This window comes from Stegostoma tigrinum, unplaced genomic scaffold, assembly GCF_030684315.1.
Source record: "Stegostoma tigrinum isolate sSteTig4 unplaced genomic scaffold, sSteTig4.hap1 scaffold_143, whole genome shotgun sequence".
Classification (NCBI taxonomy): Eukaryota; Metazoa; Chordata; class Chondrichthyes; order Orectolobiformes; family Stegostomatidae; genus Stegostoma; species Stegostoma tigrinum.
This window is the reverse complement of record NW_026728088.1, coordinates 641,765-713,853: the sequence shown is the minus strand read 5'-3', so window position 1 is coordinate 713,853 and position 72,089 is coordinate 641,765. Positions and strand designations below refer to the sequence as shown.

General features: G+C 44.6%; 2 long non-coding RNA genes and 1 pseudogene across 2 annotated transcripts; 2 read left to right on the top strand and 1 right to left on the bottom strand.

Moving 5' to 3' along the window:
- The first annotated feature begins 26,769 nt into the window (after positions 1–26,769).
- LOC132207737 (uncharacterized) lies at positions 26,770–38,847 on the top strand. Its single transcript, XR_009443767.1, has 3 exons — positions 26,770–26,843; positions 35,750–35,863; positions 38,188–38,847. It is a non-coding gene; the product is annotated as an uncharacterized LOC132207737 (long non-coding RNA).
- On the bottom strand, positions 26,908–43,971 carry LOC132207738 (uncharacterized). The gene is made up of 4 exons (XR_009443768.1): positions 41,989–43,971; positions 37,319–37,537; positions 27,110–27,225; positions 26,908–27,001 (listed from the first exon to the last, which is right to left on the bottom strand). It is a non-coding gene; the product is annotated as an uncharacterized LOC132207738 (long non-coding RNA).
- Positions 43,972–52,162: 8,191 nt separating this feature from the next.
- Positions 52,163–52,322, top strand: LOC132207746 (U2 spliceosomal RNA; annotated as a pseudogene).
- Positions 52,323–72,089: the final 19,767 nt, after the last annotated feature.

The following is a 72,089-nucleotide window of genomic DNA, read 5'->3' as shown; positions in this document are numbered from 1 at the left end:
TAGTTTTAACGTATGATGAACGGCTAAGGGTTGTGGGATTGTGCTCATTAGAGCTTAGAAGGTTGTGGGGAGACCCAATAGAAACTTACAAATAATGGATGGCTTAGAAGGGGTGGATGCTAGGAAGTTGTTTCTGTTTGGCGGGAGACTAGGGGAGACTAAGTTGTTTCTGTTAGGCAGGAGGAGAGCGAGAGCCAGAAAGAGAGAGCGCCAGGATGCTGCCGGGAAGGTAACGTTTTTCGTTCCCACTTTAAAAAGCTTACTTCGTGCAGGGGCTGTCTTCATTTATTTGTGCAGGAAAAAGAGTGGAAGGGTGATAGTCATTGGCGATTCAATTGTAAGGGGAATAGATAGGCGGTTCTGCAGTCGAAAACGGGACTCCCGAATGGTATGTTGCCTCCCAGGTGCACGGGTCCGGGATATCTCCGATCGGCTGCTGAACATTCTGAAGGGGGAGGGTGAACAGCTAGTTGTCGTGGTACATATAGGCACCAACGAGATAGGCATAAAACGGGATGAGGTCCTACAAGCAGAATTTAGGAAGCTCGGAGCCAAGTTAAAAAGTAGGACCTCAAAGGCAGTAATCTCAGGATTGCTACCAGTGCCACGTGCTAGTCAGGGCAGAAATGAAAGAATAGCTAGGATGGATGTGTGGCATGAGAGATGGTGGAGGAGGGAGGGGTTCAGATTTTTGGGACATTGGAACCGGTTCTGGGAAATGTGGGACTATTACAAATTGGATGGTCTACACCTGAGCCAGACTGGAACCAATGACTTTGGGGGTACTTTTGCTAATGCTGTGGGGGAGGGTTTAAACTAATGTGACAGGGGGATGGGAACCAAATATTGGACACAAAAGTGGTAGTAACGAAAGCCTGTAGGGAATTAGCTGATGGAGTCAGTGTGACGAAAGGGGATAGTAGCCAGGGAGCAGATGATGAACACAAAGGGACAGGTGGTCTGAGGTGCATTTGTTTTAATGCGAAAGGTGTAGTTGATAAGGTAGATGAGCTTATGGCTTGGATCAGTACCTGGAAGTATGATGTTATTGCTATTACTGAGGCTTGGTTGAGGGAAGAGTATGATTGGCAACTAGTTGTCCCAGGATATCGATGCTTCAGTGGGGTTAGAGAGGGAGATAAAAGGGGTGGAGGAGTTGCAGTACTTGTCAAAGACGATAACACAGCCGTACTGAAGGAGGGCACCATGGAAGACTCAAGCAATGAAGCAATATGGGTAGAACTCAGAAATAGGAAGGATGCAGTAACAATGTTGGGGCTGTACTACAGGTCTCCCAACAGCGAGCGTGAGATAGAGGCACAAATATGTAAACAGATAATGGAAAGGTGGAGGAGAAACAGGCTGGTGGTGATGGGAGATTTTAATTTTCCCAACATTGACTGTGATTCACTCAGTGTTAGGGGTCAAGATGGAGCAAAATTTGTAAGGTGTGTCCAGGAGGGTTTTCTAGAGCAGTGTGTATGTAGTCCAACTCGGGAAGGGACCACACTGGACCTGGTGCTGGGGAATGAACCTGGCCAGGTGGCTGATATTACAGTAGGGGACTACTTTGGAAATAGCGACCACAATTCCGTAAGTTTTACAATACTCATGGACAAGGATGGGAGTGGTCCTAAAGGAAGAGTACTAAACTGGGGGAAGGCTGACTATACCAAAATTCAGCAGGATGTGAGGAATGTAGATTGGGAGAAACTGTTTGAAGGTAAATCCACATTTGATATGTGGGAGGCTTTTAAGGAGAGGTTGATTAGTGTGCAGGAGAGACATGTTCCTGTGAAAATGAGGAATAGAAATGGCAAGATGAAGGAACCATGGATGACAGTTGAAATTGTGAGACTAGCCAAGAGGAAAAGGGAAGCATACATGAGGTCTCGGCTACTGAAGACAGACGAAGCATTGCAAGAATATCGGGAATGTAGAGTGAATCTGAAACGACGGATTAAGAGGGCTAAGAGAGGACATGAGATATTGCTGGCAAACATGGTTAAGGAAAATCCCAAAGCCTTTTATTCATATATAAAGAGCAAGAGGGTAACTAGAGAAAGGATTGGCTGACTTTAGGACAAAGAAGGAAAGTTATGTGCTGATTCAGAGAAAATGGGTGACATTCTTAACGAGTATTTTGCATCGGTATTCACCAAGGAGATGGACATGACAGATGTTGAGGTTAGGGATAGATGTTTGCTTACTCTGGGTCATGTTGACATAAGGAAGGAGGAAGTGTTGGGTATCCTAAAAGTCATTAAGGTGGACAAATCCACTGGTCCGGATGGTATCTATCCCAGGTTAATGAGCGAAGCTAGAGAGGACATAGATGGGGCTATAACAGATATCTTTGCAGCATCCTTAGACACGGGTGAGGTCCCGGAGGACTGGAGACTGGTTAATGTTGTCCCCTTGTTTAAGAAGGGCAGCAAGGATAATCCAGGTAATTATTGACCGGTGAGCCTGACATCAGTGGTAGGGAAGCTACTGGAGAAGATACTGAGGGATAGGATCTATTCACATTTGGAAGCAAATGGGCATATCAGTGATAGGCAACAGGGTTTTGCGCAGGGAAGGTCATGTCTTACCAACTGAATAGTATTCTTTGAGGACGTGACAAAGTTGATTGATGAGGGAATAGCTGTAGATGTCATATACATGGACTTCAGTAAGGCGTTTGTTAAGGTTCCCCATGGCAGGCTGATGGAGAACGTGAAGTCGCATGGGGTCCAGGGTGCGCTAGCTAGATGGATAAAAAACTGGCTAGGCAACAGGAGACAGAGAGTTGTAGCGGAAGGGAGTTTTTCAAATTGGAGACCTGTGACCAGTAGTGTTCAACAGGGATCTGTGCTGCGACCACTGTTGTTTGTGATATATGTAAATGATTTGGAGGCAGATGTAGGTGGTCTGATCAGCAAGTTTGCTGATGACACTAAGTTTGGTTGAGTAGCAGATAGTGAAGGGGACTGTCAGAGATTACAGCAGAATATAGATAGACTGGAGAGTTGGGCAGGTAAATTGCAGATGGAGTTCAATCTGGGAAAATGCCAGGTGATGCATTTTGAAAGATCAAATTCAAGGGCGAACTATACAGTAAATGGAAAAGTCCGAGGGAAAATTGATGAACAGAGAGATCTGGGTGTTTCGGTCCATTGTTCCCTGAAGGTGACAACGCAGGTGAACAGGGTGGTCAAGAAGGCATATGGCATGCTTTCCTTCATTGGACGGGGTATTGAGTACAAGTGTTGGCAGGTCATGTTGCAGTTGTATCGGACTTTGGTTCGGCCTCATTTGGAGTACTGTGTACAGCTCTGTTCGCCATATTACGAAAAGGATGTGAATGCTTTGGAGACGGTGCAAAGAAGGTTCACCAGGATGTTGCCTGGTATGGAGGGTGCTAGCTATGAAGAGAGTTTGAATAGATTAGTATTATTTTCATTAGAAAGACGGAGATTGAGGGGGGACCTGATTGAGGTCTACATAATCATGAGGGGTATAGACAGGGTGGATAGCAAGAAGCTTTTTCCCAGAGTGGGGGACTCAGTTACTAGGGGTCATGAGTTCAAAGTGAGAGGAGGAAAGTTTAAGGGAGATATGCGTGGAAAGTTCTTTACACAGAGGGTGGTGGCTGCTTGGAACGCGTTGCCTTCGGAGGTGGTCGACGCAGACACGTTAGCGTCTTTTAAGATATATTTGGACAGGTATGTGGATGGGTAGAGAGAAAATGCACCCAGACCGTTAGAAAATAGATGACAGGTTGGACAGAGGATCTTCTGGATGTGAGTTTGCTCACTGAGCTGGATGTTTAGTTATCAGACATTTCATCACCATTCTAGGTAACATCATCAGCGAGCCTCCGATGAAGCGCTGGTGTTATGTCCCGCTTTCTATTTATCTCTTTAGGTTTCCTTGGGTTGGTGATGTCATTTCCTGTGTTGGTGATGCCATGTCCTGTTCTTTTTCTCAGAGGATGGTAGATTGGCTCCAAATCAATGTGTTTGTTGATGGAGTTCCGGTTGGAATGCCATGCTTCTCGGAATTCTCAAGCGTGTCTCTGTTTGGCTTATCCGAGGATGGATGTGTTGTCCCAATCAAACAGTACAAATGGACAATCAAATGGACAAACAGGCAGAAAGCTAGCCACCAGGATACATGAACATCAACTAGCCAACAAACGACATGACCCACTATCATTCGTATCCTTACATAAAGATGAGGAAGGACACCACTTTGATTGGGACAACACATCCGTCCTAGGACAAGCCAAACAGAGACATGCACGAGAATTCCTAGAAGCTTGGCATTCCAACTGGAACGCCATCAACAAACACATTGATTTGGAGCCCATCTCCCATCCTCTGAGAAAAAGAACAGGAAATGACATCACCAACCCAAGGAAACCGAAACAGATAAATAGAAAGCGAGACATAACACCAGCGCTTCATCGGAGGCTCACTGATGATGTTACCTAGAATGGTGACAAAATGTCTGAAAACTAACCTTCCAGCTCAGCGAGCAAACTCACATCCAGAAACTCAACTTGAGCTACAAATCTTCTCAAAACTCACTAACAGAGGATCTTGTTTGGTGCAGGCTTGGAGGGCCAGAGGGCCTGTTCCTGTGCAGTAATTTTCTTTGTTCTTTGACCCGTGGGCACAGCCTTAAAATTAGAGACGATAAATTTAAAACTGAAATGAGACGACATTTCTTGAGCCAGAGAGTAGTGGGCTTGTGGAATTTATTGCCACGGACTGCAGTGGAGGCCTGGACGTTGGACGCCTTCAAGGCAGAAATCGACAAATTCTTGATCTCAGAAGGAATCAGTGGCTACAGGGAGAGTGCAGGGAAGTGGAGTTGAAATGCCAATCAGCCATGATTTAAAAGGCAGAGTGGACTTGATGGGCCGAATGGCCTTACTTCCACTCCTATGTCTTATCGTCTTATGGTCTTATACAGTCAAGGCTGGGGCCCTGGGGACTGTTGCTGAATAAAGAGACCTTGGGTGCACACACATAGTTTCTTGAAAGTGGAGGAGCATGTGAGACAGGGTAGGGAAGGACACATTTGTCATGATTGCCCTAATCAGTCAGAGCATTGGGTATAGGGGTTGGGATGGCATGTTGCTCCTGTACAGGACATTGATGAGGCCACTTTAAGAATACTGCGCACACATCGGTTGGCTCTGCTAAAGGAAGGAAGTTGTTATTTTTGAGAGGGTGCAGAAAAAAGATTTACAAGGATGTTCCTCGACAGGAGGGCTTGAACTGTAGGGAGAGGCCGAATAGTTTGAAAGGTTTTCCCCTGGAGTGTCAGAGGCTGAGGGGTGGCATGACAGAGGTTTATAAAATTTCAATTCCATGAATATTCTGAATAACCAAGGTCCACTTCTCAGGGGCAGGTGAGGCAAAAAGTCAAGTGCTAAGTTCAAAGCTGAGAGGGGAACAACTTAGAAGGGAACTTACAAAGATCAAAAAACAAAGAAAATTCGGCCCTCCAAGCCTGGTCAAGCCCAGGCAGGTGGGACGAGATTAGTTTGGGATTATGTTTGACATGGACCGGTTGGACTGAAGAGCTGTATGATCGTGTAACTCTTTCACTAGCTCTATTCCCACCTCCTGTATTCTCTGGGACATACCAGAGCAAAGTACCAAACTGCAGTTCAATTAGTTTTAAGCAATTCCTCTTTATTAATTCTAATCTCCCACAGTTTCTCAATTTCACAGTCACTGTCCTGTAGAATTTCTGGAAGATTTTCTGTATCATCTTCTGTGGAGACAGAATTAATGTATTTCACTCAGCAGTGGGTCAGTGGGGTGTGGGTGAAGAGAGATGCCTCTGTCACCAAGTGAATACATCGAAGCACTGCACTGAGGAGATGATGGACATGGCCCCCACTCCTGCTCGGTGTGTTCTAGAATCTAAACAGTTCAATGAAAGTGTCATTTGACGACCATTGACAGATTATGCTGAAACCAGTGACACAAAGCCGTGACCACCTCATTTAGAATCAAACTGTCTTCACACTTTGCAACCGGCATCGGTCCAGGTAGAGACAAGAATCAGTCTCCAGTCAAAATTTTAGGAACTGCAAGTGCGGCCAGAAGAGAACTGCAACTGGAAACGAGCAGATTATGATTTATTCATAAACAGCACTGAGGCAGAAGTGAAGACTGGGGATATTATTGGTGATAAAGTGAATATTATGATACAGATCAGCTCTGGGCAAAATGGGCCAATGGTGGTTATGAATACTTTTCTTCATCCTCAGATGTTTGTAAGTGAAGCCATGGCATAAGAATTGAGTTTGTTACTGAAAGTGAATACAATAGTTTCCATCTTTGTCAAAGATAGAAAATAGAAATCGAGATGCTGTTCACCAAGACTTCCGGATTTAATAAATGGAAAGACACGGAGAAACTTAGCAGGAACACCAAGAAAAGCGAGAATGGGATAGTAACCTGCTTGAATAATTATCAGGACAGCTTCTATTCGCAATGTTAATGGTATCCAATTGAAAGTAAGCCAGTCAAGGCCATCGGATAAACGCCTGTCCATTGTTGGAATATTCCAATCTATTCCTCTCAGATTCTGGTGCGTTGTCGTAACTTTCCACTCCAATGTTCTCACATTCTGAGCCATTGTTGGAACATCCCAATCTGCTGGTCACAGATTTGATCTCTCCACTCTCTGCAGCTGCTGATTCCTATCTTATTGAGGATGGCGCAACTACTGATACGATGGGATACTGCATTGGAAGAAACCCCTTATTAATAGAAGCGGGAAACCCTCCAGTGACACAGTCAGTATCCATCGGGACAGTCATTAATTTGATTCACGGAACAAACAGCTCCAGTTAACCCCTTTCACTACAACACTTTAAATGTAACACAAATACCTGTTCTGGGTGGGAAGCTGACAGTGCCTGCTATTGGTCTTAGTGCTCATCTCCAATTACTCTCACACTATTTGACATAAAGGGGAAAGGTGAAGATTTCTTTTCACAGGTTCGATGACTCTACTGTGTTATCCATATGAGGTGTTCGGTGTAACCACATTCTGAAGAGCCATTCAAGAGGTTGTCACTGCCCTGAAGCCTCCTCCACTATAACAGCCAATGTAAGCCCTGTCTCTGGACACAACTGCCCTGAAGAAAGACAGGAAATGCTGAACTTTCCTCTCATTGCCCTGGTAAGGCAACATTTTATCTTTAACACAATACATTCAATAATTTGCCTCGAAAGTTGCAATCATTTTTTCACACTTTATACACATTTTCTTTCCCATTTCCTTTGGCCTGAGCTTAAAAGTAAGCATTACATTTCCAATTGCCATGCTTATTGGGATTAAAGAGTCAGAGACAGCATCTATATGTGATTGGTTAGCAACCAGAAAGGAATAGGAGAATAGGAAATGCAGACTGGGCAGGAGTAAAGCGATATCCCCCAGACACCAATATCTTCTTATAGTCAGAATAAAATGAAATGCAGAGAAGGAAAAAGAATATCCTTGGCCGAAGGAATGGCGAGTGATAATGTAAACAAAACACAATAGTTTGGAATAGAGGAGAAATGATTTGATATGTATTCTGTCAGTGTGTGCAGATAGAAAAGACTGTTCAGGTATGCACAAGACATACAGAGTTAACAATTGAGACATAGTTCACAAAATATGATGCAGACGATGTACTATGTTTATAAAACATTTAAACATTGATTCTCAGCTGATGTGTTCTGTTCCCATTCTCTCAAGAATTTCCCCTCTCTGGGGTTCCATGCTCTCCCTCTCATTCTTATCAGTTTGTGTTTTATAAATTCCTGCTTCGTGTGTCCCACCTTATTCCAATTAATTAACACACGGCAAGGAAATAAATATACTGACCTGCTGGGTTCTTTCAACGGCTGGCGTCTGTCATATTAGTGTAGATAAAAGTTCTGGCATCAGACAGAGAATGCGAACATGTCGCTCTGTTGTACATTCATTGTAGTGAGGAACACAGCACACAGAAATGGCCAGAGTAGCGAAGTACATTTACTTCTGTCAATAATCTATTTTTCTCTATTTTTACACCTCTTATTCCATATTCCCTCTCTGTTTCAGTCTCCCTCTCTAGTTATATCTTGTTAATAAATCCTCCAATAGTTCCCGGTATCACATCTCTCAAACCTCCCTCTTTCAGTTATATCTATTGCTCATTTGTGGATGTGATGTGATTATAATTGAGGAACATCACCACAAAGGAGGAAGGAAGTTGCCAGAGTTGATGAGAAGGAAAGCCGAGCAGGGAAAACAGTGGAGCAGCAATGGCAGAAGTTCCTTGGGATAATTCGGAGGCACATTTTAAATTCCTCCCAAGGGAGAAGAAGCATACTCAGCGAGGACAAGGCAGCTGTCGGTAATACAGGAAGACGGGGACAGCATAAAAGCAAAAGAGAATGCATTCAAAGTGGTGAAGACAATTGGAAATCCAACGGATTATTTAGACTTGAAATTCCATCTGAGGGTAAATGATAAAAACAATAGGGAGGAGAAGATGAAATATGATGGCAAGCTTGTCAATAATATAAAAGAAGATTGCAAGAGGTCTTTAGATATATAACGAGGAAGAGAGGGAAGCATGACCGAACACGGGACTGCTGGAAATGAGGCTGGAGTACTTATGGGAAACATAGAAATGGGAGAGTATCTGAATAGGGACTTTGCATCAGTCTTAACGGTGGAAGACACCAGCAGCCAGCCAGAACATAAAGCGAATCAGAGGCAGAGGTAAATGAGGTGACCATCAGTAAGGAGAAGGTGCTGGGGTAGCTGAAAGATCTGAAGGTAGATAAATTAACCAGATCAGATGGACTGAGCGCCATAGTTCTAAGGAGATAGCGGACGAGTTTGTTTGGCTTTGCTGGTGATCTTTCAGGAATCGCTGGAGTCAGAGAGGGTCCCAGAAGACTGGCAAATATCACCCCGCTGTTGAAAGAGAGAGAGACACAGAAATCAGGAAATTATAGGTGATCGGGCAATGAAAAATATTTTGAATAAGGCTGAGTGGATCCTTAGATTTATGAGTAGAGGTCCAGAGTATAAAAGCAGGGAAGTGGTGGAGTATATTGAAACAATATTTGATTAAGCTACAGCATAACAAGGGTTAAATTTACAAATTGTGTAACAAACAGAAGACTTGAAAGTGCGGTTGAAATGAGGGTAATCAGTTTAAAGCATACAGGAACCCACATGACAAACAAATTGTTGCCTATACCCTGTAGGTAAGGATGTCGGGAACAGCCTGTGAGTAAATTGATTTTTTAAAAAGTCTAAAAAGCACAATGAAAGCTGTTGCTGCAGAGGTCCCGATGTACAACAATGTCGTCAATATTGAAGATGAAATAAAGCTGGGTATTTGAAAAGATCGCAGACTCATTCCTCCTTTCTCAGCAACCCAAAACACACTTTCCAGGAGAAGCAGCATTTCACTTGTACTCTTTCAACCCAGTCTACTGTCATTGCTGCTCACAATGCTGCCTGCTTTACACTGGCGAGACCAAAGAGAGACTGCTTTGCCAAACACTTCCACTCTGCCTGTAGGAATAACTCTAAACTCCTTGTTGCTTCCAATTTCGACAATATACCTTGTTTTCATGCTAATGTTTCGATCCTGGGTTCCTGCAAAGCTTCAACGAAGGGCATCCCAAGCTCAAGTTACACCTCATTTTACGCTTTGTGCTTTATAGCATGTAGGCTTTAATATTCAATTCGATAACTTCACAGCCTGACACCATTGGGAATGTTCTCCATTTTTTGTACGTTCTCCCTCCCGGCGTCCCTGTGACCTTGTCACGTTTGTTTAACTTGCACTCAATGGAAAGAAACCATCTTCCCCCATTCACACCTGCATTGACTCCCATTTTGCATCTGTTTCTCTTTCACCACAACGAAATGTCCATTTGCCTTTTGCACTGTACACCACACCCTCTGTTTTCTGTCACTCCTCCTCCACATCTGTCAAGGTTTTTTTTCAATCCTTTTCCGTTCTGAAAAAGGCTCACGGTGGACTTGAAATCTTAACTCTGTTTCTCCGTCTCCACAAATGCGTCCAGACCTGCTGACTTTCTCCAGAAATGAATCAGCACAAAATAAATTGTCAGCAAAACATAGAACTGTGGACACTGGAATTCTGAAACAAAAACAAAAATTGCTAATGAAACTGAGAGCTTTGAAGAAGTGTCACCAGATCCGACAGATTAACTTTGCTCTCACTCCACAGATGCTGCCAGACCTGCTTAGTTTCTTCGGCAATTTCTATTTTCAAATAAATTCCACAAGTGTGTGTCAAAGCTGCACAAACGCCCTGTCCAACATGGAGCACCATACACTGGGAAGTGAATGGCACAGCAAGGTGCACTCATTCATTGGTTAAGGCTGGCATCACTGGCACTACAGAGGACTTAATCACAGTCAGGCAGATAAACAGGGAGAAGCACATTCACTTTAAAAACAGAAGATTTCACTGTGGGAAGCGAAAAGATTCAGATGAATATGTAAAATGTGTTTTGAGGAATGTGACAAATTGGAGGTGTGACATCATGGAGAGACTCTGAGAAGAATAAGAACATTAAAATAGAAGTATTACCACATCAGAACCCAGAGTAGGTCACGGAGTACAGGAGTGATGGGGACTCGGACTGAATTGGGGGGCAGGCAGTACAATTACATTGCACATGTTGCAACTCAAATGTGGGCATTCATGTGGTAATGTAAATTACAGCAGCAGCAGAAACAGAATTGTGTTCAACCACAATCTGTAACTTTTTGTCCCAGAGAATCCCTCAGTCTATGGTTACGATGAAGCTGATCAATGGTTCAGTGACAAGTGCAGGCAAACACGCCGGGGTCAGAACCATCTGAACCTAAACTGATGCCAGTCCATTATAAATGCCAGATTTGGCTGCTTGCATTCCAAACAGCAGAACTAACACATTACAGACAGGGCAAAGTGATTGCAACAGCAACAAACCAGAAGTCCTGCCACAACCAGTAATAAACGGTGATTGATAGTTAAACAACTCCCTGGAGGAGAGGGCTCCACAAATATCCCCATCCTAAACAATGGAACAGCCCTCCACATCAGTACAAAAGTCAAGGATGTAGTATCTGCGCCATCCTCAGCCAGAAGTGTCGAGTGGATGATTTAGCTCACCCTCATCATGACCCCCTACAAAATCACAGATGCCAGTCTTCAACCAATTCAATTCACTCCACATGATGCCAAGAAAAAGATGATAAACTAAAGACACGAAGAAGATAACTGGCCCTGTCGCCATTCCTGCAATGAGGCTGAAGGCTTGTGCTGCACAACAAGCCGTGCCCCTGGGGAAGCTGTTTCATTCCAGCCACAACTCGGACACCTACCTGGCAATGTGGAAAATCACTCAGCTGTGCCCAGTCCCCTCAGAGGAGAATAGTTACAATCTGACCAACTGCCACACCCTCAGTCTCATCAGGGTGCTCGAATTGTTGGAAGTTGTTTTTGACAGAGCTGTCAGGCAGCACAGAAATAACCTGCTCGGTGTGGTTTCTGATGGGTCCCCATGTGGAGATGGTGCTGTTGTGGAAATATCATTAGATTACTAATCCAGACCAGGCTAATGCTTTGGCAGCCAAGGAATGTTAAGACAATTAACAAAATACCAAAATTTCAAATCTGATGTGAGTAAAAGTGGGCCTTGAAACCAATATCGATTGTAAAAACCAATGTGCTTCAACAATGTACTTTCAGGATGCAAACCTACTGTGCTTTCCTGGTATGTCCGAAAAGTGACCCCAGACCCGTGTTGAACTCTTCAATGGTCTCCGAGACAGGACAGGCTGCAACATTACCTGCCAATTTTTATACTCAATGCCTAGGCCAATGAAGTTCGGCATGTCATATGCCTTGTAGACTACCTTTTCCACATGCATAGCCTGATCTGTGTACTTGGACACCCAGATCCCACTGCCTATGAGTGCTCTTCAGGGGCCTGCCATTTACTGGATATTTTCCAGCTGGATTAGACCTTCCAAAACGCATTACCTCACATGTTTCCAGATTGAACTCCATCTGCCATCTCTCTGCCCAAGTCACCAACCTATCGACATTCAGCTTTGTCCTTTGACGGTCCTCATCGCTATCCACAATTCCAATAACCTTTGTGTCATCAGCAAACTTACTAATCAGACCAGTTATATTCTCCTCCAAATCATTCATATATATATATATATATTACAGATAGCAAAGGTCCTAACACTGATTCCTGAGGAACGCCACACTTTTGATCTCAATATGACCCAAACTATCTACACACCCTTCCCCAGACTCATCATCCCCCACGTCCTTCTCTATGGTAAATACTGACACAAAGTGCTTATTTAATACATCGCCATATTTCTCTGGCTCCGCATATAAATTCCCTTCACTGTCCTTGAGTGGGCCATCCCTCTGCCTGGCTACCCTCTTGCTCTTTGTATGTATATATGGGATTTTCCTCAATCTTGTTGGCCAATGACTTTTCATGACCACTTTATAGCCGCCCTGTCTCCTCACTTAAATTTCTTTAATCTTTCCTTATATTCCACCCTTGCGTCGTATATTCCCAGCCTCCTAGCCTTAATAAATACTTCCTTTTTCTTTCTAATTAGGCTCACAATATCTCCCATTATTCAAGATTCCCTAAACTTGACATACTTTCCCTCATCCTTACAGTAATGTACTTGTCCTGAGTCCCCAGCAACTTACACTTGAAAGCCTCCCACATACCAGATGTGAAATTGCCCTCAAACATCTGTCCCAATCTACATTCTTCAGTTCCTGCCTAATATTGTTATAATTAGTCTTTGCCCAATTTAGCACCTTCACTCGATAACTACAACTATCATTATCCATCAGGACCCTTAAACTTACTGAATTGTGATCACAGTCTTTGAGCTATTCCCTGATTGAGACATCGACCACCTGGCAGGTTCATTCTCCAATACTAGGTCCAGTACGGCCCCTTTCCAAGATAGACTGTCTACATCGTCAGGCAAAAAGCCCTCCTGGATTCTCTTAAAAAACTCTGCCTCATCCGAGCCCCAAGCACTAAGTGAGTCCCAGTCAATGTCTGGGAAGTTAAAATTACCGACAACAGCAACCCTGTACATTTACATCTTTCCAAAATCTGGCGACGAACCTGTTCTTCTATCTCCTACTAGCTGTTGGGGGGCCTATAGTAAACCCCAAACATTGTGATTGCACCCTTCCTGTTCCTGAGTTCTACCCATATTGCCTCACTGTATGAGCCATCCGAGGTGTCCTCCCATGGTACAGCTGTGATATTCCCCTTAGCAAGTCGTGCAACTCCCCCACCCATTATCTACCTGCCTCAATCCTGCCTGAAACACCTGTATCCTGGAACGTTAAGCAATCAATCCTGTCCCTCCCTTAACCAAGTCTCTGTAATAGCAACAAAATCACAGTTCTCAGTACTAATCTCAGCTCTACGTTCTCCTGCCCTCCCTGTTACACTTCTTGCATTGAAACAGGTGAACTTCAGTCTACTAGATCCGCTTTGATCAGCAACTACACCCAGTCTGTTCTTTCTCTGAGTCTTACTGGCCCTATTCTCTAGTTCCCTTTCAGTCCATTCACTTTGCATTGATTCCCACACCACTGCCAAGCTAATTTCAATCCTCCTGAGTGACACCAGCAAACACCAAAACATCAACTTTCCTGAACATTTGATAGTGCCTGGCCTGTTGTGATCATCCAACTCGACACCTTGTTATCTCAGATTCCAGCATCGGCAGTTCCTACTATCTCTTAGGAAGTTCTGGAATGAAACCATTTCACATGATGGCCATTGTCAGTACTGGCCTCTCCCTGGTGCATACATTGCGCACTCTCTCAGTGTTGAAAATGCCTTCCTCTCCTTAGTTTATTTTTCTGGCTGATAAACCGTTATATCTCTGCATGGTCACAATGAACTGAAATTTTAATGTGCCCACACTGAATAGAAGCAGTTAACAATGTAATTGCACAATTTTCTGTACCACAGTCACACTAACAGCAACACCACTATTGCTGCTGGAGCTGACTGGGATGTTGGGGATGAAATGGCCTTGTGGAATTATTTCTAGACTATTAATCCAAGGACCCAGGTAATGACCCACACCCCAATTCAAATCCCGCCACGGCAGATTGTGGAATTTGAATTCATTGAAATACCCGGAATGATGAAACTATTAAGTCATCATTGATCATTGGGGAAAAAAAAAACACCTGGCTCACTAATGGCCTTCAGGGAAGGAAATCTGCCATCCTTACCTGGCCTGGCCTACATTTGACTCCAGACCAACAGCAATGTGGTTGACTCTCAACTGCCATTTGGAATAACCAAACCAGCCACTCAGTTATATCAATCACCACAAGGTCTCACAGAAATGACACAGGACAGATCTATTTACAGCAATATACGGCATGTGTACGGCAGAGATGCAAGAAAAAAGCTCACAAACACCTTCTCAAGGGCAATGAGGAAAGGGAAGTAAATGCTGGCCGAGCCAGTCACACCCACACACCATTAATGCATAAAGAAGATGACCACATTCAGGAAAGACAGACTGAGGTGACACAGCTTACTTTAAACAGGGACTTAGAAGTACATCTACATGGGCATGATATTCAGGAATATGGGAAAAGGCAAAAAAAGTAATTAATTCCACATTTTATTTCCATCCGACCTGATCATCAACAATCCCCTTTTTTGCTTATATTTTTCTCTCGCTGTCTCTTTCTCAATTTATTCAACTCATTCCTTCCCCCTTCAAAACAAATATCCCTGTCAGCAGCATAAATCACAATATTTGCCCGCAGATTTCAGTTCTGATGTTTGTTCAGTCGACTTGAAATGTTAACTCCATTTTTATTTCATCAGAGACTGCCAAACTGTTCACTTTCCTCAGCACTGTTCACTTCCTCAGTTTTATTTTTGTTTCAGACCTTTGACATATTTCTTTCTTTGGTTTTACTGTTTTTTTAAATAAATTTCACGGGATGACAAAATCATTGGCAAAAGAAGCATTTAATGCCCATCATTAATTACCTTTAGCTGTGACCATTCTGCACGGCAGTTTGAAGCCAGAAACATTTTGTGGGTCTGAATTCACACTTAATTCACCCCAGGTAATAACGTTAGATTTCTTTACCAGAGGAGATCAGTGAAATGAGATAGGTTTTTTGACAAATTGCTGCCGGTTTTATGGTTGCTATTCGTGAAATTGGCCATGGTTACAATTCTTATCATTAGAATGAAAGTCCTACCACCAATTGTGGTAGGATTTGAAACAATATCTGTCATGTAATAAGTAGTGTTTCTGCATTACCTGCCGATTGACTTAACTACTCTAATTTGGAGTCCCTATCGTTAGTTACTTTGAAAACAAGAACAAGGGTGTGATCAAATTATTTGTAACTTGGAAGACTGGTCAGAAGACAGCTGGAACCATAAAGCCTGAATTTTACCAAGGCAGAGATAATGGTTTATCCAGCCACAGCACAGAGGCAGAGGGGGAGATTGCAGATATTATGGTGCGGGTGTTGGACAAATTTGGTGATGGAAACAATAGTAAGACATAAATCAAAAAAGGCCCTCAATGTTGTGAACAAGCCTTGTTCTCAGATGCTTGCGAAGGATGAGTCTGAAATTCATGGACAATGATGCGAGGTTTTAATTGAAACTGAAGATAATTGTTTCCATCTTTTCCAAATACAGGTAACAGAAACAGCAACAAAGTTGTATATGCATTGCGGAAGTAGTGACTGGACAGAGATAGAAAGTCTTACCAGGAACACCAACAACAGCGAGAATGGAATAGTAACCAGCCTGAATAATCATCAGTACACCTAGTATTCGAAGTGGTAACGTTGACCAAGATGGAGTAAGATAAATAAGACCCAAGGATAAACTCCTGCCCATTGTTCTAACATTCCAGTCTATTGTTCTCAGATTCTGATCCATTGTTCTAACATTCCAGTCTATTGTTCTCAGATTCTGATCCATTGTTGTAACATTCCAGTCTATTGTTCTCAGATTCTGATCTCTCCACCCCCTCTCTCCGCAGCTGCCGATCCCTGTTAGTGCTGTCGCTGATGCTCCCGCTTATACGATGGGATAAGACATTGAGCAGAGAGCCTTATTTGTAGGAGAGGGAAAGCTTTCTGTGACGCAGTTAGAATCCATAGAGACTGACATCAATCATAGTCACTGAACAAATAGTTCCAGTTAACCCCTTTCAATACACCTTCAGTGAACCTTTGGTTCACAATTGAAACTGGGCTGGATTGGATGTTAACATCGTTGGATATTTGTTGTATATTCCATCACCAATTGCTCTAAAGATGTATGTGGTGGGGGAGAATGATGGATGTTTTCATTTTGCATTTTAAGTGGCTCTGCCTTGTTGTCCACGTGCAATGCTGTAACCACCTGCATCAATACACTACGCTCGCAAAAAAAGACAAGCAAAATGTCATTACTGTGCTGATTGTACAAAAAAAAATGCTGACCAAAATTGGGTTGGCCTTGCAGAGAAAGTGTAGATTTCTCACTGCTGCAATAAAACAAAATTGTACGTTGAAGATAAAAAGTTCTTCATTGCAGTTTATGTGCTTTAAAGCAGTAACATTTACATTTCTTGATTCAATTGACCAAAACTAAAATCAAATGTGGTGCGTACGATGATGCTGTTCATTAAAGCCCATGGACTAAAGAGCCAGGGACAGAATGAATGTGATATTGGTTCGGAGACAGAGAGGAATGGGGGCAGTGGCCATAGAGACTGGAGAGGAGCACAGTGATATCCCAATGTCACCAGAATTTAGCGAGCACTTATTCTGACAGATGGAATGAAATGTAATGCAGAGCAAGGAAACAGTTTATATTTGGGAGATGGAATGCCAAACAACAATATGAACACACCATGATAATTTTAAATGTAATAGGAAATTACATTTTATGTAAACACTGTTTAATCATGGTGTATGCAGAATGATAAATTGTTCATATACGCACAGGATAGTCAGAAATAAAAGCAGACAAAGATTTCAAAATAACAATGTTTAGAGCTGGATGAAGACAACAGGCCAAGCAGCATCTTAGGAGCAGAAAAGCTGACATTTTGGGATTTTAAAATGTCAGTGTGTCGGGACTTTACAGGATAATAATAGTAGGGATATAGTTCAGCCCCAGCTGGTGCAGAGATGATGGGCTGAGTGACCTCCATCTTTGCTGTAATTATTCTGAGATTTGTAAGAAAAGTTTTCAGAGCCTGAGGGGAAACACTTTCAGTGAAGGGCACGGATTGTGCCATCATGAGTAATCTATTTCTGTTGTCTCCTGAAGTGCAGCTGCCTTGGAAATTTATTTTCAATCAAAATCGATTTCCTGAAATTCTTGCATTGAGGACGATATTCACAGAATATTTTTAATAAAGAAACAGACACTGGTGTAATACATCTGTAGTCAGCCCAATGGCTCTCACAGAATCAGGGATGGACGATATTGTCCAAATATAACCAAGTTCAACATCTGGGCCTATCAAGAAAAGCAAAATTCTGGACATTAAGGAAACCTGAAATAGAAGTTAGTGGAGAAACACCATACATGAGGCAACATCTGGAGACAGATTTTGAGTGAACAGATCTGGTCTGTTATGAATCTGTTCTAAAAAAGTCATATTGCAGATGCTGCTAGACATGGTAATTTTTATTCCAGCATTTCTTTTCTTTCTTTTGGACTGTCACAATTTGTCTGATCTGAATCACAACAGTGAAGCTGCCATTTGAGTTGACCTTCAAGTATTTGTGAATGGTCATTAAAGGAGACATTGCAACGTTTCTTCAATAAAGATCCCAAATATTGATGGCATGTTACATTGAGATAAACTGCCATGAAAAGTTTGAACTCAGTGGCACTGATATCGCAACAATCAGTCCTCTTATTGAAAAAGATGTGGATCCTTAACTCAATGCCATACCATGCTCCTGATGTCGCTGGGTTTACACTCATCCAGCAAAGTCTGACCTTTCTGAGACTTTGGGCTCAACTTTGAAAACATAAAATATCTTGATATTTTTAACAGGACGCACTCAACCATGGGCTTTAGCAGGCACTAGCTAAGGCTTAGTTTATTTGTCATCACCAATAGCTCTGGAGAAAGTAACAACGAGCTACCTTCCTGAAACACTTCCAATCCAAATGCTGCAGACGTGCACACAGAGCTGTTTGTTAGTGATTCCAGGATTTTGTTTTTCAATACATTATAGTCAGAGAACAGCAATTTAGTGCCTATCCAGGATGACAAGTGACTTGAATGACTACTTTCAGAGACTGATTTCCCATTGTCCAGTCGAGGACATTACCAGTGCAGGATTGTCTCCAACTTGCATTGATCACATTTTTGTTTAGGGTCCATAATGCCACAATGAGTGAAGTAACATGGGTGGCATGGGAAGTTACTCTGATCTCACTTCAAATGATGTTGGAACATGAGCTAAAACACGAAACAGTGAAAGTACAGAACACTGTGCTCATTGTTCTCCCAATATTCCGATTCTGTCAGCAGATGTTTGTCCACTTTTTGATGAGGCTAGTTGGTGTCTGGAATGCCTTGCTTCGGAGGGTGGTTGAGGCAGGTAACATCCCAAACTTTAAAAGCATTTGGATCAGCACCTGGTGGTGTAGTCTCAATGGGCCTTTTCTCAATTGTATGGTTCTGTGTGGGAGCAGCCATGAAAGGTCTGATGTATTCTGAAGTACTGGCCAATGCTACTTGAGATAATGGGAACTGCAGATGCTGGAGAATTCCAAGATAATAAAATGTGAGGCTGGATGAACACAGCAGGCCAAGCAGCATCTCAGGAGCACAAAAGCTGACGTTTCGGGCCTAGACCCTTCATCAGAGAGGGGGATGGGGAGAGGGAGCTGGAATAAATAGGGAGAGAGGGGGAGGCGGACCAAAGATGGAGAGTAAAGAAGATAGGTGGAGAGAGTATAGGTGGGGAGGTATGGAGGGGATAGGTCAGTCCAGGGAAGACGGACAGGTCAACGAGGTGGGATGACGTTAGTAGGTAGCTGGGGGTGCGGCTTGGTGTGGGAGGAAGGGATGGGTGAGAGGAAGAACCGGTTAGGGAGGCAGAGACAGGTTGGACTGGTTTTGGGATGCAGTGGGTGGGGGGGAAGAGCTGGGCTGGTTGTGTGGTGCAGTGGGGGGAGGGGAAGAACTAGGCTGGTTTAGGGATGCAGTAGGGGAAGGGGAGATTTTGAAACTGGTGAAGCCCACATTGATACCATATGGCTGCAGGGTTCCCAGGCGGAATATGAGTTGCTGTTCCTGCAACCTTCGGGTGGCATCATTGTGGCAGTGCAGGAGGCCCATGATGGACATGTCATCTGGAGAATGGGAGGGAGAGTGGAAATGGTTTGCGACTGGGAGGTGCAGTTTTTTGTTGCGAACTGAGCGGAGGTGTTCTGCAAAGCGGTCTCCAAGCCTCCCCTTGGTTTCCCCAATGTAGAGGTAGCCGCACCGGGTACAATGGATGCAGTATACCACATTGGCAGATGTGCAGGTGAACCTCTGCTTAATATGGAATGTCATCTTGGGGCCTGCGATAGGGGTGAGGGAGGAGGTGTGGGGACACGTGTAGCATTTCGTGCGGTTGCAGGGGAAGGTGCCGGGTGGGGTGGGGTTGCAGGGCAGTGTGGAGCGAACAAGGGAGTCACGGAGAGAGTGGTCTCTCCGGAAAGCAGACAGGGTAGGGGATGGAAAAATGTCTTGGGTGGTGGGGTCGGATTGTAAATGGCGGAAGTGTCGGAGTATGATGCGTTGTATCCGGAGGTTGGGAGGGTGGTGTGTGAGAAATGGTACTTGTTTGTCTGTTCCATCAACTGTGCTCAGAATATGGTTAAAAACAGCATCACTCAGACAGTATCAGCACTTACTCAGCCGAGGACAGCCCAGCTATCTATGAAGACATACAGGATTTTTCAAATGGTCAGTGCAAGAATATTCCACCTGTTTATCGCCATTATTTTAACGAAACCAATAAAATGGATACAGCTTTCCCTTCATTAGAATAAAATATTTTATCTGTTCTGGAGTTATTCCTCAAAAGATGAATAAACTCCTTCTTCCCATGCACACACTTTGAGAATGTATTTGTTTTCCTGCCGGTTCTTAATCCCCACTCCCCTCCACTGCTGTTTCCATGATCTGGTTCCATGTTCATGCCACTCGAATATACATTTCCAAAGAGAATGTTTCTGTTTGAGCCAAGATTGTGAATGCTTACAAACTAACAGATCATATTCCACAGCACCGCTTCACAGTCCTCAGTTCCTGCAGTAGTCTATGTTGTTATTCCAAAATATGTGGCACCATTCAGGTTTCGCTGATGAGTGGCTAACACGAACGGTTCTTCAGTGTTGCCGGGCAGGAATTATCTCCAACAGGAGGCAATCCAAAAGCACCACCTTGATATTCAATGATATAATCAACTTCCAGTGACAAAGATCCTGTGTGTAACTATTCATCAGAAATTCACCAAATCATAGAGTCAGAAAGTTGTGAAGAATGGAAACACAGGCTTCAGTTCTCTTCATCCATACCAATTACATATGCCCAATAAATCTTGTCCTATTTGCTAGCTTTTGACACATATCCTTCTAAACCTTTCCTAATCACATACCCATCTTTTCAAATGTTGTAATTGTACCAAACTCCATTACTTCCCCTTGCATCTCATTCCACACACTCACTTCCCTATGTGTGAAAAAGTTACCCCTGAGGTTCCTTCTAAATCTTTCCAGCTCACCTTAAACTCGCACCGTTTAATTTTGGACTCCCCCACCCCGCTGAAAACACCTTGTCTAGATACCCTATCTATTCTCCTCCTGACTTTATAAACCTCAGTCAGGTCACCACTCAGCCTTCGAATCTCCAGGCAAAAGCCTATTCAGTTTCTCCCTGCAGCTCAAACCTTCCAACCCAGGCAACATTCTGATAAATCTTTTCTGAACCTTTTCAATTTTCACAAAATCCTTCCGATAGCAGGGAGACGAGAATTGCATGCAATATTCCAAAAGTGGCCTAACCAGTGTCCAGTCGCAACAGGACCTCCCAACAACTGCACGCAATACACTGACCAATAAAGGCAAGTTGTACCAAATGCAACAGGAGTAGACTCCCAACTTTAAAGACATTTAAATAGTCACTGGATAAACATATGGATGATAACGGAATACTGTAGTTTAGATGGACTTCAGATTGTTTCACATTTTGGCACAACATCGAGGGCCGAAGGGCCTGTACTGCACTGTAATATTCGATGTTCTATGTTAAATGCTTTCTTCACTATCCTATCTATCTCTGAATCCACTTTCAAGGAACCAAGCGCCTGCACACCAAGACTCATTGCTCAGCAATACTCCCCAGGGCCTTACGATTGAGAGTACAAGTTCAGCCCTAATTTGATTTCAAAAATGCAACACCTCAGATTTATTCAAATTAAATCTACCTACCATTTCTTGGTCCATTGTCCCATATGATCAAGATCCCATTGTACTCTGGAATAACCTTTTTCAGTGTCCACTACATTTCCAATTTGGTGAACTTCTAGCTGGAAGTTTTCAAGGTCAATTATGCCGGTCTAGCTACACTAAAGTCACAAATGAATTAAAAAGGTCTGATTTTCCAGAAAAAATATTGATCTATCAGCTAATTGCTGTCTTTGATGTTGTGGGATATATTTGCAAAATGCAGTTCATGCATAATGTGAAAGAAAAAGACAAATCACAGCCCAGGTCACAGATAATTGAAGATAACGCAGCATTTTTTGAAGCAGCTGGAGGAGCACTCAAAATGCCATGCCTAGTGGCTGTCGACTTCAAGATAAGTGTGATTAATGTAGTTTTGTTTTTTTTTGATTGGAATAGACATGTTGAGCTGAAGGTCCAGTTTTTATGCTGAATGGCTCTCTGACCTTAATTTTTGAAAACAGAAAAAGCAGTCTCACAATTTCCATAATACATGAAATTTTGTGCTCTTGAGATGCTACTTGGCCTGCTGTGTTCATCCAGCTTCACACTGTGTTATTTGGATTCTCCAGCATCTGCAGTTCCCATTATCTCTGATCACAATTTCCATATGTTGTGAGCATCAAGTGGTGAGGATTCCAATCTTCAAGACCACACAGCATCCTGGCTTGGATCTATATCATTGTCCATTCACTGACACTTCTTCAGAATCCTGAATGTCTCCATGAAACATATGTTAGTGTCCCTGGGTTTCACTATCATATTCTGAATGGAAAGTAGACAGAGGCAATAAATACTAGTCTTGCCAACAAAATTCATCTCAACAGTACAAATAAAAGTAATCTATACTATGAAAGACATATATTCAGCCCAATCTGTTTACTAAAGCAGTTTTATTGAGATTTTAACTTTGTTCTATGTCTCTGATCTTGCTGAAAAACCATGAAGCTTCCCTGAGTATTTTCAGAGTGTCATTTAAAAATCGTATTTGGAAGTTGTACCCATCATTCTGAAAGGCAGAGCCTTCGTGGCCAAGTGAAAACTTGGATCAGGAGTAAGTGATTAGAAAAATCAAACCAAGTCCGCCAGGCAGTGAGCTCTTGAATGATGTGGCCTCAAATAAACATTCCTCTCCACCCCTTATAACATTGGTGTGTTATTCTTCGTTCAGAATCTGTCTGCCTCTTCCTTAAGAATATTCAATGATTTATCCTCCATCTCTCTCTGGAAAGACTTGCACAAACACACAATCCTTTGAAAGGGTAAAAGAAATAAGTCACCATTGTCTAACTGAGATATTCTCCATTTTTACAGTCCATCCACTGGTGGTAATCTCGTGCACAAATGGAAATAATGTTTCAGCATTCAACTTGAAAAGACTGCTCGGAATATTTTGCGTTAAAACAAGATCGTGTGTCATTCGCCTGAAGTCCAATAAATCCAGGGACAGTCTGGTCATGATTTCCTCTGAAGATAAATACTTCTCAAAGGAATCACTTCAGTCAATCATCTCCGGATGGCTTCTGGTTTCATCATGCACACAGCCTAATGCAGTCTCACCATTACCCTGGAAGAGTGGCCAAAAGCTGCCCTCTTCGGCCTTGAGACTGCTCGACCATGTCCTGCAGCAAACCAGGTACTACAGCCACATCACCTTCCTTAGTACCTGCCTACGGAACCAGATCATCCCCAGTGGACTACAGTCCACATTCAAGCCTTTCCAATTTGTCCTCAAACGTGACAATGTCTACATTCAGAACATTAAGACACTTCAGAAGCAGTTTTCCCTGCGACTCCTAAAACACACACTTGCAGCAATGCGACGGCAACTCCAGGCACTGCAATCTAGCCTACCCCAGCTCACAGCCTCCCTCTCTCAGACCTGCAAAGGAGCTCTCCTGTTTTTTATTCTTCGTAGGATCCGCAACCTGAACTCACAATTCTACTCAGCTTTAGTGGGCACAAAAAACCGTAAGTACAGTAAACTTCCTGGTACCTACCACCCAAAACGGGCTTCCGCCACCTCCCAAATCCTCAACCCTACCCAGGAACTCCCCCACAATGTGCCCGCCAGCATTGGCCATGTGGCCACTGTCGGAACCACCAGGAAAGATGTCACATCCTCCGCCGCAGGAAACACCGTTTCTGGGACAGCGAATGCCACCACCTCCATTTCCGAGTCCAATACCATAGACACTGAGGACACACCTACCGTCACCGCTGCTGCCTCCTCCTACCCCACGCCTCCCACCACCAACGCAAAAGGCACTCCGCCCACCACCGATCCAACTCCGCCCATGCCAATGCAACTCTGCCCACTGCCGACGCAACTCCACCCACAACCATCTCCGATGTCACTCCGCCCACAGCCTCCACAGCCAGCAGCTCCAGAGGAGACAGAAACACTGAGCCCTGTCGAGTCTTCACCATCCCCACAGACCTCCCCCTTACTGAGGATAAACGATCAGTCCTCAGTAAGGGACTCATCTTTGTCCCCCTTCACCCACACATCAATCAATACCGGTCACGCTTGGACGTTGAGTAGTTTTTCTGCCGCCTCTGCCTCCATGCTTACTTCTCTAACCGCGAGCCTAACCCTCCCTCTACTGACCCCTTCATTCACCTCCAATGCACCCCCTCCTCCTGGGCACCATCCCAAGGTCCTCTACCCTCCCTCGACCTCTTCATCGCCAGCTGCCATCGTGACATCAAATGCCTCAACCTCAACCTCACACTCACTCCAACCTCTTCCCTGCAGAATGTGCAGCCCTCTGCTCCAATCCCAACCTCACCATAAAACCCATGGACAAGGGAGGAGCAGTTGAAGTATGGCACACTGACCTCTACATCGCTGAGGTTACACGCCGACTCTCCAACACCACCTCCTACTGCCTCTTTAATCATGACCCCACGCCCGACTACCAAACCATCCACAACCACATCACCTCAGGTGACCTCCCACCCACAGCCTCCAACCTCATGATTCCCCAACCCTGCCACGGCTGCTTCTATCTCCTTCCCAAAATCCACAAATTTGCCTGCCCTGGTTGACCCATTATCTCTGCCTGTTCCAGCCCCACCGAACTTATCTCCACCTAACTGGAATTCATTTTTTCACCCTTAGCCCAGGAACTCCCTACCTACTTCTGTGACACCACCCACACTCTCCATCTCCTACGAAACTTACAATTCCCCAGTCCCCAACACCTCATCTTTACCATGGACATCCAGTCCCTATACACCCGCATTCCCCATACAGATGGCCTAAAGGCCATCCGCTTCTTCCTCTCCCACAGGCCCAACCAGTCCCCCAACGCTGACACCCTCATCCGCCTTGCCAAACTCGTCCTCACCCTCAACAACTTCCCTTTCAATTCCTCCCACTACCTACAGTCAAAGCGGGTGGCCATGGGTATCTGCATGGACCCAAGCTGTGCCTGCCTCTTTGTACATTATGTGGAACAATCCCTCTTCCATACTTACACAGGCCCTAAACTCCACCTCTTCCTCCATTACAGTGATGACTACATCGATGCCGCCTCATGCATCCACGAGGAGCTCAAACAGTTCATCCACTTCACTGACACCTTCCACCCCACCCTTAAGTTCACCTGGACCATCTCTAATGCCTCTCCCTCCTTCCTGGACCTCTCTGTCTCCATCTCCGGCAACCACCTCGAAACCAATATCCATTTCAAGCCCACTGACTCCCACAGCTATCTGGAATACACCTCCTGCCACCCACCTTCCTGCAAAAATGCCATCCACTATTCCCAAATCCGCCGCATCTGCTGCCAGGATGAGGAATTCCACCACCTGTACATCTCAGATGTCCTCATTTTTCAAGGACCGCAACCTCGCCCCACTCAGTGGTCGAGAACTCCCTCGACCGTGTCTCCCACATTTTCCACAACTCATCCCTCACACCCTGTCCTCACCCTTATCTGCTTTCCGGATGGACTACTCTCTCCGTGACTCTCTTGTCTGCTCTACACTCTCCTCCAGCCCCACCACACCTGGCACTTTTCCCTGCAACCGCAGAAAGTGCTCCACCTGCCCCTACCCCCTCCCCCATCACCTCGATCCCAGGCCGCACATCTGCTAATGTGGTATACTGCATTCGCTGTTCTCGTTGTGGCTCCGCTACATCGGAGAAACCAAGCAGAGGCTTGGGGACAACTTTGCAGATCATCAATGCTCGGTTCGCACTAAACAACTCCCCCTCCCATTCTGCAAATGGCATGTCCATCTTGGGCCTCCTGCAGTGCCACAACGATGCCACCTGAAGGTTGCAGGAACAGCAACTCATATTCCGCTTGGGAACCCTGCAGCCCAATGGGATCAATGTGGATTTCACAAGCTTCAAAATCTCCCCTCCCCCACTGCATTCCAAAACCAGCCCAGCTCGTCCCCGCCTCCCTAACCTGTTCTTCCTCCCACCTGTCCCCTCATCGCACCTCAAGCCACACCCCATCTCATACCTACTAACCACATCCCGACCCCATGACCAGTCCATCCTTCCCGACTGACCTATCCCCTCCCTACCTCCCCACCTACACTCACCGTTACTGGCTCCATCCCTGCCTCTTTGACCTGCCTGCCTCCTCTCCACTTATCTTCTCCTACGCAGCAGCAACTACGCACTGATGATGTCTTCTCAACTGGCGACGAAACGTTTGCAATTCATTTGCCAAACTCGGTGAACAAACCAACAGCCAACTATCTCCTCCTCTATCCATCTTCAGTCCGCCTCCCCCTCTCTCCCTATTTGTTCCAGAATCCTCTCCCCATCCCCCTTTTCTGAAGAAGGGTCTAGGCCCGAAACACCAGCTTTTGTGCCCGTGAGATGCTGCTTGTCCTGCTGTGTCCATCCAGCCCCACAGCTTGTTATCTCACACTCTCCAGCTTCCGCAGTTCCCATTGTCTCCCCCTGATTGGTGGAAGAATAACCCCGCCCACCTGTTGCGCGAATGACGTCAACAAAAACAAAGCCCCACGGGTCCGGCAGCTTCTGTGACGGAGTCAACACAGTTGACGTTTCGGATCCGGTGATCCTTACTGAGAATTGGGCCCTGCCCTTGTCCTCTGATTGGTTGGAGGAGAATCATTTCCGGTGCCTTTTCTGTCCTGCCTCTTGCTTGCTATTGGTCGTTCGATGTCAAACTGGTGTATTCAGCTATGGAGCATGCGTACTGGGAGCAATATCCGGAATGAAATGGTCCTCCATGAGAGCCACAAGCGGTGAGTACAGGTTAAAGGGGATGGTAGCTTCCGTGCTGTATTCCAGCAAGAGGGCTACATGATAGCTCAGTTTAGGTCTCAAGTCTCAAACAGGGGTCTTCTGGTGCTGCGTGTAGGTTGCAGAGAGCCTCCGGCTTCTGATACAGGCCTAGACTATCCTGTGAGAGGGAAAGTCCTGTCAGCTTTTACCCTGTCAAGCCACTTCAGAATGTGATTACAGCAATGAGAGGTGTTCTCAGTAAAGCAGAACTCCAATGTGTACTCACTGGTTAGAGGTCTTTCCACTGTGTCCAGTGTTAGCACCCTCGCTGAGTTTTTAAATAATTTTTGGCTTGAATCTGAGAGTTGAACAGTGACGTCTGGACTGTGAGCAGCAGTTGTGCTTAAAAAAAATACAAAATCAATTATTGGTTTCTGAGGCCAGGCCTGGAAGTCAATTGCAGGTTCTTTCTTATTTGAAAACTGTGTAGACTCTTTTGGCCATTAATAATTTCAGCATCTGAGAACTGGTGCCAGCAAGTTTGGGAGAGAATGTGGTCAAACAGAAGGACTTTAAAACTGGGCCAAATGCACATCTCTGACGCTGAGCTGGCTGCTGGTGTGACAGAGGCTCAGAGAAAGACCACAGAGTGGAGGGAGAGAGCTGAACAGGTTGGCGCCGTGTGGTTTGGATATTGGGGTTATTCTTCGCCCATCACCCCCCACCCAAAATCCAGCCAGTTGTTTCTCTCATTGTCCCTCTTCCCCAACACTACCCACTTCTGTACCTCCAGCCCCTATCCCACCCCTTGCTTCCCCCAGTATCAGCAAACTTCCAAAGTTATTTCTGGCATACTATGTTACTTTTCTCAGGGCATTCAACAACTTGAAAACTGGATTGAAAATGAGAGACAGAGCAGCCACTGTAGAAGCTTCCAAAATCACACTGCACTTTCTTGAACTGCTGCAATCTGCATAGTAAAGTAGCTCCCATGTTGCAATTTGGTAATGCGTTATAGGATTTTCATCCAGTGGTGATAAGATCGTTCTGTTTTTTTGTCAATATTCGTCATTTTGTTCTCATGTTCCACCTTCAACAGAATAGAAACATAGAAAATGGGAACAGGCGCAGGCCATTGTAGCTTTCGATCCTTCTGCGCTAGTCACTTTGATCATGGCTGATCATTCTATTCAGCCTCTTCCCACTTTAGAGCCAGACCCTTTGATCCCTGAAGCCCTGACAACTATACATATTATCATCTTCTTGGAAACATCCAGTGTTCGGCCTTAACTGCTTTCTGTGGCAGCAAATTTCACAGGGTCACCAGTCTCTGTATTTTTTTTACTTTCCTCATTTCAACCCTTAACAGCCTAGCCCATGGCCCTAAGCTCCGACTCCCTGGACATTGACAACATCCTTCCTGTATTTACCTAGAATTTTTTTGGTTTCTGTGAAATCTTTCCTCGTTCTTCTAAACTCCTGTGAATTTCATCCTAATCAATCCATCCTATCCTTATATCTAAGTCTTGCCATCCCAGGAATCAGTCTAATCAACTGTTGTGAACAGCCTCCACAGCCAGAAGTTCCTTCCTCAAATAAAAATTCCAAATTTACACATACCATCCAAGGTGTGGTCTGTACAGATCCTGTACAATTTCAGTAAGACATCCCTGCTCGTGTACTCAAATGCTCTAACTCTGCAGGTCAAAATACCATTTGCCTTCTTCACCCCCTGCTACACCTGCATGCTCACTGTCAGTGACTTGTGTTTTCCTAGTTTTGTAATCCAACTGGATAATCTCGAACTGAGACACATTTCTCATTTAAATAACTAATTGATTGTATGAATATCTGGGATCCACCATGGACCACAGTACCACATTGGTCACTGGTTGGCATACAAGAAATGGCCTGTTTATTCTGTTTCTGTGTGCCAAACGGTTCTGTATCCCTGTGAATACCCAATCTCTCATGCTTTAAATTTACATGCTAATCTCTTCTGTGGGGCCTTTGAATGCCTTCTCAAAGCTGACATAAGCCACATCCACTGCCTTTTCAACTCTAAATGTTGCATTCTTGAAACATTCCGGCAGTTTTGTCCAACATGATTTCCCTTTCGTAAATCCATACCGACTCGAATTCTGTCACTGTTTTCCAGTGTTAGGCTAAGGTTCATAGTTCTCAGGCTTCTCCCACATCCGTTCTAAAACAAAGGGATAATATCAGCCACTCTCCAGTCATCTCACACCCACCCATATTTATAGATGATGCGAATATTTCTGCAATTTCCTCCCTTAATTCCCACAATGTCCTGGAATACACTAGATCAGGTACTGGAGATTTATCAACCTTTATATTTTCTGAGACATTTAGCACTTCGTCTCCTGTAATGTGAACTATTTTCAAAATATCAAAAATTTATTTCTGAGTTCTGCAGCCTCCTTCGTTACAACTCGTTCATGCTGACCAGGCTTCCCAAACTAAACGAGTCCCACTTGCTTGAGTTGGGTCCATATCCCTCTAAACCTTTCCTATTCATGTACCTGTACAAATGTCTTTTAAATGTTGGAAGTGTACCTGCATCTGCCACTTCCTTTGGCAGTTCATTCCACATAGAAACGATCCTCTGTTTGAAACAGCTCCCCCTTCCTGCCCTTTCAATCTTTCTCCTCTCCCATTAAAAAATGCCCTCCAGTTTTGGACTCCCCTCGACAAGGGAGAAGGCCCTTGCTGTTCACATTATACCCCTCACGATTTTATAAATCTCTCGAAAGTCACTGCTCAACCTCCTATTTTCCAGTGAAGCCCCAATCTCTCCACATAACTCATACCCTCCAGTACTGGTAACCTATAGACTGTAAGTGTACCATGAAGCCACCCAGATTAGAAAGCTAATCCAGCCATGAGAAGCATTCCCTAACCTCCATCTCTTTGGCCCTTCGTCAAATAGTCTGGCGATAAGAACCGTCCAGATTCAGACATGAACAAGGAACGTTTCAGCTTGCTTTCTCCAGCCCCCTAGTCTTGAAATTCCCCTCCCAAATGAAAAGGGATCTTCCATTCACCTTATCTGTACTCTTCATGATTTTATAAACATATAAATCACCCCTCCATTCTTAGACTGCAATGGAAAAATGCCTCAACCGATCAAGCCTTTCGTTATGATTCTCAACCTCCACTCCTGGCAACTTTGTGCTAAATCTTTGCTGAATCCTCCCCAGGTTGATGATATCCTTCAAAGAACAGGAGATCTGAAGTGGACACATTACTCCAGAAGAGGTCTCACTGATGTTCTGCACAATTTCAACATAACATCCTAACTCCTATACTCAAAAGGTCTGAGCAGTGAAGGCAAGCAGGCTAAACACCAACTTAACCACCCTTTCTACATGTGACGCCAACCTCAAAGAATTAAGGGCCTGAACCCTGAGGTCTCTCTGTTCGACAACACTAACCCCAAGGCCCTACATTTAATTGTACAAGTACTGATCTTGTTTGTTTTACCAAAATGAAATACCTCGCTTTTATCCAAATTAAACACCACTTGCCATTCCTCAGCCTCTTAACCCTATGAATAAAGATCTCTTTGTAATCTTGGACAGCCTACTTCGCTGTCCACTATCCTACCTATTTTGGTGTCATCTGCAAACCTACTGCCCATGTCTCCACTATTCTCATCTAAATCGCTTTTTTTATATATAGCTAAACAAAATTGGAGCGAGCACTGACCCCTGTGGAACACTTCTGGGAGCAGGCATCCGGTCTGATAAACAACCCTCCACCACCAGTCCCTGTGTCCTGTCACTAAACCATATTTGTATCCAGTTGACAAGCTCCCCCTGAATCCCATACGATCGAATTTTACTACTTAGTCCACCTTGTGGAACCTTGTCAAAGGCTTTAGTCTTGTCGAAATAAACTACATCCAACACTCCACCCTCAATAATCTTCTTTGCTACTTCTCCAAAAAACTCAATCAACTAATCATTCCTTGACTCTCCAAATACATAACTCCTGCATTTCACAATTACCTTCAACTACGTACCCAAAACCAAAGTCATACTCAGGTCTACATCTCCCAGGCTTCTCCTTATGTCCCTTAAACAAAGGCACAGTTTTAGCCACTCTCCAGTCATCTGGCACCTCGCGCGTAATTATAGATGATACAAATATTTCTGCAAAGGGGCCCCGTGTTTTCTCTTTAACTTCCCACAACATGATTTGAAGCACCAGAGCAGGACCTGGAGGTTCAAAGTCAGTGTAATACAGCATGGAAACAGGCCCTTCGGCCCAAACTGGTCTGTGCTGACTATGGTGCCCACTCAGCAATTTCTAACTGCCTGTATTTGGTCCATATCCCCCTCCAAACACGTTCCATCTGTGTACCTACCCAGATGTGTTTTAAACGTTGCTATTGTACCTGTCTCAATCACTTTATCTGGCAGCCCATTCCAAATATGCACCACCGTCTGTGTGAAGAAGTTGCCCCTCACATCCTCCTTAAATCTGCGCCCTCTCACCTTAAATCTATACACTCTAGTTTTCCATTCCCCATCCCAGGGAAAAAGACTGCATGCATTCATCCTATCTATGCCCGTCATGATTTTATTCACCTCAGTAAGGTCAGCCCTCATTCTCCTCCATTCCAAGGAATAAAGTCCAATCCTGGCCAACCTCTCCTTACAACTTGCGTACAATTCCTAGCAAAATCCTTGTAACTCTTCTTTGCACACTTTCCAGTTTAACTATGCCTTTCCTGTAACAGGGTGACCAAAACTGGACACCACACTGCAAGTGTGACCTCACCAATGATCTGTCCATCTTTAACATAACATCCCAACTCTTAAATGCAATGCATCGACTGAAGAAGACCAGCATGCCAAAAGCTTTCTTCACCACCCTGTCTACCTGTGCTGCTTTCAACCAACTATGCGCTTGTGCTTCTTGGTTTCCCTGCTCCACAATGTTCCTCAGAACCTTACCATTCACTGTATAACTCCTACCTTGGTTTAACTTTCCAAATGCCAACACCTCACGCTTAGCTGTATTGAATTTCATTTGGCAATCCTCAGCCCACTGCCCCATCTGATCACAATCCCCTGTAATTTTTGATACCTCAACGATACCTCTTAAGTTTGCAGATGATACAAAATTACTAATCATGCCACTGACATTCACATCCAGATCATTTATGTAAGGGACAAATAACAATGATCCCAGTATCGACCCCCGTGGCACACCATTAGCCACAGGCGTCCAGTCCGAGAACCAAAGTTCAGCCATCACGCTATGCTTTCTACCATCGACCCAATTTCGAATCCCATGAGCTAACTCTCCCTGGATCCCACACAACCGAACCTTCATGACTAGGCTGCCATATGGGACCTTGTTAAAGGCCTTACTAAAGTCCATATAGACAGCATTCGCTGCCCTAACCTCATCAATCCTCTTGCTCACCTCCTCAAAAAACTTGAATAGATTGTCAGACATGATTCCTGTGCACAAATCCAAGCTGACTATCCCTAACCAGATTTTGAATATCCCAGCTTTGGTTGATCCACTCCCTGAATATCATCTTCAATTCCTTGTCTACCACTGGTTCACTGGCCTGTAGTTCCCTGGCTGGTCTTTGTTACCTTTCTTAACCAATGGGACAACATTAGCCACCCTCCAGTCTTCTGGAATTTCAGTCGTGAGAAAAGATGAAGGAAAAATCTCTGCAAGGGTCTCTGCAATTTCTTTCCCAGCCTCCCACAGTGTCCAAAGATGGACTTTATCAGATCCAGTGGAATTATCAACCTTAATGTGCTTTAAGGCTGCAAACGCCACCTCAATGGTCCAAAACATCCCTACTTGCTTCCCTTGTTTCCTTAGCATCCATGATTCTCTGCTTAGTAAACACTGAGGAGAAATATTCATTAAAAATCTTCCCCCATCTCCGTGAACTGTTTTCAGACCAAAATATTTCTACCACTGACTTGTCCCCCCTCCATTTCTTTCTCAACAGTAAAACCTGATGCAATATATTCCTTTCAAATCTCTCTCCTCTCCTGATGCTGAACACAGAGTTGACCTCTTTCATCTTCATGGAGCCCTGCTTGCTCTCTCGGTGCTCTCTTGCTTTTAATGCACTTGTACAAACTCTTTGAATTATTCTTAAGCTTATCAACGATGGCAGTTTCATGTTGCCTTTTTGCCATCCTGATCTCCTGTTTAAGAATGCCGCTAACACTGTTTATACTTTCAAGAGATTCATTTGAGCCAAGTTTTTTTTTTATATCTACTAATTTATATTTTTTTTATTCTTGACTAAAACCTGAGTATCTTTTTTCACCCATTGTTCTCAAATCCTACCAACCTTACCTTTCACTCTGACACAGAGACATAATGAATCTGAATTGTCACATTTTTGAAAGCCCCCCCCCCCCCCCCCACTTATCAGACACCCTTATGCCTGCCGTCGACTCATGTCAACTTTTGAAAGTTATAAAAACAGAAGCTGCTGGAAAAGCTTAGCAGGTCTGGCAGCATCTGTGAAGGACAAATCAGAGTTAATGTTGCGGGTCTGTTAATCCTTCCTCAGAAGTGTTGAAAGTTCTTTTCTTACAGCATTAAAATTTGCCTTACTCCAATTAAAGCTTTTACTTTTTCTGGAAGGCATATTTTGTTCCATAATTGTTTTAAAACTGATAGTAATTCTGTCATAAGACTCAGAATTTCCCTGTACTGTCACTTCAGTCACTTGCTACGCCTTACTTTTTCCATAGGAACATCGATTTATTGATAAAGAAACATTTCTTGAATGCTTTTCAGAAAATACTCCCCATCTAAACCTTTAACACAATGGCAGTCCCAGTAAATGTTTGGAAACTGAAAATCACCAACTATTATAACCTTGCTATTCTTACACATATCTGAGATCTCTCTGCATATTTATTCCTCAGTTTCCCTCTGACAATTAGGAAGCCTGTGGTACAATCCCATCAGGTGATTGTTCCTTCCTTATTTCTTATTTCTAATTTCAACATATGTTTTCATGGGATGATTTTTCAGAAACATCTCTTCTGGTGATAGCAGCAATGTTTTCCTTATTTAAAAAAATTCCTGCGATTGGCCCATATTCGCTCCAAACCATTCAAATTCATGTCCTTATCTAAATGTTTTTCAAACATCGTAACTACCCACATCCATCACTTCCTCTGGCAGTTCATTCCACATACTGAACACTCTATATAAAACAAAAAGATGCCCGTCATGCCTTTTTAAAAAATCTTTCTCCTCTCATTTCAAAAAATATGCCCCTGGTTTTGAAATCCCCACCTGAGGGAAAAGACTTTTGCTATTCCTTATCTGTGTCTCTCATTATTTTATTAAACCTACATAAGGTCATCCCTCAACCTCTTGCCTTCCCATGAAAGAAGTTCCCACCAATCCAGCGTATTTTTATAACTTAACCCCTCCATTCCTGGCAATATCCTGGTAAGTTTTTTTTTCCAAACCCACTCCAGTTTAACAATATTCTTCCCACAACAGGACGACCAGAGCAGCACACTGTCCTCCAGAAGAGGACTCGCCAACATCACTTCCCAACTCCTGTCCTCAAAAGGCCTGAGCAATGAAGACAAGTGTGTTAAATGCCTTCCTAACCACCCTGTCTACCTATGATGCAAATTTCAAAGAATGATGTACCTGAAACCCTAGATTTTTTTCTGCTCTACGACACTACCCAGAGTCCAACCATTAATTGTGTAAGTCCTGCCTTTGTGAAGTATTGCGTTGTGGTAAAACAAACATTTATCAAAATAAAATTCAATCTCCCATTCCCCAGCCCATTGCCCCAATTGATTAAGACCTGTCTGAAACCCAGAAAGCTACGAAGCCATCTCCCTTGTTATGACAACAAATAATAATCAATGAAAAGATGTTCTGCTTCATTTGTACAAGGAAGGGGTCAGACCAAATCTTGAATACTGTATGCAGGTTTTGGCCTTCCGTTCTTTTATTCAAAGTGGCTCAGAGGAGGTTTAGGAGATTGAAACCTGGAATCAGTGGGTTGTCTGAGGAAGATGGATTGGGCAGGAAAGAGGGAAAAGGATTTGTCAGGAGCTGCTGATTAAAACAGGAAACTGATGTGAGCCAGGATATAGGGTGTAGTGAAGTGGAGTCTGTTTGGGTTGAGCTGAGAAACACCAATGGACAGAAAATGACCTTAGTGTTGCATATGGACCCCAAGCTGCAGTAATTTTAGGCAAGGCATCAGGGTGGAATTGAGAGATATGAGGCATAAAGTGACTGCAACCTACTTATAAATTGCCCAAATCACAACTGTAACAATGCAGTGCAGGAAAATTCCTTAGCGTCTGTATGGTACAATTTTATGAATTAACATGTTGAAGAAGCAGATGGATATTGTATAATGAGGATGGAATAATTGACAATCTCGTTGAGTATGGGCCCTTAAGGATGAGAGCCCACAATAGTATAGAATTCTTCACAAAGCTAGAGTGATATTGTTGTTTCTGAGTCTTGGGTCCTGTAATTAAATGAAAGAAGTTAAAATGATATGAGACATGAGCTATTTGTGATAAATGGTGAATCGTGTTTAAATGGATGATGGGAAATGGATAATGGCAAATGTTGAAAGAGGACGTGGGCAAGCTGTGGAAGTCACTCATCGCAGCCTGGCATAAGAACAAAATGGGAAACATGATCAAACCACAGCACAGAAAGGGAAATGAACCGGTATTAAATTTAAGGAAGCAGCATACACAATTAGGCGAATAAAACAACTGACAACAGGATTGGGAGCAGTTTAGGTTTCTGCAAAGGGAAACAAAGGGATTTAATAAGAGTGAGAAAACAGAACATGAGTGCATGCTGCAGGGACCATACACCCAATAGAATTTTGTTTTATATTCATTCACAGGATGCGGACTTTGCTGGCTTGTCCAGAATTTATTGCCCATCTGTGATTGCCCAGAGGACTATCAGGTGTCAACTGCATTGCTGTACGGCTGGAGTCACACACAGACCAAACCAGGTAAGGATAACAGTTCCTTTCCCTGAAGGATATTTGTGAGCCAGACTTTTTTTTTTCCTGATGATCAACAACGGTTTCATGATCATCATTAAACTCTTAGTTGAAGATTGGTGGTGAAAGACTGGTCACGAAGAATATGGGCTCTCCTGACAAGCAGAAACAGTGAATTTATAATGGGGTACAAAGACATGGCAGACCAATTAGATATGTCTGAGGTTTTCAATAAGGAGGATACAAATAATGTCCCAAAATTAAGGGGATCTCAGGGTCTAATGGGAAGGTGGAATCAGTATTAGTAGGAAAATGATATTGGGAAATCTCATGTGATAACAGGCAGATAAATCCCCAGAGACTGATAACCTTCATCTCAAAGTACCTTAGGAAGTGGCAGTAGAAATAGCAGATGCACGAGCGGTTATCCTCCAAATTCTATAGAATGTCAGTTTTTATGGAATGGAGGATAGCTAATGTAACCCCAATATGTAAGAAGGGAGTCAGAAAGAAAACAGGGAATTTGCATAAAATTGTTGGTTGGCAAAATATGTTCGGGTCAGCTATAAAAGATGGAATAACAGAGTACTTGCAAGATAGTGTCAAGATCAGATAGAGCCAGCAGAGTCTTTTTCCGTGCTGTAGACTCTGTGTTGGGTGTGAATTCCCTCCATGCCACTCACTATCCTGACTTGGAAATGTATTGCTGGGTCAAAATCCTGAATTCTCTCCCTAACAGCATTATGTGTCCACCTACCATTCATGGACTATAGTGGTTCATGAAGGCAGATCGCTGCCACCTTCTCCATGACAACTAAACTCAGCCAGCAATGCCCACAGGATGTTTTTTTTTTAAAAAACTATTGAGGCAAAGTGCTAATGTGGAATCGAAGCATAAATAGATCAGCTTTGACCTTTTTGAGGCTCGAGGGGCAGAATGGACAACTCTTGATTCCTAATTTGTGTGTTCTCTACTCCGATTTAAAATGCATCATCCCACTAGGAATGATGTATTCCCTGAAAGTTAGAAGGATGACAGCTGATGTGATTGAAAAAAAATTAATGTTAATTGAAGCTGTTTGGGGTGTAGAGAGGAACTAATCCACTGGGTGAGTGAAGTGGGAGCTCAAACCCTGAACCCCCCTCACCCACAGGAATCAGACAAGACTCAAGTTTCTTTGTCCTGCGGTTTATTCAAACAAAGGCACGAGGAACAAGTGTCGGCCACTCGGCCCCTCAAACCTGCTCTGCGACTCAATAAAATCACTGCTGATCTAATTTCAAGCTCAGCGCTATGTGCCTGCATATCTCAGAATATTTTTCATCGTCTTGGTCAGCAAGAATCTGCCTTTTTTTAAATAGAAAGATTCTGCATCCACTGCCTTTTGATGAAGGGAATCACAAAGGTCTCAGCCCTCAGAGAAAAGAAATGTTCCTCACTATTTCAAATGGACTCACACTTACCTTTAAACAATGACCCTCAGTTCTAGATCCTCCCAGAAGAGGGACCACGTTTTCACCATGCATCTGGTCATGTCCCCTCAGGATCTTTCATGTTTCAATTTAGTCTCCTCTTTCTTTTCAAAACTCCAGAGGATACAGGCCGAAAATGTCTAGATTTTCCTCTAGATTTTCCTTTTATGGCAATCCACTTATTCCAGGTTTTTGTCCACTGAATCTGCCCTGAAATGTTTCATAACAACCTTCTTTAAGTAGGGTGACCAGAACTGAACACGATATTCCAAGTACAAATCTCACCAGTGCAAATGGGGGAATTAATTATCTGAAGGTGGCCCGTGAATTCCCACCTGCTTGCAGGAATGCATTTTCAGCAAGCTTAGGTTATTTACACGTATCCAGTTACAGACTGACACAGGTTATGATCAGATCATTGTACAGTTTGTATTGTTACACCGACAGCATTGTTGTGGTCTCACTCAAACTCCCACTCCCGTGGCTCTGCACAAATAATGACTGGCTCTTAAGCCAGTTCCCACAGCCTGATTTGTCCTGTATTTTTCATCTTCTGTCCTTTCAAAAATATCAAGTGTTCCAAGTGGAATAGCTCAGCAGGTCTGACAGCATCTGTGAAGAAAAAAATAGCGTTAATGTTTCGGGTCCAGTGACCCTTCCTTTGAACTTGAGAAAGGGTCACCAGACCCGAAACATTCACTCTGTTTTTTTTCATTCACAGATGTTGCCAGACCTGCTGAGCTTTAAGAGCAAACTTATTTTTCGTTCCTGATTTACAGCTTCTGCAGTTTTTTAATGATCCAGATGACAATCCAGCAGCTTTCATTCTACTTGTAACTGTTTTAAATTTATTTTTCCAGGGATTTGGAAAGGGCGCATTTACTGACAGGCAGCTCAACTCAAACACTGGATCAAGAACTGCCAGGAACACTTAATTCTCAAGAGCTTTGAACATGGAAGGAGCAAGTGTCATTCACAGTAAAGAGAAACCATACATGTGGTCTAAGTGGACAAGCCTTCAGTCAATTGTCTGGCCTGTCAGTATGTAAATGCAGTCAAAACAGGGTGACAACCATAACATCAAACAGCTCTTGCTTTATAATGTCATAGTCATGGATCTCAGTTTGAGTTAAGCAAGGGCCACTCATCTCCTGTCCTCCCGACATTCTTAGTGCAAACATGGACCAAACAGCTCAATTCCAAATGTGAGAGGGACTATCCCCTATCTTAAGGCTCCATTTGACAGAGCATTGTATTAAGGAGTCATGACAATGCTAAATTCAATAGGAACCAGAAAATATTATTCTTCCTTGGATAGCTGGTTTTTGAAAAGCTTGCATCTTCAGATTTCAGTAAATCGAAACAAGGTGAATTTAATCAGACTTGTGCCACATACATGCGGAAGAGTTCTCTAAGTCTAGCTCGGAGACTCGACACCTTTTACAGTTCAAAACAGCATATGAAGGCATTTTCACGTCAGAGTGGTTGCATGTAACATTGATATAAAATAAATTGTCAGTTACTTACTACAAAAACAGGTTGCTGTTCAGTTTCTGACAAAGTTCTGAGTTCTCTAATTTCAACAGAACTTCCACTTCCACATTATCTTCAGAGCTTCTCTATCCCAGCGTCAGCTCACAGCTGGGTCAGTAACACTTACGTGACTATCTTCAGCTATACAGATAGTTTCTGAGCCCTAAGTAACTGTTGATGGTTCACTGTTATGGACCTGCAGTTAAACTGTCTGAGCAACAATAACTCTGACCTGATAAGGTTGTATTTGACAGTTACCTTGTGCTGCACTGCTTGGACAAGTTTATTTTCTACTTGTTCTGTGTTTTAAAGTTCTGCTCCTTTTCCTTCTCTGTTTCCAATGTACATTCTCTTACCCTCCTTACCCTACTTCACCCTGGTTTGATAATACTGAATACAGAAGAGGAGGCTTGTGATTGTGGGAAGGCAATCGTCTCAGCTGCAGGAGTTCCTCAGGATCAGGTTCTAGTCCCAACCACCTTCAGCTGTTTCATCAATGACCTTCCCTGCGCCGTAACGTCAGAAGTGGGAATGTTTGCTGATGCTTGTGTAATACTTTAGCACCATTTGTGGCTCCTTGGATACTGATGCAGTAGATATCTAAATGCAGTATGCCTGGACAACATTGAAGTGAGCCTGCCATGTGACAAAGAACATTTGCACCAACAAGTACCAACAAATAATGACCAAATCTGAGAAATGAGAATCTAACCACAGCCAAGTGACATTCACTGGGTTTATCTTTATGGAACTTCCCACTATTATCATCCTGGGTGCTAATATTGATGAGAAACTGAATTGGAACTATCAGCTGAATAATGTGCATACAAAATACGTCAAACCCTCTCAACCACCTGATCTTCCTGTTCAACCATGTTCAGGGATTTGTGAATGTTCACTCCAAGGTCTGTTTGTTCCTCTACACCACTAACTATTCCTCACTTTCATAGTTCAGTCTCCCTGAATTCATTATCACTCACTTCTCCGGATTCAATTCCGTTCACCATTTTATCTTTCCACTTAATTGATAACTCCCTGCAGTCCACGGTTTTCTTCATCATGGACAACTACATTAATATTTATTCTAAATTATGGGTTCTACAACTAGGTTTTAATGATGGTTGTACATCAGAAAACAATGGAACTCCACCGTATTAAAATCTGAATGGACTGCAATTGCTGTAAATCAGAAACAAATAAATAACAGAAATTACTGGAAAGGTCAGTAGAACTGGCAGCATCTGTGGAGAGAAAACAGAGATAACCTTTCAGGTCGAGTAACCCTCAGAATTCCACTGGAAACAGGTGTCCAGATATGGTTCCTTCTTAGGTGGGAATTCGCAGCAGCTATAACAGCAGAGTATAACTATATATGAATTTGTGGGTGGCTCCGGATTTTATTTTTCTGAATGATCCCCTCCCACACATGGGACTGGTGAACAACCTCTCCCCAGTACACCTGAGTAAATGAGTTTCCACCTCAGTGGGGAATTGAATCCTTCCCTCAGTCCGCACAGTTCCCCGGTTTCTCTGTGCTGTGGGTGTCCTTGTCTTTGTCCAGATTGGGCGATCAGGTGAATTCGAGTCAATGCAGATAGAAGGCCTATTTTTTTTTCTTGTTGTGAATGTGTTTTTGTTCTTCCTTATTCTCCCATAGGAGGTGGGTATTGCTGGTCAGGACAGCATTTGTTGTTCATCCCTAATTTACCTTGAACTGATGTCAGAGGGCAGATAGGGATCAACCATGTTGTTGTGGGCCTCAAGTCACTTGTATGTCTGACCAGGCAAGGACTTCCCTTCCAAAGGGACATGAATGAATAGGATTTCAGGAAATTAAAGTCACGGCCTCTATTCCTGAAATTCATGTTTACTTTCCAGATTTTATTCATTGAATTCAAACTCCAGCAGCTGCTGTGTCTCAGTCCCCAGGGATTATCACCACTGCACTGCTATCTCTCCGCTGTATTGCCTTACTGTAGAGGATAACTTTCACTGTTCAGATCATCCCAGAGTGACAGAGAACAGGAGAAGGCCATTTGGACCATCACACCGGTGTTGGTTCCTGTTGAGAAAGGGATTGAGTGAAAGGAAAAAGTACCAGCTGGTGCATGTTTGTAACATTTACAGTGTGTGTCCATGTCAGGATAAATGCGTTTTAAATGTAGATTGAAGTGGTTACTGACAGCAAGAAGCTGATGCAGAGACAATGTGAGCAAAATTAACTTAGCTGTTAACAAACATCAATTTGTTGTAAGCAGCAGAGAATGGTTTCAATCCAGTGACCATCTGGGTAATGGGCCCAGCATGCTCCCTCTACACCACCCCCCGCCCCCACAAGCGCACACAAATGTATGACTAACAGGCACACAATGTCAAAGGGGCCAAGCAGACCAGCAACCCACACAGGTGGGCAGAGGCATAATTTGACTGAACTTTTGGTAAACGCTAAACCAACAGTTACTTCCCTCATTCCAAAGAAGGGTCACTGAACTGGGAACATTAACCCTGCTTTCTCTCCGCAGATGCCGTCAGACTTACTGAGTTTCACCAGCAAATTCTGTCTTTGTTATATTTCTCATTGTTATTTATCTGTGGGTGATAACTTTCCCTGGATTGTGAACTATGACATTCAAATTCATCTGAAGGCTATCATCGTTCCCCACTCTCTTGATCATCCTTTTCTCACCCTTCTGCCTTCCATTGTCACACCCCACAGCTGTTAGGTTTTTTCACTTCCTCTCCATAATGGTGTCAAACACATGAAAATTCAACTGGTTCCAATGAAAAGGTCGTGGATATGAAATAAAAATCAAATTTTAAAAGACACAGAGATAGACATACAAATATTGAGTTTAACAGGCAGGGGGAGTCTCTCAGCGGATGGGAGAGCAATCTCTAATATGGTTGATAATTGAGACATTTCCCTGGGACAGTTCAAGATCCAACAAAAGAAGTTCGTCCTTTTTCAAATTCTGTTTTGACCAATATTGCTCTGTGATATTTCCCACAGCCCAATGACCCAATAATCCCTGCTCCGTGTCAATAAAAGCATCTCTGGGTGAGGTTGAAGCTCACAGCCTCGGCATTTTACGCACCTCTGTACCATCGTAGAAGGACGACACACTCACCGATTGTGTAATAGGAACTACAGAGTAGCCCTGTGCGCTCATTGCCATCCCCCATTTCCCGTTGTATCTTCGCGGCTGGGCTACTGAGGCTCTGATTCCAGGCCTGGGAACTGGGATTATCTGGTCTTCTGCAGCAATACCTTGTGTGAGGGAATTTTGGTGAGGCTGCCGATGTTAAACAGGCAACAATAGAAGGACACAGTACGCCCTCACACACTGGCCACACTGTCATACATCAAGAATATATTGCAAGTGACGACAAGACCCCGCAGCCCACTCAGAATCATGGTGGCCGACATGCCCACAGCCACTCAATGACAATAACTTAAAAGAATTAAAGATCCCATTCCCACAACATGCAGAACCAATGTGGTTTACAAAATACCATGCAATTACGACTGTAAACATTACATCGGACAGACAGGAATGAAACTAGACACTGGAATTCAAAAACTTCAACCAGCAGCAAAATGGAATGACAAACTCTCCTTCATATCGAGACACTCAGACAATGAAGGCCATTAGTTCAACTGGGACAAGGTCACCATAGTAGCCCAAGCCAAACATAGACATGCACAGGAATTCTTAGAGGCATCGTTCTCCAGCCATCATGCAATCAGCAAACATAAAGAATTGGACCCCTATACAAACCCACACAGATCAAAACCAGAAATGACACTACTCACCATAACGGAGCAAACAGTATAAATTCCAAGCAGAGGAGAAAAACACTGCTTCAACGGAGGCTCTCCTTTTGATGTCACTTGGCATGGTGATGAAACATCTGAGCAAGAACAAGCCAGCTCGGCGAACAAGTCAACAACTCACCCACAAACTGAGCTATAGATCTTTGCCAAAACTTTGAGTCGAGCTCAATGTGAGAGCTGAAGACCAGTTTTCCTGTTTACCGTGGTAAACAGATCACTCCGGATCAATCAGCCACATTGACTATCATTTGTGTGTTGCCCTTTCCATGTCTCACCTTGGTTCAGCTTTCTGAAGGGTTCCATGTATTTTTCATTTTGCACATTTTACTGCGGAGAGTTTTGCAGCCTCATTTCAAGACCATTGAGTTTACAAACAGAAAGAGACCATTCAGACCATCACCTCTGCTCTACCATTCAATGAGATTCAGTCTGATCTGCACTTTGTTGTCTTTCCCCATAATCCTTGATACCTTTATTGCTTAAAGATCTGTCGATCTCAGCCTTAAATATACTTATTGACCCAGTCACAACAAACCTCTGCTGCAAAGAATTCCACCAATTCACAACTGTCTGAGAGAATAATTTCTTCCTCATCTCTGGTTTAAATATGAAACCCCACTCTGATATGAGGTATTCTGGTCCTAGACTGTCCGAGAAGGGAACCAATCTTTCTGCAAGCAACCTGTTAATCCTCCAAAAAACCTGCATGTTTCAATAAGGAGCAAAGTTTTTGTTTTGCAGTACAGTGTTTGAGCAGATGAAGGAAATGAATTTCAGAGCTTCAGAGTGTTAGAAAAGGATTTGCAGATCAGCACTGGATATTATTGGTCTTTGAATGTCAGTATTGAGTCAAATAAAAGTAATGTTAAGTTCCTTCCTTTCATCTCCCAGTAACTATTGCCCAATATCTGAAATCTCTGTTTCTAATTTTTTTTTACGATCAGTGAAGAGGAACAGCTGCTATTTACCTACCTTATCTAAATCTGTCATAAACCTAGACACCTTTGTCAAAGATCATCTCAGTCTCCTTTACGTTGTGCAGAACACTTCATTTTCTCCAACCTGAGCTTACAACTAATATCCCTCAGTTCTTGAGTCATTCTGATCAATCTCCTTTCAATCGGCACAGACCCTCACGTCCTTTGTGCACACCAGCTGTTTGTGCAGACCCGAATGCTCTGTGTTCAAGTGAGAGATGTTATCACACACAGGCAATTGCTTAGTGGCATCACCTTAATTCATGGGCATTTCATGAACTGTGGGTTTCCTCTGACCCCAGTTGTACTGATATCTTCTGAGCTGCAGACTCCAGCATTTGATTTTAAAGTTGAAGACAATGAAATTATTTCAGTATTTTTAACCAGTAATGTACACATTTTGTATCAGAGATAATGGGAACTGCAGATGCTGGAGAATCCGAGATAACAAAGTGTGGAGCTGAATGAACACAGCAGGCCAAGCAGCAGCTTAGGAGCACGAACCCTGATGTTTCGGGCCTAGTCCCTTCATCAGAAAAGGGGAATGGGGAGAGGGTTCTGAAATAAATAGGGAGAGGCGGATCAAAGAGGGAGAGAGGAGAAAATAGTTGGAGCGGTGAAGGCAGCCGAAAAACTGCTCGATGTCCAAACGTGAGTGGTATTCATTGATGTGTGTGTGGAGGGGGATAAAGGTGAGCCCCCTCTTGAGGATTGACCATTTGACCTCAGTGAGGGGGAGGTCTAGGGGGGATGGTGCAAACTCGGCAGGACTCAGCGTGGCTGTCTCCTCTGGGGCTGCTGGCTGTGGAGGCTGTGGGCTTTTTGGCCTGCTGTGTTCATCCAGCTCCACGCTTTGTTATCTCATGTACATATTTTGCTTCACGTGCTGTTCTCAATTATCTGATTCTGGTGTTGGTGTGGTGTAAATCATGTCCCACTAACTTGAGGATTTTGCAGAGGTGACAAAGAAAGTTGATGAAGGCAGAGAGGGTAAACATTGTTAGGATGCACTTCGGAAAGGTGTTTGAAAAGGTTCCTCGTGGTAGACTGCTTAGATCACATGGAATCCAGTGGAAGTTAGTGGTTTGGATCAAAAACTGGCTTGAAGGCAGGAGGCACAGAGTGATGGTGGAGTGTTATATATCGGACTGGAGACCTGTGACCTGGGGTGTGTCACAAAAATCAGTGCTGGGACACTGCTTATCCATAATTTTATATAAATCATTTAGATAGAAGCATAGGAGGGATGGTTAGTAAGTTTGCAGATGGCCCCAAAATTCATGTTGTTCGGGACAGTGAAGAATGTTATCTCAAGAATACAACGGGACCTTGATCAGATGGGCCAATGGGCCAAGGAGAGGCAGATAGAGCTTAGATAAATGTGAGGTGTTGCAACTTGGTAAGGGAAACTGGTAGGGCAGTACTTATAACTTAATGGTAGGGCCTTGGGGAGTGTCACCAAACAGAGGCATTGGGGTGCAGATGCATAGTTCCTTGAAAGCGGAGCCACAGTTAGACAGGGTGGCGAAGAAGGCATTTGGCATGCTTGCTTTTATTGATCAATGTGTTCAGTGTAGGAGTTTGGATGTTACGATGCAGATGTATAGAACATTGCCACTTTTAGAATACTGCACTCAGTTATAATATCCCTGCTACAGTTAAGTTGTTTAGTTGAAAGGTTTCAGAAAAAAAACAGATTTACAAGGGTGCTGCTTGGATTGAATGGTTTGAGCTACAGGGAGAGGAGGCTGAATAGGCCGGGGCTGATTCCCTGGAACGTCAAAGGCTGAGGCGTGACCTTATAGAGGTTTATAAAATCATGAAGGACTTGGATGGGGTGAATTGCCAATATATTTTCCTCAGGGAAAGAAATCCAAACCTGACAGCAAGGGTTTAAGTTGAGAGGCGAAAGATTTAAAAGGGACCTGAGGGACAGTTTTACATTTAGAGAATGCTGCATGTATGGAGGAGGCGGTATAATCTCAGCTTTTAAAGAGCATCAGGATTGGTAAATGAATAGGAAGGGGACAGAGGGATACGGGCCCAATGCTGGCAAATGGGAGTAAAATAATTTAGGATATCTGGTCCGAATAGACAAGTTACAGCAATCAGAGATAATGGGAACTGCAGATGCTGGAGAATCCAAGATAATAAAGTGTGAAGCTGGATGAACACAGCAGGCCGAGTAGCATCTCAGGAGCACTAAAAGCTGACGTTTCAGGCCTGGACCTTTCATCAGAGAGGGGGATGGGGAGAGGGTTCTGGAATAAATAGGGAGAGAGGGGGAGGTGGACTGAAGATGGAGAGAAAAGAAGATAGGTGGAGAGAGTATAGGTGGGGAGGTAGGGAGGGGATAGGTCAGTCCAGGGAAGATGGACAGGTCAATGAGGTGGGATGAGGTTAGTGGGTAGGAAATGGAGGTGCGGCTTGAGGTGGGAGGAAGGGATGGGTGAGAGGAAGAACAGGTTAGGGAGGCAGAGACAGGCTGGGATGGTTTTGGGATGCAGTGGGGGGAGGGGATGAGCGGGGCTGGTTGCAGCGGGGGGAGGGGATGTGCCCAGCTCATCCCCTCCCCCCACTGCATCCCAAAACCAGCCCAGCCTGTCTCTGCCTCCCTAACCTGTTCTTCCTCTCACCCATCCCTTCCTCCCACCCCAAACCGCACCTCCATTTCCTACCCACGAACCTCATCCCACCTCCTTGACCTGTCCGTCTTCCCTGGACTGACCTATCCCATCCCTACCTCCCCAACTATACTCTCCTCTCCACCTATCTTCTTTTCTCTCCATCTTCGGTCCACCTCCCCCTCTCTCCCTATTTATTCCAGAACCCTCTCCCCATCCCCCTCTCTGATCAAGGGTCTAAGCCCGAAACGTCAGCTTTTAGTGCACCTGAGATACTACTTGGCCTGCTGTGTTCATCCAGCTTCACACTTCATGAAGTTGCAGCAATCAGTCTGTTTCCATCCTTTATATCTCTCCAGCTCTTGGATCTTAATTTGCAATTCTAAATTACCAGATTGTAATTGGAATGTTTGGAGTCGAAGCCAAACCATTTGTGACTTATTCAATGCACTGAACTTAATATCCACCATCCATGAAGGGATGGGAGTGATGTGAGGAATGTTGGAGTGGCTTGGGAACCAGAGTTCAATATATTCCAGATCAGATGGATTAGTCTAAGAAATTATGTTTATAATTGTGATCCAGTACTTCCTGACAGTGATATTACTTGATCAGAATTAGAATTTGTTTCAAGTATTTGCTTCAATTTGATTTGGGAAGAGGCAGGCATTTTTTGCATGGCTAACAGTTCAGTTTGTTTAGTGCGCAGAATTGAACAGCACAAAATCAGACTCTTTTACAACTGCAGGCACATTGACACTGCAGGCAGTTACACATTCCAAAGAAACAGATGGGGTGGGATGGTTTTGGAGGGAAGGGGTGGTGATTTGCCTTTTTTGCAATGAAGAGTCATATTTATCGAGGGAGATAGACCCAATGTCTTCAGCGAGTGGTTCCTGCCGGCTGTGCACTGCCTGAGAGGGCGCTGGAAGCAGAATCATTTGTGAGCCTCAGGAAAGAGTTGAATGATGAGAGATTTATAGGGCATCGGTAAGACCATGGTGGGTGGGACTGGTGAAGTCTGCTGATGCAGACAGTGACAGGCTGAAGTACCTTCCTCTGTGCTGGGTCATTCTCTGAGTGGGCGGTTCTGTACCAATTGTTGCTGCAATCTCACTGACCCTCCGGTCGTCACGGAGTTGGTTGATGGGGTTTGTTAGTGACATGCTCCACCTCATCTGATTGGTACATTTCCAATGATCTACATTCATTGCGAAGAGATTTTTATAGAAAAGGTCTTGAAAAAGTACTGGTGTAAACCGACTGTCGGTTTTCCCCGGTTAGGAAACCCAGGAGTACGGGAACAACAGTAAAAACTGTCAGCAGTGATTTACAAGTCTTTGCACTCAGTCAGGCTGATGGGAAATATGGAAGGTAACTGGGACCTAAGGTAGTCCAGTATTACAATGGCATTGCTTGTTGGCCGTTATTGGCTAAGATCAAGGGTGTGTTTATACCTGTTCTTATCATTGTGGACTGAGAAGAGGAGACAGTGACTGTGTAGGAGGTGGAAGGAAGATGTCAGGTTGATTGTGCACCCTTGCAACTGGTGGATCTTAATGCTGGCTTTGGCCTAATGCTGGTTCAGGGGAGCAGCAAACCTGCAGTGAAGGCTGCAGCAAGTGCTCATGCCCTGGGTCAGGGGGTCCGGAACACCATCCACGTTTCCGCAAAGAAGGTGGATGAAGGTGCACCTGTGGACCACACCTTCTGTGTGAAGAGGGTCCTGTTGGACTGTTGTGGGTTTGCTGCTGTGGACATTTACTGCCTGCAGGATTTCCCTGGAGGAGGATTTTACGATGTAACCTTCAGGAGCGCCAAGCTTTGTGAGCGCTTCCTGGAGGTTTTCAAGGAGAAATGAGGTGAGAGCCCCCTCTCGGCATTGACCGCTGTCCCACTGTTCGTGATGCCAGCGCAGAGGAGACGTATGGTGACTGTACACACGTACAACCCGCATGTGCCAGCAGCTGATGTCCTGACCTTCCTTGGAAGGTACGTGAAGGTGGAACGGGACCTGACCAACATCCTGGACCCCTTCAGGATCTGGACAAGTAAGAGGCAGGTCAGGGTGATGCCAAGGATGGGCGTGGACGGGAACATCATACACCCACCGGCCAGCTTCGCAATTGGTCGGAGCAAGGACTACCTGACCTATGCAGGGCAACCCAAAGTCTGCCATGCCTGTGGTAGGTCAGGTCACGTGGCGGCCGACTGCAAAGTCACCATCTGCAGGAACTGCAAGGAGGAGGAACACCTTGCAAAGGATTGCCCAAAGGAAAAAAGCTGCAACCTTTGCAGGGAAGTGGGCTACAGCTACCGGCCGTGACCGCGGCGGGGGACCACCTACGCCCAGTTCGTTAGCAGGGGCAATGTGGGGCAAGCCACCCCCCACCGGGAGGAGAGGCAGGCACCAGGCCCATGCAAAGACCTTTGTCCTACTGTGCAGGAGGGCCAGGTCGTGCAGGAGGGACCAGCCACGCAGGATGGACTCGAGGCCAGCAAAGCGCCCCTGCAGGCCCCGCTTTCCCCCACCCCTGACAACCCGGAGTCGATGGACGAGGCACAGTTGATCCAGGGGAGTGGACAACAGTCCGGAAGGCAAGGAGGAAAGCGTGCTGGAGGGCCCCAGCGGTACAGAGTGAGCAGTTGGCCATCCTGCAGCAGCTTCCACCCCTTCTGGCTACATCCACGCCAGTCATTCTCGGTGGAGACTTCAGCTGCATCATCGATGCAGATGGAAGATCCAGCGTGGGGACAGCGGGTGGGGAGTAAACTGGACGCCACGTCCAGATTCCTGCTGGGCACAGTGAAGGACGCCAAGCTGCTCAATGTCTTCAGCACCCCTGTAGACGGAGCGCAGCAGAGATACACCTGGTCGCAGCCACACGGGTCTATCCGCTCAAGGTATTGTTCTCTGACCACTGCCTCCTGCTGGCCAACTGTCACTTACAGGATGACCAGCAGGCCGGCAAGGGGGTGTGGAACCTCAACACGACTCTGTTGACCCCAGAGAACGTCAAGGAGCTTAAGAGGGAGTACGCTGGTTGGAGAACCATGAAACCCCTCCTTGAGTCTCTGGGCGACGGGTGGGAGACAGTGGAGGAGAACATCAAGAGGTTATTTGTGCTCAAGGGTGTTCGGAAGGTGAGAGAGAGGCGGGGAAAGCTGTCGCGACTCCAGGAAAGGACGCAGAACCTGCTCCTTCTGCAGTCGATGGGGGTCGATGTCACGGAGGACCTCCGCAAGGTGAGGTGCCAGCAAGCTTCGCTCTTCACCGCGGAGGCCTCCAGGGTAATCTTCCAGTCCAGGGTCCGCTCCGTGGAGCAGGACAGGATGTGCTCGCGCTTCTTCTTTCAGAAGGTGCACAAAGAGAGCTCTGTGCTCAGCTAGCTGAAGGAGGACGACGGCTCGGTGACATCGTCTCGGCCCGACATTTTGAGGATTAGCAGATCCTTCTATGCCAGACCGTATGATGCGAAGCCCACGGCCAGCACGGCCTCCGAGTTGCTCCTGTTGTCTATCACGGAGGTCTTAGACGGCAAACGAGGGAGTGGCTGGACCGGCAGACATCCCTGGACGAGCTGACCAGAGCCCTCAAGTACTTGGAGAGGAATAAGACTCCCAGGAGCGACGGCTTACCGGTCGAGCGCTATTCCGCTCTGTGGGACCTGGTTGGCTAGGACCTGCTGGAGGTGTACGATCATGCGCTTCAGGCAGGGGAAATGTGCAAGTCCATGGGGAAGGGCTTCATAACCCTCATTTACAAAAGGAAGGGGGAGAGGGAAGAAATTAAGCATTGGTGTCCCATTTCACTATTGAACGTGGACTACAAAATCCTGGCCAAGGTCATAGCCAACCGGGTCATGTCTGTCCTGGAGTTGCTGATTCACACTGACAAAACCTGTGCTGTGCCGGGCAGGAAGATCGCCGAGGGCCTCGCACTCATCAGGGATACAATCGACTACGTGCAGGACAGGCGGGTGGACACCTGCCTCGTCAGCCTGGACCAGGAGAAGGCCTTCAACAGGGGGCCTCATGCTTACGAGGAACGTCCTCTCCAAATTGGGGTTCGGGGAGGGCATCCGCAATTGGATCTGGCTGCTCTACACAAACATCGTTAGCGCAGTCTCGATCAACGGGTGGGAATCGGACAGTTTTCCCGTCAGGTCTGGAGTCAGGCGTGGCTGCCCGCGCTCTCCTGCCTTGTTCATGTGCTGTGTGGAGCCCTTCGCTGCATCCATCAGGAAGGACGTGAGCCTGAAGGGCGTGACTATCCCAGGCAGCGGAGGCCTTCAGGTCAAGACTTCCCTGTACATGGACCACGTCGCCGTCTTCTGCACAGATCATCGGTCGGTGAGTAGGCTGTTGGACATCTGCGGCCAAAGTCAAGAGGGGTAAGAGCAAGGCCATGTTCTTCAGGTACTGGGACGACTGCTCCTTCATCCCCTTCACCATCAGGACAGACTACCTGAAGGTGCTGGGTGTTTGGTTCGGTGGAGCTGGGGCGTGCACTAAGAATTGGGAGGGGCGTATCACCAAACTGAAGCAGGTGCTGGGCAGGTGGACGTTCCGGTCCCTCTCCATCACGGGTAAGAACCTGGTTGTCAGGTGCGAGGGGCTTTCGGTACTGTTGTATGTGGCGCAGGCCTGGCCTATTCCCTGGACCTGCGCCGCTGTGGTCACCTGGGCCATCTTCCACTTCATTTGGGGATCGAGGATGGACCGGATCCGCAGGGACACCATGGACAAAGACCTGGAAAATGGGGAGAAAGGGCGTACCGAACGCCACCCTCACCCTAATGGCTACCTTTGTGTGTGGCTGCATCAAGCTGTGCGTAGATCCTCAGTACGCAAACACCAAGTGTCACGACTTACTGAGGCTCTACCTGTCCCCGGTGTTGCGAAGGATGCACCTGGCCTCATTGCCGCAGAATGCTCCGAGTCGTTGGACCGTCCTGTACCACCTGTCGTTCGTGGAGAAATTTTTGAAAGGAAACACCTTTGACCACAAGGCCATCTGGCAGTGGTCAGCACGTAGTATCCTCAAGAACCTTCGGGAAAAGGAGAGGGTGGATCCTGTCATGTGGTTCCCCATGCAGACTACCAAAGTCATTTGGCAGAATGCCTCATCGCCAGAACTTTCAAACTAGCACAAGGACGTTGCTTGGCTGGCGGTGAGAGGGGCTCTGCCAGTGAGATCCGTTATGCACGCCCAGAATCTCTGCGCCACTGCACGCTGCCCTCGACGCAGCTGTGGCGGGGTGGGCGGCGAGACTGTCTATCACCTCCTTCTGGAGTGTGCCTATGCACAGGAGATCTGGAGGGGGATGCACTGGTATTTGTCGAGGTTCATCCCGAGCAACTCCGTGACACGGGACTCCATGCTCTACGGGCTGTTTCCTGGGAGGCACACCGAGACCAACATCAACTGTGCCTGGAGGACCGTCAATGCGGTGAAAGACGCTCTTTGGTCTGCCCGCAACTTGCTGGTCTGTCAGCTGAAAGAACTGACCCCGACCGCATGTTGCAGACTGGCGCACTCCAAGGTCCTGGACTACGTGGTGAGGGAGGCACTAAAGCCTGGGGCAGCCACCACCAATGGCGCGGTGGGGAAGGACCACCCTATGAAACCCCTCGTCCAGAACAGAAAAAAGTGCCCGATCTGGTAACTGGGCCCAGCTGGCGCCTTCCCCAACTGGTCAGGGGGCCAACAGGGACTGTGTGGGGTGAACACTGCCGGTGTATTTTCTCTTGCTTTTTTTTTCCCCCTTTAGTTGGTGTACGTACGCCCTGGGAAACCCAGAGCAGCTTGCATGACTGGGTAGGTGTATGAATGTGTTTTTTTTGTACATCTTATGAATAAAGTATATTTTTTCAAATAAAAAAGAGTTCTTATCAGCTTTAATATCAGATATGTTCTTTACTTAAGGACCCTATATTAAACCGATTTTTGGAACAGGAGCTTGCTCTGTCCTCTCCATGCATCATCCTGGTATTGCAGTGTTTCTAGGAATGGTGCAGTCTCGTTAAACCAATTTTAAAAACAGCCTTATCAAAAACTGAAGAAGGGTGTCTAGGCCTGAGGCATCGGACTTCCTGCTCCTTTGCTGCTTGGCTTGCTGTGTTCATCCAGCTCTAGACCTTGTTATCTCCAGCAGCTCAGCACTCTGGAACCATAACAGTCCTTCAGCCCAACAAGTCCACATCAAACCTCAGAGCATCCCAGCCAGACCTAAACCCCACCTAATCGACCTCTCCCTTAACACTACAGGTAATTTAACATGGCTAATTCACCTAGCCTGCACATCTTTGGACTGTGGGAGCACTCTGAGGAAACCCACACAGACACAGAGAGAATGTGCAAATTCCACACAGGCAGTCACCTAAGGCTGGAATCAAACACGTGTCCTGGTGCTGTGAGGCAGCAGTGCTAAACACAGAGCCACCATGCAACCAAAGTGCTTACTCTCAACACTCTCACCCAACTTTCTCCAAATCTGCTTTTTCCAAGGTAACCGTTAATCTCTCCTTTTCTGCGTGCTCAGCACTTGCTCTGAATGTTTGTGCCTCATCCGTGGTGCATGTCGCATCTTCCCACCAACACCATCCCTGAATATTCACACATGGCATCAGAAGTAAAAGAAAATTGCCTGCCAATACTACCTCATGACAAATAGCATTTCAAAAAAAAAACAAAAGATGAAGCGATCGAAGTATTCACTAGTTTTGACTTTGATGGTGACGACTTGGGATGTATTGAACTAGAGATTTTGTAAACACTGAGCCAGGAAAGGATATGGCATATACAATGCACGTTTTTCATTTGAGTGCAACAGCAACCAATCAAACGTGTGCTTTATTTTTCTCAAGTCAAGGCCTGTGAGTTTAATCAGATTACCAATTCACTGACATGGGACACAACTGCAAATGACCAAGCCAATTCTCACATTAGCCAGACTAGGAGATATTTGCAAATCTAGCAAAATGAGCCAGAAGTTAAATAAAAATGTTACATCAAGATACAGAATTGCCTGTCCACAAAGTACATGCTTTCGGTAAGAACTCTGCAAGCTTTTCAGCACCTGAGACGTGTTCTGCCACAATATCTCTACCTTTCCCTGGCATTTTTGCACTTTGATATCTCAACTCGAACTTAATGTTTCACAGTGCTCCTGTCTTGCCTGGTTGTTTATCACAGGCATAAGCCAGGCAGCTTATCACTGTTATTATCAGCAGTCAGTCAACGGCTGGTCAGCAGCTATGGCAACAAACATGTGTTTTGACCAAATGGTCACGTCTCAAAGTCTCAGGGAAACAGTTCTCAGTCAGGGCAAGGGAGACAGGATTAAGTCAGGAGATCCTGACACAGCATGTCCAAGGAATCAATCAATATCAGCCATTTGGGGCAAGCGGATCAGAGGATCTGTATCACTACAGTACAGAGAGGTGGCCACACTCACTCCTAATTACATTCTCAAAATGTTCCAATAGACTTGTTGAGCCTGAACTATGTTCATCAATCCAAGCTGACCCTGTCCATTCCTGCCATTGGGGGTCAGTTTGATGAAATTCTCAAAGGTGTTCAGGAGTTTGGGAGATTCATAGCTCCCTGAAATAGCAACACTAGTGGATAAGACGGTGAAGAATTTCACTTTCACAGTCCACAGCATCAGGATCTGGTCAGCTTTCATATCTGGCTCATAAGTGAGATGAGATTTTTTTTTCGAAACATGTCAGAGCAAGCATTGTTCCTACGAGAACAACTATGCTTCCATTCATGCCTTTTTTTTTGTTTCAACCATGAAATGGACACAAGTTGATCAAATGTGAAAGTGACCATCAACCAGTTTGAACTGGCAGTTGTCAAATGAATTAAGACAGAGAAAAATGTATTTGCAGGAGATTTTTTTGAATTTTTTTAAAAATCATTCATGGGATCATGATATTACTGGATAAGAATGGCAGTTTCCTTCCCTAAAGGACATAGGTTTTTCCAACAATGACAACGGATTCACGGTCATCGTTAGATTCTTATTTCCAGATTTTTTTTAAAACTCAAATTCCACCATCTGGAATGGTGGGATTCAAACCTACGTCCCCATACCATTATCACGGTCTCCTGACTTAATCCTGTCTCCCTTGCCCTGACTGAAAAACTGTTTCCCTGAGACTTTGAGACGTGACCATTTGGTCAAAACACATGTTTGTTGCCACAGCTGCTGACCAGCCCTTGACCATTAAAGTACAACAGACTAAACAGAAAATAAACCAAGACATTGTGTGATATCTTGTGTATACGTATTCATCATGAAATCCATCACTGCTATGGACAACAGGTAAAGATCTGAAGAGACTGCATTCCCCGCCCCCCGCGAACAGAGTCACAATGGTCACCAGGTTTCATAGCCGATTGGGAAAATGCAATCGGGGATATAGTACTGGACTCCTCCCAATCTTTTGTTTAGACTTAAAACTTTCATTTTGTGGGCAAAAATCAAAAGGAAACATTACCATTGTTTCCAAATCAACAAATACCTATTAAAAGTTGAAACGTGTCTGGAGAACAATAGGATCTGTAATTGTAAAAGGTGTGCAGACATAACTAATAAATAAAGGGCCATCGAGATCATCATAGAATTCCTACAGTGTGGAAGATGGCCATTCTGTCCATTGAGTCCACACAAACTCTCTAAAGAGCATCCCATCCAGTCTCACACCCTACTCTGTCCTTGCATTTTGCACACAAGACACTAAGGGCAATTTAGCGTAGTCAATCTACCTATTTTGCACATTTATGGACTGTGGGAGGAAACTGACGCAGACAGGGTCTGGGTAAGACACTCTTCATAGGTTCAGTGTGGATTTGATGGGCCAAGTCATCTGCTTCCACACTGGAGGGATTCTATGATCTCCAGAAACAAGCCCAAAAATACCTGGTTTGGAGATAGCTAACAGCAGAATCAAAAAAAAACCCAACAGTTACTCAAGTTTGCTGCTAGTTAACCAATCCTGATGAACCAGGAAATCCCTTTTCACATAATGTGCTGGTGGATAGTCTTTAGTCAGTGTGAATGTGTCAATGTGTCATGACGTGACTATTTCCAAGCTCCACCTGACAGACAACTGTTATTAACCTTTTATTCACAATACCAGCACCTTTAATTGAGCAGTAAATTAGTAACACCAGTACAAACAGCCCAAAACTAAGGTTCATTTGATCATGAGAGTGATAGCAAAATGCTTCAACTGTGGTTCTTTGTGACTGTTTGGATGACTGAGTGAATGCTTTCCCAGTCAGAGCTCACGAATGGTCTCTCCCCAGAGTGAACTTGCTGGTGTGTCAGAGGGGAATTCGAGTCAGAAAAACTTTCCCACACACAGAACAGGCCAATGGTCTCTCTCCAGTGTGAATTTGCTGGTGTATCAGCAGCTGAGTTGTCTGAGTGAATGCTTTCCCACATTCCAAGCAAGTGAATGGTTTCTCTCCAGTGTGAACTCCCTGGTGTTTAAGCAGGTTAGATGACTGAGTGAATCACATTCCACAAACAGAGCAGGTGAATGGTTTCTCTCCAGTGTGACTCTGGTGGTCAGTTTCCAGCTGGGATGGATGAAGAAATTCCTTCCTGCAATCTGTCCATTTCCACAGTCTCTCCCCAGTGTCACTGCGCTGGTGTTAGGACATTTCAGATGAATCTTCACAGACTCTTTGACACACAAATCATTTGCATTTCTCGAAGTGTGAGTGCTGCTTTCTCCTTCAATGTTCAAAATCCTGAGATAATTGGGTTGTGATAAATAAAGTGACTGTCAGACCTGGATGTGGAACAGTTTGAATTCTCTAACTGCAGGCTAAGCTTTCAAACAGAAAGTAAATGCAATGAGTGAGAAACCAGAAGAGAAAACAGACTGTGAAACTGAGAAGTCCTCTGGACATTTGTGGAGCGACACTTGGGGAATATGCTGGATTATCAACAGAACAAATCCATTCATAAGTATCCTCCAGGTAAGGTATTCAAGTCAGTGTTTGCACAAAATTACCGAAAGAGAGGTGGGAGAGCCAGGGAGGAAGAACAGGCATTGTATAAATCTGTAACTCAGTCTTTCAGAGGGATTGAAAGGTTAAGAACAGTGCAGAAGTAAAATTGTGGAAATCTGAAATGAAAACACAAAAATGCTTAGTCCGAGTTGTACAGCATGGAACAATCCCTGTTGTCCATGCTGACCAGATATCCTAAATTAATCTAATCCCATTTGCAAGCATTTGACCCATATTCCTCTAAACCCTCCCTATTGACATACAACATTAAAAGATATCTGGATGGGTAATTGACAAGGTTCCACCAGTTCCTCTAGCAGCTTATTCTATACAGGCACCACCCGCTTTCCCTTTTAAAACATTCCCTCTCAGCTTAAACCAGTTTTTAGTTCTCATCTCCCCTACACTGGGAAAACAACCTTAGTTATTCACTCTCTGCCCACCATAATTTTATTAACTTTTAGAAGGTCACCTCTCAGCCCTCAATGCTCCAGGGAAAATAGCCCCAGCATATTCAGCCTCTCCCTGTAGCTCGAAACTTCCAACATGCTCGTAAATCTTTTCTGCAGCCTGCCCAGTTCAACAGCATCATTCCTATTGCAGAGAGACCAGAACTGTACACAGTATTCCCAAAGCAGCATAATCAATGCCTTGTTCAGCCTATAACATGACCTCCCAACTCCTACACTCAATGTACTGACCAATAAATGCAAGTATAGCAAATATCATCTTCACTACCTTGTAGACCTGCAATCCACCTTCAAGGAACTGTGCACATGCACCAAGGAGCCCCTGTTGCATAACAGTTCCCAGGGCCTCCTCATTAAGTGATTAAGCCCTGCCCTGATTTTCACTTCTGGCACTCCTTGGCCCATTGACCCATCTGATTAAATTCCCATTGTACTTGGAGGTAAACTTCTTTGCTGTCTACTACAACAACAATTTTAGAGTCATCTGCACACTTACTAACCATTCCTCCAATATTCATTCCACATGATTTGTATCAATGACAAAAAAGCAGTGGAACCAGCACCAATCCCTGCAGCACTCTGCTGTTCATAGTCCTCGAGACCAAAAATAGACCACCCCCCCACCATGATCTTGTCTCCTGCCTTCAAACCAATTTTGTTTCAAATAGCTAACTCTCCCTGGATTCCATTTGATCGAAGCTTGATAACTAGTCTGTCATGTGGAGCTTTGGTGAATGCCTTGCTGAAGCCAGACAGACAATGTCCACTGCTTTGCCTTCAGCAATCTTTGTCACTTCATCAAAAAAAAACACCTCAATATTGTTAGTGAGACAAGATTTCTGACTCACAAAGCCATGTTAACTATCCCTAAGCAGCCCTTGCTTTTCCAAACGCATACAAATCCTGTCCCTCAGAATCCCCTCCAACAATTTACCCACCACTGACATCAGGCTCAGGGGTCGATAGTTCCCTGGCTTTTCCTTACCACCTTTCTTAAAGAACAGCAACACATTCGCCAGGCAGTCTTCTGGCACCTCTCCAGTGTCTATCAGTGATACAAATATCTCAGCACAGGGCCCAGCAATTATTTCCCTCGCCTCTCCCTGAGTTTGTGGATAACACCTGATCAGATGCCAGGGACCTATCTACTACCTTTATGCATTTTAAGATGTCCACCTCCTAATCCTGTGTAATATGGACAATTTCATGATTTATGTTTCCAAGTTCTCTCACTTCCATATCCTTCTCTGCAGTAAGGACTAATGTGAAATACTCATTCACTATCTCAGCCTGCAGTTCCACACAGACAGCCTTGTTGATCTTTAAAGGGGCCCTATTTTCTCCCTCGTTGCTTTTTTGTCCCAAATGTAGTTTCAGAATCTCTTGGGACTCCCCTTAACCCTATTTGCCAAAGATGGCTCATGTCTGTTTTACACCCTCTCAATTTCCCTTGAGTGTACTTCTCCTGCCCTTATACGTCGAGGGACTGACCCAATTCCTGCTGTCAATACCCGACATGTGCTGCCTTCTTTTTCTTGACCAGATCCTCAATTTCTCCAGTCAACGAGTATCCCCTACATTTACCAGCCTTGCCCTTCACATGAACAGGAACATGCTGTTTTTGGACTCTCCTTATTTCATTTTTGAAGGCCTCCCACCTTCCAAGCACCCCATTAACTGTGAATTACCTCTTCTGATCATCTTTTGGAAGTTCTTGCCCAATAGGGTCAAAGTTGGCCTTACTCCAACTTAGAACTTGGAAATTTATATAAAATGTATACGTTTTATATTTTAACTGAATGCGGTAATACAAATAGGAAGGGTTGTCAGGAGTAGAGGAGATTACACAGACGTCAATAGATGTCAAGGTTGGGAGGGCTGTGCTAAGTGGACGAGATTTCATAGGTAGACAGGATCTTAGAACTAAGAGGAGTTCACATCAAGAAAAAGAGATGTAGGGGCTGCACGAGTTCATCGAGAGGGGGAGGTTAGGAGGGCTAGAGCAGTTTGCAGAGATAAGGACGCTTACAGGATGGGGGTGCTTTACAAAAACAGGGATTGTTTTATGGAATGGTGCATTGTACACAGAAAATAGGATCCAAAACAGAAATGGACACCTGTAGCGACTGAAGAAATGCAATGTAGAGATGAAGCAAGACTTAGATGGGACGGCTAGAGTCCAAAAGTGTCTTCAAAGAGACAGAAACAGCAATAGGGGCTGGAGACAGTTATACAGATAAAGTAGCATTGAACAAACTGGATGGGTTCCTGAGACACAGAGTTGTAGGGATGGGTGAAATTTGCAGAGCTATTTACAGAGAGGGGGACATTTTTAAGCTACAGTAATAGGGAACACATTGCAGCATTACACAAAGAGACAGTGTTTGAGATGCTGGTTTACAAAGAATGGCAGGGCTCTAGGCAGGGGAGGAGCAAACAGAGAAATGGAACATTGCAACGGCTACAAAAAGTGTACAGAGTGTAGGGAGATTTATTGGGCCTGGGGGAGGTTAGAAAGACTGTGGGCTGCAGAGTTTGCAGGGACTGGAGGAGGCCTGACAGATGGGGAGTGAGACAGGGGCTGGAGGACTTTACTGGAGATAGATGTTTGCAGGAAAATGAGGAGTTTACAGATATAAAGGAGCGCAACAGAGGCTGGTTCAGATTGCATACACAGCGTGGGCTGATGAGCTACAGAGCATCAGACAGGTTTAAAGGAGCAGGAAAAGGTAACAGAGATAGGGAAAGTTTCAATGTTGTAAGAGGTATGAGCGTGTGGGACAAGGTCATAGAGGCAGGGGTGGCTATAGGGATTGGAGGAGCACACGGAGAACGGGACACTCGAGGATATAATGTTACACAATAGGGAGAATTCCAGCATCTAAAGGTAAAGAAAACATGGAAGGCTATTGGGCTGCAGGAAGAAACAGACGGTGAGTACTGCAGGTACTGGAGCAGGTTTGAGATATAGGCAATATTCTGCAGCGTAAGAAAGTTCCAGTGATAAGAGGCTGTGTAAGTTACACATAGGGAGGATAGCAGGAGCCAGAGGTGGTTATGGAGAGAGGCAGTGTTACACAGAAACATAGGAAAATGGGTTAGGTGTAGACTATTCAGCCCCATGGGCCTGCTCCACTCTTCAATCAGATCACGGCTGATCATTTAGCTCAGTTCCCTCTTCCTGCTTTCTCCCCATATGGAAACTGTCATGACTGGAGCAATCTACAATGATCGGGAGCGTTGGAGTGACTGGAGGAAGTTACAGAGATAAAGAGGACTGTGGAGCACTGTCGAAGTTAAAGACACAGGGAGAGTCATTCAGCCTGGAGAAGATTACAATGTTACACAGAGGTGTACAGGCTGAAAGAGGTGACAAAACTGGAGGCATGTAGGGGTTAGAGGAAGTTACTGTGACAGGGAGGATGGTAGAAGCTTTTCTTGGTTATAAAAGTAATTATCATCTTTGTTTTTGAAAGAGATAACAGACAAAGGTTTTGAATGACTCAGGAGATTACTTGCACAAGGAAGGGTGGAGGAAGATGGAGTGTGTTGCCACTGATGAGTGTGTTGAGTTTATTGTGATTGTGAGGGTTGTAGTGATGAAACGACATGATAGCAAGGTTAGTAGAGACTTGATGGTGTACAGAGATAGGGAGGAGCTGCAACAGGTGATGGTGATAGTGAGTTTGTGGTGATGGGGGATGGTTACATCAATAGCGAGGGCGTCAGGGGATGAAAAAAGTTATCAAGGTAGAGAAGTTTCTCCTGAATGGAAGAGACTACATGGATGGCGATGGTTCAAGCGACTGGATTTTTTCACAGATATGGAGAGTCAATGGAGCTGGTGAAGGTTACAAGGATCGAGAGGGTTTAAGGAGTCAAAGCGAATACACAGGCATGGAGGGTTGTGTTGATGGGAGAAGCTGCAGGGATAGGGAATGTTGTCGGGCCATTTCTTAGTTTTGTGTCTTGGTTACCTGGCTCGCATTCATGAGTCACTTCAGTACCTGGGTGATATGTAGGGGTTTATATAGAACTCTTCCTGTCTCTCTCCATGAGAAGGTTACACTGGTACAGACAATGTTAGGGATTGAAGAAACTGACAGAGACACTATGCATTCTACGGACTAAAGATGATTATGAACAGAGCCAAGGATTACAGGGTCTAGAGGGGATTACAGACAAAGGGAGGGTTGTAGGGTGGGGAAGAGGTTACAAAGACGGTTGGTGTTGTAAGGATGGGGGGCACTGATTGTGATCAATTGGCACAATTGACATAGAGAGGATCTGTGGAGGTTACAGTACAAGAGAGGTTTGTACAGGCAATATGAGTTTACACAGACAGGAATGGTTCTCAGGGCTGGAGGAGGTAACTGTGAAAGGGAATGCTATAACGAATGGAGAAGGTAACATTCACGGAGTACTTCAGTGGCAAAAAGGAGGTGACAGTCATATGGTCCTATGTTTAGACAGCAGAAGTTTACATTGGCAAGTAGCACTTTGGAGACCGAGGGACTTGACAGAGAGAGGGCGACGAGCAGCAACTACATAAGGTTTGAGAGAGAAAGACAGTTGACAGCTTTGGAAGATGATGCAACATACAGAGCATTACAGAGTTTGGACAAGATCTAGAAGTTCACAAGGGTTATAGGAGGAGGAGGAGGATACAGATAAGTTGAGGTTTGGAATGGGATAAGGTTACAAGAACAAAAGAAGGTTCCAGGAATGTGAAGGTCTATGGGGGCTGCAACCAATTCCAGAGATAGGGAGGGATTCACATGTTGCAATTTACAGAGTTCAGGATGTTTTTTGCAATTGGATGAAGTTAGTAATACAAAGTATTGTAGACACTGGATGAGGTGACAGTTCGCATGGATCTTCAGACTGAAGGACGTTAGAGAAAGAAAGAGAGGTGTCGGGGCTGGAGTTAGAGAAGGCAATCAAGAGGATTTTACAGGTACATGGATGGTTTTAGTGGCTTCAAGAGGTTAAAGAGTTAGGAAGACTAATTAATGCCTGAAGGATGGAGAATGAGGAGCATTGTAGCGATAGGAGAGATTGCACACTCTGAACGAGGTTGCAAACATGAGGAGGATTAAAATGGCTTCAGAATGCAATATATTCGAGCAGTTTACACAGGCAGGAACAGCTATCAGACTGGAGAAATTTAGACAGATAGGAAGGTCTGTAGGAATGGTCAATTGTCACAGAGGTCATGTGGTGCTGTGTTACGGGAGGCAGGAGTGTTCTTGGGACTGGAGAAAGTTACAGTGATATGATGTGTTGCAGGGGCATGAGGATGATATATGTCCAGACGGGGAGGTGAGTCGGGGCTGGAGGATATCACAGAGACGTGGTGGACTGTAAGTAGTGGATAAGATGACAAGTGTCAAAATTATTGTTATGGCTTGAGGAGGAGGACAATACCAGGATTGGACACGTTGTCAAGACTGGAGCAATTTGCAAAGATGGGAAGGGGAGTCAGGATTGGCAGAGGTTTTAAATACAGAGAGATTTTAGCGAGGACTGGAAGAGCGAGTGACACCTAATGTTCAAGGAGTTAGAAGGATTCAATGCACTGATGACGATGAGTTGCAACAAAGGATCTGTAGACTTGCTGTATGACTGACTGTTGGAGAGAGAACACGGAACGGAAACATCCCAGAGTTCAATGCCACTGTCTTGAGAGGCCTGCTTTTAATTCTGCTGCTCTTATCCTCACTAAGACAGCACAGGCCTGGATTGAGAATTATGGACTCCCGATGCAGTCCTCGGAAAGTTCAGTACAACAGAGCTGAAAGTAGGGTGGTGAAGTTTTTGAGAAGATTTGCAGCTCAGGTTGTGGATGATGTTTTAGACTTGCTCGCTGAGACAGTGTGTTTGATTGCAGATGTTTCATCACCCTGCTAGGTAACGTTGTCAGTGTGCCTCCAGTGAAGGGCTGGTGTTCTGTCCCACTTGTTATTTATGTGCCTCGGTTTGCTGGGGTGGTTGGCATCACTTCCGGTTTTGTTTTCCGGTGGTTTGTATATCGGGTCCAGATCAATCTATTTGTTGATGGATTTCCAGTTGGAATACCAGGCCTCCAGGAATTCCCTAGCATGTCTCTGTTTGCTTTGTACTATTGTGGATGTGTTGTCCCAGTCAAATCGGTGTCCTTCTTTGTCAGTGTGTACTGACATCAGTGAGAACTGGTCATGTCTCTTGGTGGATAGTTGGTATTTGTGCATCCTTGTTGTCAGTTTTCTTCCAGTTTGGCCTGCATGATGTTTCTCACTGTCCTTGCATGGTATTTTGTATTGGTTTTGGGTGTGGGATCCCAGACATTTGTCAAGAGCAGTCGTAGGTAGTTGTTGGTTTGTGGGTGAGCCTGATACCTCAGGATCTGAATAGTCTTGTGGTCACCGCTGATAGGTCTCTGATTTGCAGTAGGATGACTGGTGTGTCTGGCTGTATTGTGCCTCATTGTTGTGGTCTGTCCTGTGGGTAACAGTGGATTGTGCCTTTTGGGTATCCATTTCCTTTAAAAACTCCGTATAAGTGCTCCACGTCTGCTATGAGCAGTTCCAGGTTGCTGCAGTGTGTTGTGGCTCGTTTGAATTATGTCCTGATGTACCTCCGTTTACAGGTATTGGTGGATAGTTGCTGGTGTGATAAAGTATCTGGTGCGTATGGGCTGTACATATTCTGTACACAATGATATGGAGTTCCCTGTTGCTCTTACATTCCACCATAGCTGAGGAAGGGTTATTGTCCTCTTCTTTTATGAATTTTATTCTAGTGAGGATGTTGTTCATCTGTCAGTGGGTTTCTTTTCGTCTTCTAGATGTGATCATCAAGGTGTCATCTACCACACGGGACCCAGAATTTGGGTTAGATAGTGGGGACCGTTCTCCATTCTCATCTTTGCATTACCACTTCTGCTATCAGTCCTGATATCGGGGATCCCAATGGTGTTCAATTGATTTGTTTGAATATATGGAGGTGAGACACATATCCAGCATTTTCAGGATGCTGTTCTTGTTGATTCTGTTAGTTTGGAGCGCCTGCCATCCTGGTTCATCCAGCAGAGTGGCCATTTTCTCTTTGGCTCGGTCAGTGTTTATGGAGGTAAATCGTGCTGTAATATCAAAGAATATCATCATCAGCTCCTCTTCTATTCTGGTGTCCTTGACGATGTTGAGGAATTCTAGGGAAGAGTGTATTGGGTGGATAGTGTTGTCCATGAAGTATTTCAGTTTCCGTTATTGTTCTTTGGCTGGCCTATATGTTGGTCTACCTGGTACTGGCTCGGTGAGCAAGCCTACAACATCAGCAGGGTTGTGATCGAGTCTGGGGTCTTTCTGCACTGTGCGCCCCCTTCTGCACTGTAGCTACATCATATCTCATGGGTCAATGTTTTAAGCCTTCTGCTCTGCTCACTATGAGTATCTTACCTGACTGCAGGATCTGACGAACGCTCCAGATCTCCCTGTCCGTTGTCGCTTGAATTGACCAGTTGACTTCAACATGGTGATGGACGAGACTGGAGCCAGGAATTCTGCTCAGTGAGCAGCTTTCAGTAGCTGCCGAAGACGGAAGCATAAACAGACTGAGAAATTAGACTGATGCAGTGAGGATTACAGAAGTGGAAGAGGGCTGAGCACTGCAGACATCTGGACAATCCCCATCTCCATCCTTGGCCTCTGCTGCCACATCTCTGGAGTGGAGAATTCTGCTGGCTCAGGATCTCATTGTAGCGGCAATCATTAGATCCACACTGTGACAGTTACTGTATGAAGAGATACTGGCTGATATCACCAGGAAGGTGTCAGGATCACCCAATGGTCAGGAAGAAGGAATTTCGATTCATGGTGCACTGGTATCAGTACTCAGGGATACACGAGCTTCGAGTGGGACAGGCAATGGCCGTGTGTTCCTCTCACTAGACTATTAATCCATAAATTAATGACAATGTCTGAAATACCCATCTGTTTCCATGATATCCTTCAGGGAAGGACATCTGCTCTGCTCACCTGGTCTGGCCGACATGTGACTTCAGACCCAGAGCAACATGCCTGACACCCAACTCCCTCTGAAATGGCCCAGCAAGGCACTCAGTTCAAAGGCAGCTTGGGTGGCAAATAAGTGCTGGCCGGCTTGAAACACCCACATCCCACGCGTGAATAAATAATCACGGAACTGTGTAAAACATTCAACAAAAGGACATTCCATTGGAACAGACAAAACCTCAGCAAGAAATTCCCATTCTCTCTCACTCAGGGAACCAAGTATTGGATTCAAAGAAAACCAAAGAAAGAAGCAAAGAAAAAAAAATTTGAAGTGAAGGAATGTGTTTCAGTTAATGACAACAGGCAATCGTATATGGAAGGTGGTAAAGGGACTGCAGATGGGCTCATTGCAAGAGGAGTTTCGTTAAGAGGAAACATTGTTGGGGCTCAATGAGATGACAGGACCAGGGAGAGTTGAAGGAGCTGGAGGTGGTGAGAGCGTTAGAGAGTGGCAAGAGCTTGAATGATGTTACAAAACCAGTACGAATTGCTGCAATGCTTGCAGAGGGTGGGAAGGGAAATATACCCTATTATTTCTTCATTCGTGGAATGAGGGGGTCACTGGAAGGACCAGAATTTAGTGCCCACTGATAATTGCACTGGGCAATTGCTAAGGGACAGTTACGAGTCAACCATTTTGTTGTGGGTCTGGAGTCACATTTTGGTCAGACGTGGTCAGATTTCCTTCCCTCAGGGACATTCGTGAAGGAGTTGGGATTTTGTCTTTCAACTGATAATCAACAATGGACACATCATTACAGATTAATTTTATTGAATTCTAATTCCACTATCTGCCACAGTGGGATTCGAAAGGAAAAAGAAAACAGTGGATTGACAATCTCCTCAGTTCAGGGGAATGACTCGGAGCTGGTTGGCCATAGGCAGTGTACTGAGCAAGGGTAAGTAAAGGGTGATTTGATGATAGGATACCGGCCTCTGTGCAGTTATCTCACATGTACACAGACAAAAGCAGTTTGCAACACAGGATTGACCAACTGCAGGTCACAGGCTGGGAACAACTCCTCACACAGGGCTGAGCAAGTGCAGTTTGCACACATACAATTGTGAGCAATCACAGTCCACAGAACATTTAAAAAAAAGACTCGTTCCACTCAGGAAACTGACTGTTTGCTCTCATTGCACACGTTAGCAATTGCTGGGAGAACACAGATTGAAAACAATCACAACTGAACATGCAGAGGCCTGGCCACTCTCAATCTGCAAGAAAATAAAGCACAGTTCTCTGTCCAGAACTGGCCATTCATCATTGACAGGACAAAATAAATGTTCCTAAACACCAAACCGATATTTTGCAATGAAAAGGAGTTTTAAAAACAACAGCATCCCACAGAATACATGCTGTCCATCTGCACTGCACAGGTCAGCATTGTCTTGGAATTCTCTTCACTTGTCTGGGTGAATGCAGCTCCAACAATATTCAATAAGCTTGACACCATCCAGCACAAAGCAGCCTCATGTTTGGAACGATATTAACTCACTTCACTTCTAACGCACCGTGACAGCAGTGTCCACAATCGACGAGGATCATCAGCAGCAGCATTTAACAACACCGTAAACAACCTGGAAGGAAAACAGCAGCAGGTGTATGACACCAGCAGCATTTACAAGGTCCCATCCAAGCCACGCTCCTTCCTAATAGAACTGTGGCTGTCTTGCACCCAAAGGATCACAGTGGGTCAAGCAAGGCAGCTCACAAAAAAAAAAGTTACTGGAAAAGGTCAACATCTGTGAAGAGAAACCAAGGTTTACATTGCTTAGAACCACCAGAACCTTCTTCAGCAATAGAAGATGGGAAGTAAATAATGGCCACATCACATGCATGAACATGCGATGAAACTCAGGGACAATTCATGTCCCTTCAACATCTTTGTATTCTCTATGCAACTCACAATCCTATGTTTATGCCATCAACAAACATGGAAAAATTTTATTTGATCTGTGCACCTAACTGATCGATAGATACTGTGAATAGCTGGAGCCCAAACATGAACCCTTCCTCTAACTCACAAGGTACAGCCTGCAAACTCACAAATCAACAAATTTATAAGCACGTGCTTTACCATCTGTTAAACAATTTTCAACACATGCCAGCACATCACCTCCAAGTCCATGTGGTCCAAATTTGTTAATTTGCTTTTTCAGTGGGAACCTGTTAATATTCATCTGAAAAAGCAAATAAAGTTTCCTCCTACCATCATTTTTTTGGAGACACATATAATAATTCTATGTTTGGATGTCATAATGGAAAATGACAATTTAGTACCGAAGTTAAGTGTCTAAATTTGAGGAATGCAGCTTATTATTAGACTGCCTCTACCACTAGGCATTATCACTTTCATTAGACAGGACCTGGCACATAGAGATAGGGGGAGGAACTACTTGCATTTGAGTCTATATTCGGAAAGTTGGACTGTTATAAAGTGATATAATGAGAATGCATGATAAAATAACAAGGTGTAGGGCTCGATGAACACAGCAGGCCAGGGAGCACCATAGGAACAGGAAAGCTGGCGTTTTGAGTCTGGAACCTTCTTCAGAAAAGGGGGCGAGGAAGGGGATTCTGAAATAAATTGGGGGAGGTGGTGGTGGAAGGTGGCTAAAAAAGCAGATTAGTGGAGAGAAGATGGACGGGCCATGGAGGCAGATCTGGAGCCAGTCAAGGTGAGTGTCAGCAGGGAGTTGGGATGGGGACGGTCAGTTGAGGGAAGATGGACAGGTCACAGAGGCGTGGGTGCGGCTGGTAGGGAGGAGGTGGGAGTGGGTAGTGGTCAGTGAGGTTGAAGGAGAAGAAAGTTGGGAGAAAGGACGGAGAGGTCAAGGAAGAGGGGACAAGCTTCGCTGGTTTTGGGATAAGGTCAGAGGTGGGGAGATTTTTAAGCTTGCAAAGTCCACACTGAGACCATTGGGCTGCGGGGTTACCAAGCAAAATATGAGGTACAGTTCCTGCCGCCCTCAGGTGGCATTGTTGTGGCTCAGGATGGTGAGGATCTCCAACATGTTCCGATTAATTAGGAGCAAGAATTAAATGCTTTTCAGGCATACTGGTGGATAAATTACCAGCGCCCATTGAAATTTATCCCAGGCTACTATAAGAGGCAAGAAAGGAGATTGCAGAGGCCTTGCAGATATATTTAATCGCTTAGTGGCCACATGTGTAGTGCTGAATGACTGGAGGATAGTTAATGTGTTTAATTTGTTCAATACGGGGAGCAAAGATTGGCCAGGTAATTGGAGAAGAGATAGCCTGATATCGGTCGCAACAAAATTATTGGAAGAAATTCTGAGGGAAAGGACAAATCAACACTTGCAAAGGAAGGACTCATTGGGCTAATCAGCAGAGATTTGGTCGAGAGATCCTGTCTGATGAATTCAGTTGAGTTCTTTCTAATTGTGTCAAAAATTATTGATGAGGTCAGTGCAAATGAAATGGTTTGCATGAAAATCAGTGAAGCCTTTGACAATGTTGAACATGGAAGGCTGATTCAAAAGGTAGGAACCCATGAGATTGAGACAAGTCGGCAAAAATAGATCCTAAACTGGTGGAGAGTATTTTTTTGTGAATGACAGCCTTTGACCATCAGCAGACTGCAGGGATCACTGCAAGGCCCATTACTGTTTATTCTGTACATTAATGTCTTGGTTGTGAAAGTAGATGGTATCATCAGTAGGTTTGTAGATGACAAAAGTTGGACGCGTTGTCCATCGTGAGGTGGATGGTCTCAGACGACGGTCCGATATTGATCAGTTGATAAACCGAGCAGCGCAATGGCAGATGGAACTTATTTCTAATAAGTTTGAAATAATACACTGCGCGAGTTACGGCAAGTGAAGGACATACATAATGAACGGTAGGTACAGGCAGAGTACTGAGAAACAAAAGGACCTTGGTACACAAGTCCATAGATCCCTGAAGGCATCAGCACAGATAGACAGGGTGGTGAAGACACATGAACTGGGGTCACGTCCTCACAAGGTGAATCAGTAGATGTACCCGAAAGGATCGATCCAGCCAAGCAGGGGTGTTGGATCCGAAACAGCAGAGACTGGCAAAGACGTTGAAGACGGCAATTTAAACAGACAAGGCAGGCAACAGCATGGCAAAAAATGAAGTAAAAGTGATTAATTGAACTGTACTTATTTCCATGCAATGGACCTGACAGGAAAGGCAGATAAACTCAGAGCATGGATGAGGACATGGGATTGGGACAGCTAACGTATTACAGAAAAAAAAACAGCTGAGGGAAAGAAAGGGCGAGCACCTCAATGTACCAGGGTACAGACACCACAGGAAGGTTCGAAGGAGAGGCAAGTTAGGAGGGGAAGAGGTATTTTTGAATTGGAGAAGCATGACGGCAGCGATTAGGGAGAATATTCCTGGGGTTTGCCCAGCAAAGCTATTTTTGTGGAACTGAGAAATAAGGGTGGGCGATGGCTTTGATATAATTGGACAACCCAACAATTGGTGAGAAATTGAAGAGCAAATATGTTCAGAGGTCTGAGCTATCTATTGGGGTGTAATGGTAGGGAATTATAATTTTCCAAACAGAGACTGATACCGCACAGTGTTATGCACTTTCAATGGGAAGAATTTGTTAAGTGTGTTTAAAAATAACTCCCTCAAACAATACGTAGACAGCCCAACTGAAGAAGGGGCAGACCCTGACCTCCACGTGTGAAACAAGGTCGGGCAAGGGACTGATGTGGTATTGAGGCAGCACTTTGGCAAAAAGATCACAATTTTATTAGTTTGAAAACAGCTATGGAAAAAGATTGGCCTGGTCCACAAAATAAAGTTATAAAGTAGGTCAAGAGCAATTATGATGGTATTTGACGGGAATTTTCAAAAGACGGTTGGGGAGGCTATTTGCAGGGGCATCTGGCAAGTTGGAAGCTTTCAAAAACGAGAGGTCAGAGCCGGCATATTTCTGTTAGTGTGATGGACGATAGTGACAGAAGTAGGAAACTCTGAATGACTCATGATATAGAGGCTCTGATCAAGAAAAATGGGACATTGCTGGATCAAATGAATCCCTTGAGGACTATGGGAGTGTAGGAATAAACTTTATGAAGGAAATCGAGAGAGCAAAGATGGGGCATGAGATAACTTTGGCCGATAAGGTTAAGGAGAATCCAAAGAGATTCAATAGGATATTAAGGGCAAAAGAGCGACTGGGCAGAAAATGGGGATTCATACAGATCAAAGAGGCCACCAACATGGGCAACCACAGGAGATGGGTGAGACGCTAAACAACATTTCATATCAGTACTAGGTGGGGAAAAACCAGTACATTCAGGTAAATAAAGAGTAATATCCAGAAAAGAGTCTACATGACAGAACAGTGATGTTAGATGTCTTGAAAAGCTTGATCAAGTGTACCTGATGACTTTTGGGGAACCAGGGACGAATCTGTTGGACCCCGAGCAGAGATATTTCACTCAAGCACAGGAGGTTGTAGGGTGACCTTTTACAAGTCAATTAATGCCTGAGGAGCATCAATAAGATGAATAGCCAACATCTCTACCCCAGGGGAGGGGCGTCCAAAACTAGAGGCCATAGGTTTGAGGAGAGAGGGGAAAGGTTTAAGGAGACATGAGAGGTAACATTTGCCACACAGGGAATGGTGCATATATGGAACGAGCTGCCAGAGAAAGCTACAATATTGAAAAGATAATGGGGCAGGTACATAGACAGCAAAGTTTTGAAAGGATATGGGCCAAACTCAGGCAAATGTGACTTATTCCATTCAGGAAACTTGGGCCTTATGGATGAATTGGGTCACATAGTCTGTTTCTGTGCTGCAAAATTCTATGACTCCAATTACTGGAGAAAGAGGCGACAAAGACGAGACAAGTTGCAGACATTGAAGCAAGATATAGAGATAGGGATGGTAGTCAGGATTGGAGTATATTTCAAATATATGGAGGGACTGTCGAGCGGGGAGGTGGTTACAGAAATAGGAGCAGTTAGAGGAGTTGGAACAGTTGAAGACTTTGGTCCACAAGAGTCTACATTTGACCACATACACACAGCCATGGAGGAGGAACACAGAGCAAAAAGATCAGAGGCAGCATTACTGCCCTCTTGTTGGAGATTTGCTTTCACTTTTATGTTGACCCTCACAAAGACAGCACAGGCCTGCAATGATAACTGAACTTCCTATGCTATCTTTGGAAGGCATAGTACAAAAATGCATAAAGTAGGCCTCCCATGACAGTAGTGAACGAGTTTGGCTCAGCAATTAGGGAAAGAAGTCTGCCATTCTCACTTGGTCAGGTCAGACCCACAGGAATGTGGCAGACTCTCAACTACCTTCTGGCTTGTTGTGCCATTTCATTCAGTTCAAAGCAGTTTAGGCTGGGTAATAAGTGCTCTCCAGGCAGAGACACGTACATCTCATGAGTGAATAAATAATAACTGGAACCACTGTCCTGGTCAATCAAGTCAGCAGGTTTATGGACAGGCCTGTAAACTGACAGAGAGGATGCTGAGACTGGGGTCAGGTGAAAGGAGATTCCCAGACCAAAGCAAAAGCTGAAGAATTATAGCAGCACAGTGATGTTGGTGAAGACACGCAGATCGGGACAGGAAGCAACAGGGTTTCACTAAAACTGTACATTTGTGAACCGGTATGTGTTGGGGAATTTTGGTAAAATGTACCTTACGATGTTCCTTTTGGGAAGGGCAAGGTATATGCAATAAGATAGTGTCATTCGAAGGGGAGCTCGGAGATTGTTTTTGTCAGTGTTCCTTTGAATAACACGTTGTGCAACAGGCCAGGGACGTAGCTGTGCCAGATCGACCACTGTATCCTGAGGCTGAGTAAATGAGTAATGTCACACTGAGAGATCCTCAGGGAAATTATGAAAAAGTGGAATTCAAAGGAAGTATGAAGTTTTGAAGTGATCATACAAATTACAAACAAAAAGAAACAAGGCCAATTACATGAGTTTGGGGAGGGGCGGGGGGGAAGAACCGGCCAAGTTAAACAGTGTAAAGAGGCTGTCATGTATGGCCGCAAATGAACACAGAAAAACATTTGAAGGAACAGTGTAAAATATTTTAAAAAAAGATATTCCACTGAAACAGGCAAAACCTCAGCAAGAAATTCCTATGTGCACGTCACTCGGAGTAAATGAGCAGATGCAATTAATACAGGCTGAGAACACAACGAAAAAATAACCTAAAATTCTGAAGAGGAACAACGTGGATCAAAA